Source organism: Maylandia zebra, linkage group LG2, assembly GCF_041146795.1.
Source record: "Maylandia zebra isolate NMK-2024a linkage group LG2, Mzebra_GT3a, whole genome shotgun sequence".
In the NCBI taxonomy this organism is placed as follows: Eukaryota; Metazoa; Chordata; class Actinopteri; order Cichliformes; family Cichlidae; genus Maylandia; species Maylandia zebra.
In genome coordinates, this window is record NC_135168.1 from 29,152,563 (window position 1) to 29,224,651 (window position 72,089).

Sequence of the window (72,089 nt, forward strand, 5' to 3'; positions counted from 1 at the left end):
GTCCTGAGGATGCGGGGGCTCATGCCGAATCTTTTCAGTCTCCTGAGAAAGAAGAGGCGCTGCTGCGCCTTCTTCACTGTTTTGTTTGTGTGTACTGACCACGTAAGATCCTCAGCCAGGTGTACTCCAAGGAACCGGAAGCTGCTCACTCTCTCCACAGCAGCGCCGTTGATGGTGATGGGGGTGTGTACTTCTCTGCACCTCCGGAAGTCCACTATCAACTCCTTTGTCTTTGCGACGTTGAGGGTGAGATGGTTGTCTTGACACCAGTGGGTCAGGGCGCTGACCTCCTCCCTGTAAGCCGTCTCATCACCGTTGGTGATAAGACCCACCACTGTAGTGTCGTCCACAAACTTCACAATGATGTTGGAGCTGTTAGTGGCTGTGCAGTCGTAGGTGTAGAGTGAGTACAGGAGAGGGCTCAGTACACACCCCTGTGGAGCACCAGTGTTCAGTGTGATGGGGGATGAGGTGATGCTGCCCAGTCTGACCACCTGGCGTCTGTCAGACAGGAAGCTAAGGATCCAGCTGCAGAGGGAGCTGCTCAGTCCTAGATCCTGCAGTTTCCTGTCCAGCTTCGAGGGAACGATGGTATTGAATGCTGAGCTGTAATCTACAAACAGCATCCTCACATACGTGTCTCTCTTCTCCAGGTGTGACAGGGCAGTGTGTAGTGTCAGGGCTATGGCATCATCAGTGGACCTGTTGTGGCGGTATGCAAACTGTAGAGGGTCCAGTGAGTCGGGTAGTGCAGAGCAGATGAAGTCCCTGACCAGCTTCTCGAAGCATTTGCTTACGATGGGGGTCAGGGCTACAGGTCGCCAGTCGTTCAATGAGGAGATGGTGGAGGATTTGGGTACAGGGACGATGGTGGCCATTTTGAAGCAGGCTGGGACTACAGACAGAGAGAGGGAAAGGTTGAAGATGTGCGTGAACACTCCAGCCAGCTGAGCCGCGCATGACCTGAGGACGCGGCCGGGAATCCCGTCCGGACCAGTAGCTTTGCGTGCGTTCACCTTCCTGAAGCACTTCCGCGCATCCTCCTCAGACACAGTGTGCGCACTGACGTCATCCGCGGTGCGCACACTGTCCGGTCTCATGGTGTTCGCTGTGTCGAATCTAGCGTAGAATACGTTTAGATCCTCACACAGAGAGGCCGTGGTCTGCGGTGTGCTGGTTTTCCCTCTAAAGTCTGTGATCGTGTTTAGTCCCTGCCACATACTCCGAGGGTTGTCAAACTGTTGTTCCACCCTGTCCCTGTACTCACGTTTGGCTGCTTTGATCGTCTTCCGGAGTTGGTAATGTGCGTGTTTGTAGTCCGATGTGTTCGCGGAGGCAAAGGCGGTGTTCCGTGCCGCGCGAACATCTCCGTTAATCCAGGGTTTTTGATTTGGGAAGGATTTGACTGTTCTGGATGGGACGACATCTTCCACACATTTCCTGATAAATCCACAGACTGAGTCTGTGTATTCATCAATGTCTCTGGCGGCCACGTGAAACATTTCCCAGTCCGCGTGATCAAAACAGTCCCGCAGCGCAGACTCCGATTGGTCCGTCCAACAGTGCACCGCCCTCCGGGTTGGAGCTTCCTGTTTCAGCTTCTGCCTGTAGGCGGGCAGGAGCAGGATGGAGCAGTGATCTGATTGGCCGAATGGGGCGCGGGGGAGGGCTTTGTACGCATCCCGGAAAGAGGTGTAACAGTGGTCGAGTTGCCGGATTCCACGTGTGTTGAAAAGGATGTGTTGATGGAGTTTTGGTGAGACTTTCTTCAGGTTTCCCTTATTAAAGTCTCCGGCTGTGATAAACGCTGCCTCTGGGTGTGCGGTTTCCTCGCTGCTGATCGCGCTGTACAGTTCCCTGAGTGCTCGGTCAGTGTCGGCTTGTGGGGGAATGTAAACAGCCGTAATAATCACTGCTGTAAATTCCCTCGGTAGCCAGAATGGCCGGCACTTAATCATCAGGTACTCCAGGTCCGGTGAGCAGAAGGATTTGACCGGGTGCACGTTCGCATAATCACACCAGCTGTTGTTGATCATGAAACACACACCACCGCCTCTGCTTTTCCCAGTAAGATCCTGTGACCTGTCCGCGCGGTGCACAGAGAACCCCGGCAGTTGTATTGCGGAGTCCGGTACTTTGTCCGATAGCCAGGTTTCTGTGAGGCAGATCACGCAGCAGTCCCGCATCTCTCGCTGGAATGAGATCCGTGCCCGAAGCTCGCACAGCTTGTTCTCCAGAGACTGCATATTAGCCAGTAATAAACTGGGTAACGGTGGTCTGTAAGTGCGCCGTCTCAGTCGAACCAGAACGCCAGATCTTCTCCCTCTGCGTCGGCGTTTGCGGCCTCCAGGGCCAGAGAACAAAGGCGTCTCAGGTGAGATGAATGGGGGGTCTGCAAACGGAGCGTCCGTGTTGCAAAACTTGAACTCCGGAAAGTTATAAGAAAGACCGTCTTTTATGTCCAGTAAGGTTTGTCGGTCGTACACAAGGAGACAAGTGCTGCTCGTGAAAAAATAAAGGAAAAGTAAAATTAAACACAGAAGAAAGCCGTTGCTTGGGGGAGCTCGCGACGAGGCTGCCATACTCGGCGCCATCTTGATACACCTGTTTAGGTTTAGACATTAACAGTCGTTTTGATAAGGCAACAAAAAGGACTTTCTTTAATTTATGTTTTTCAGCTGCTGTAAGCATGCAACATCACACGAGCAATACCATCAAAATAACTACAAAGTTCAACAGTCAAGCCTGAACGTTCATTATAATAATAATCAGGACTCTGTAGAAAGTGAAGCTAAGCCATGACCACAGCTGATTGACTCATTTCAAGGCTGCACCACATCAGCTCATGGCTGGTAATTGGCACATCTCAGAAAGGATGCACTATTTAAGCTGCTTAAGCCTGCCCACAGTTGTTCCAGCGAGCCGCTCTGCAAACTCCATCCACCCTGCTCCTACTTTCAAGCTTTGTTTGACTTTAACGAATGTTAAATCTGTTGTCACTGATCTGTTATGGACTGCTTTTTATAGCACTTCTCTACTCTGAGCCCTCAAAGTACGTTTTGTAGAAGCTGTATTCACCCCTTTATACACACATTCATACAGCACTTTATTCCACGCCTTTAAGCAGTTTCTGTCACACACAGACTCTCACAATGATGGATGCATTGAGAGCAACTTAGAGGGAGCCATGGATCAAATCGCAGACCTTCCAGTTGGTGGACAACCGGCTTAATCTCCTGAGCCACAGGCCCTCACAGCTGCCTGTTCTGTGCTGGAGTTTTGGCCACCAGACCTAAAATACTGAAGACGGAAACAATCTTTTTAAAACGGTGGTCCTAACTGAACCCAATATTGGCCTTTTGCTGGGAGTTGTAGAAGTGAGGAGAGAGGTGATAAACGTGTGAAGCCAGAGAAAATATTCTGGGCGTTAATCGCTCAGACTGTCCTGTAATTATAAATTTAGATTCTAAACTTTGCATTACTTCACAGAAAATGTGCATGTGGTGTATGGATAGAAAAGATGTTAAACGTATATAAAAAACAGTTAAAAGTTCCTTTTTTTTTTTTTTTTTTGGCCTGTCCTCTTTGGCTCTTTTGCCATCAGAATTGTTGTCTAAAGGCAAAGAAAGATGCCCAACGGATTTACTTTACCAAATTGACCATCCCAGCCTTGCCGTAATGGTCCATTTGATTCACCTTTTATTGTTTATTTTATTTTCACTTACTGAGTATGGGACAGACTTGACTGGGGGAAAGAAGGGGAGAAAGAAAGAGGGAAAGAGAAACAGCTGAGAAGAGGGACGGGGGAGAAGGGCAAAAGACAAAAACCAACAGAATGAGCAGAAATTTTTTTTTAAAAAAAATGCATATATCAATCACCTGGATCACCTGCTGAGAAAGAAAAAAGAAAACAAGCAGAAGAGAACAAGAGTAATAGAATAAACAACATCACAATGATATATGGGAATATGACAGTAAATACTAAATATTAAACATTATTGTGCAGCACATAAGATCAACAGAACACAGTGTGCTTTGAGATAGGAGCCAAAAAGGGTGTAGTTTGTGGGTGTGATCACCCGTGTGTACACCTGTGAGCATGGACGCGCTTGTTTTTTTTAAAAGGTTCCTTCATGTAATGATCTGCTAGAGGGTGTGGGGGCATGAAGCAGGTATGGAGGAGATCAAACCTCCAGACATCCAGAAGCCCCCAGAACACAAGAGACCAAGGAAGACCAACAGAGGGGCAGCCGCACCACTGTCCCAGAAAGAGCTGAGGAGAGTCCCAGATGAGGGCTCACTCAGCAGCCGCGGAGCAGAAGCCAGGGGGAGTGACGCGCCCGTGAGCTCCGCCGGCAGCCAGCCGTGCCTGAGTGACCGAGCCCCAGGCTCCAGGCCCCGATAAGCGGCCGCCAAGGAGTGAGCCAGTGTGTACCTGGACGCCCATCCCCGGACACAAAGAACCACCAACGCACCGATGTCTGAGGGAGTCCGCCACTGGCAGGGGAAGTGGTGGTAGGGGGAGATAGGCCTCCAAACCTTGGAGGGCCTGAGATGTTCCCAGAGAGGTGGCGCCTGACACCCAACCTGACATATAGACACAGACATACAGGCACACACATATACAAACATCCATTCCCACCCTCATGCTCTCATATGCACTTACTCCACACTCAACCAACGTGGAGACAGACATAAAGAGATGCTGTACACACGATCACACTCCCCAAGCGTACTCTACAAACCGGGTCTAGGTACCCTTGCCCCTGGAGGGGGGAACTGCACCCAGACTCAGGTGGTGTTACCCTTTTCCCTGCGGTGGGGGGAGGCAGACCGCCCCGACTCCGCAGCAGCAGGGAGGCCCCACACTTCAGACCGCAGTCGGACGGCCAACTCCTCCTCCTAGCCCCCCCGCTCCAGCAGGTCGCAGAGAATGGGGGTGAGAGAAGACTCCAAACCTCCCTCCACCCGCTTATTGTAGTGTTGATGCATGTGTGTTCTAAGGTGCATTTAAAACCCAGGAGGGCTTGGAGCTACCTGCCAGAGAGCAGCAGGTAAGCGCATGGTCCCTCCTGCTAGCCCTCAATGTCTACGTGTATTTAACATTGAGAGGTGGGCAACGACGCCAGGGGTGAGGTGTACACCCTGATGTTACTTTGGATTCCGTGTATCGTGCCCACCCCCAAGATCCTATATGTATGTGTAATGAGAGTGTGAGTAATGTGAATGTCTAAGTTGTGGGATAAAATTGAGGCAGAGGCAGCCAGAAGGGGACGGGGACGGGGACGGGGGGGGGGGGGGGGGGGGGGTAGCCTCCTCTGCACCCTGGTGGGTGACATACCCCTACTCCAAGGTCCTGCATGTGTGGGTGGTTGTGGTGAAGCGGGAAGAGGGAGGCAGCTGGAGATGGGGAGGGAAGGAAGGGAGGGGCAACAGTTAAAAGTTCCAAATCGAAGCGTTCCTCCAAGTTTTCTAAAGATATTGGAGTTAGAGATCTGCCACACAGCCATACTGAGGGGAGGAGACGGAGATCGAATGTGACCCTGGGGACCTAACATATGTGCCACTCTGATGCGATTACAGGAGCTTCAGACCTGCTGGCTGACAGTAATGAATGAGACCATACTGCTGTAACTCACCAACAATGCACAGGTGAAAACTCCATAATAAAGAAAATTCCATTATACATCAGAATCAATTTATCATATGGCAAAGCTCCATAATAGCATTCACAAAATTCACTTATCCCATCAGAGCCAAAAGGTAATTATTGGACTATGGACTTCTAAATGTGTCAATACACACAGCTGCAGTAACATTGTCATATGTATGTCACAGAGCAGTATAGGCTTAAGAGATGACCAGCAAAGAACATGCAGTGCGCAGCTGTGGTATCGGTGTCATCATTAAGCCGTTTAGACTTTCAGTTATGTGTCTCATTGACACCAAAGAACCAAAGAACAGCTGCAGATATTAAAAGGAACTCCAGGGGACCAGGCCAAAATCCCTGGATGTGGACACAGAAGGAAAACAGATACTAGATGAACCAGAAGGATGCTTTAAATAGTGGAAAGATAACAATACTGATATCAACAGTGTCTGGTTACCACCATGAACTGTGTCCTGATTAATGACCCATTACATGTAGCCAGCAGTTTTTCTAACAATGACCTAAAATCTAAATAAATATTGGTTTTTTTTGTTTGTTTTTTAGGAAATTGTGACAAACTATCACCTGAGAATTTATATCTTTGATTATGATTCCACATCCACACATGGGGCAACATGATCCATACTCTCACCTCAATAACTATTTGCTCTGAAAGTGTATTATTAACATGTTCAGATTCAGAACTCTTTATTAATCCCTGAGGAAACCGTGTGGTTACAGTTGCTCCAAAAAACAATAAGACAGTATCAGACTGAACTAAATGAAATAATAGAAAGAAATACATAGTTACAAAATAAAAGAAATGGCTCTAATATATGCAAATAGCTCAATTATAAATATCCAGAATATTACGGAGATTACATATCTATGATTGACATTTTACTCTAACATTTTACTCATTTAACTCTCCTGTAAAACTTTGTTATTTTACTGTAGAGCATGTGCACAGCAGTGTGTACTGTGCATTATGTGGAGGAGCTGTACAGGAAGATGGCCACAGGCAGGAATGATTTCCTGTGTCGTTCAGTGATGCATTATGGGTAATCTCAGTCTCTTGCTGTGAAAATCCCGAGCATTGACAGACAGATGTTGAAAGACCCCTCTCTCCCTCAGAGTCATCAGAAAACTTGATGGCAGATCTCTGTGCAGTGGCTGAAGTCTGTGGTGTAGAGGTGAACAGGAAAGCGGATAAGTCTTTCTTGAAGTGGGAAATCAGTGTCACGGGTCTGTAATCCTGAAGGTCGCTGGGATGTGGAATCTCTGCAGACATTTAGGATCATCATGAACAGTTTATGAAAGACCCCACAAAGCTCAATGGTATCAACACCAACACTGGTATCAGTATTGGATCAATACTAGCAATATATAGAAATTTAATTTTTGTTTTGGCTTATTTTCTATTGATTTACTTGGTGCCATATCGATAGTATCAATTGAGCAAGGGTTGGTATCATCAACCCAACAAATGATGATGGAGAGTTTCGTTTGTGTTATTTTTAGTTAAAAGGACTGCCCACATGTAATGTTATCAACATCATTTATGTTTTATAAAAACAGGAGAGGGGCATGTGCCCTCTGTTCCTCTACATCAGTGAATGCAGTTATTATATTTAAAACATTTACCCACTGATTTAAATTACCCTGGTTACAGGGAGGTCCCACTGGAATAAAAGACGTGACTAAAATAATCCTTATTATTTCAGACAGCAGCATATCTGCTGTCTGAAATAAGCCATTTTAATTCTGCTAAATAAATAGCATTCCTTCTGTCTGGCCAGTAGGTGTGCTCACAGTAAGAGTTGTATGCCTCGGATGACCATGTTAGAATTAGGAATTATTCGTACATACACTGACCTCGATACCTGAAACTCAGGCCATATGTTATATGAGACTCCACCACTATGACTAACATTATTTTGTGTGTGTGTTTGATTTTCTAAAGGTACCAATACATTTGGCCACATCTCTGTCTCTCTGCTGGCAAAATGGAGAACCTGGCAAACTCGCTGTGACAACAAGACACTGGGAATCTGTGCACAGTGACTGTGCCCAGCTGTTACCACCAAAATGTATTTCCAGTGCATATCTCCTGAACCACAAATTGCTGTAGAGGGGTGGGTTGGCATGTTTGCGAACACTAGGCAGCTGTTTTCATCCTGTTGCAGTCACTGTGTTACATTCGAGTAGCCACATTCAAGCAGCAGCATATTGCCACTAAACATAAGACCTGCAGAATAAGAAAAACTATGAAGAACGTGTGCCACAGGTGTCTTGGAACAAAAGGTTGTGTCCCTACTTCAGCACATCTTTCTTTGCCTTCCTGCAGATTTAAGACCTGAACAACCCTCTCGAGAATGAACAGACTACAGCCATCGCAGAGATTCACAAGTGAAGTATCTGCAGATCAGTTTTCTCCTTTTCTTCCGAGCCTCTTTTAAGACCCACGTGCTAAGATTTAAATCTTATCTTTTCACCTTGTAATTGCCACCGACCCCCTCCTGCTCACATAAAGTGCCAAACACATGATTGACTTGCTGTCTTCTGTGTCACCTGGGTGAAATAAGCTTAATCTAAGTTGGCAATGTAAATGTAGCGTGTCACACAGGAGACCGGGGGAGATGGTGAGATGGAAAGAGCTTATTTGAGCTGACAGGCACTCGTGTCATATACTTTTTTCATCAAGTGAACGATCATCTTCCAACCCTGCTCTCCGTCTGTCTGTCTCTCTCTCTCGTACAGGCACACACGGTCAGCTGTGTTATTGCCTAAGTCCTTATGGTTTAAAGCCCCAACCAACATCAATATCCATGTAAGTCTCCATAAGCCTGCGGTAATGAAAGAACAACATAGATATGGAACATCTCTCAAGATTCCTGTGATATGATGTGGCATAGACAACCGAGAGAGAGAAAAAAAACAAAACACAAACGGACAAATTTAGTCATTAATGTTCAAATCAGCAGTTTGCAATATAATGGCAATGCAGTTAAGGTCATAGTGTACCTATAGTTTTATTTACCATCACATACCTGCTGATTATTCCTACTTTAGTGAGAACAAACTACAGTGATCTTATACTGGCTGAGACCTCTGACTCATTTTTAATTGCCAGACATAAGACTGAGAACATCTGTCTTTCTTATTCAATAAAGGCACAAACATGGAAAATTCTGTTGGATTTCTTCTTCTCTTAAAAATATTTTTCCAGGTGATTGTTTTTTTGTTGTATAATTTGTGTATTATTCATTATGTTCTCTTAACTGTTTATCCAGTTTAAGGTGGGAAGAATGGAGCCTATTCCAGGTGATGTAGGCAAAGAAGTGGACTACACCTGGACTACACCCTGGACATGTGTTTTATCATTTTGCATTGTTCATGACTGTTTTTTTCCCTTTCACACAGATGTACAGCACTGTGCTCTCTTTTGGTGACGTTAACATTGTGACCAATACGATACAGTTGTCACGGGAGGCTGGTGTGAGAAGAGCAACATGAAAAATAATAATATGTTTTAAGTGTTTTATTTTATAACAGGCACGGGGAAGTTGGTTAGTACACAAGGGAAGGTTTTCTTGGTGGCTACACAAAGGTGGTTTTTCCTGACTGTGGGCAGAGGAAGAGGGAAAGGTGATTTGCAGAGGTAACTGGATGGATGATGTGAGGACTGAGATGAGGAGATCTTACTTGGTGGATGAGGTGAGACTGCTCCGGGGAGGTAGATGGCCAGGTGAGCTCCTGAGTCAGAAATAAGAGAACTGTTTCCAACCTTATCCTTTCAGTGATCCGCGGGAGAAGGTGGCAGGTGGAGAAGGCGAGAAGCGTTTGCCTGAAGAAGCGTGAAGTGATGGCACTCCCTGTTCGATTACCTGAGAGAGGTCAAAGATTGGCTGTCAGATAATTCCCTAATTTTAAATGAGAAAAACTGAAGTTATGGTGTTCGATAGCCATATACCTCGAGACCAGCTTGTTGTCCTGCTGGGGCCCCTTGCTAACTCTCTCTCTCTGATTCTGTACGTAACCTGGGTGTCTATTTGGACAGCTCATTTATGCTCGATAAGCAAGTGTCATCTGTAGTTAAATATGGCTTCTTTCAAATGCGCCAGATTTCAAAAGCTAAGCATTATATACCACGCAGGGACCTGTAAAAACGTATCCACGCTTTTGTGACCTCCAGGTTAGACTATTGCAATTCTCTCTGCTGTGGTCTCCAAGCCTTCTCTCTTTGAAGGCTGCAACTCGTTCAGAATGCTGCGGCTCGCCTTCTTACTAGGAAAGCTGGGAAATTTGACCCTCTAACTCCGGCTCTTGTTGATCTACACTGGTTACCTATCAAATATCGCATTGAGTTTAAAATCTTGCTGCTCACTTGACCTCCTCAATCTGTACACTCCTTGTCGTGCATTAAGATCATCAGGTCAGTTACTCCTGGCCCAACCTAAGTTTAGACTGAAGACCAGAGGCGACCCTTTGCTTCAGCTGCACACAACCTTTGGAACAGCCTCCATGCTTCTATTCGTGCCTTGGACTCTATCCAATCCTTTAAATCAAGATTGAAATCATACTTATTTGACCTGGCTTTCCTGACCAGTTAATACCCTTTTTAAACTTTTTATTAAATTTATTATGTTATTATTAATTTTACTGCTGTTTTTATCTTCTTAGTAGATATTTTATATTCACGATCTGACCTTCCTTCTGTATTGGGGTTTGATGCCTATTTTATTTAACTCTTCTGGTCTATTAGTGCCTCCATTCTGTCTGTGTTAATGCCCGATCTGTACCCTGTTATTGACTTATGTTGTTTCTCTGTATTACTGTGAACCACTTTGGTGTGCCTACGGGTTTTTAAATGTGCTAAATAAATAAAACTGTATCGTATTGTGATGGCTACGCAGAAACTAGCGTCCAGAATCCTGAGCTGATGAGGTATTATGGGAAACAATGCAACTAGAAGCACAGAGAACAACAGGTAAGTACAGGTCTTTAAACAACAAACATAAGGCTAGGTAGTCGGTTTCCATGTGGTTAGAGGACAAACTGGCGAAAGAGAGATGACGACGCAAATCTTAAATACCATCTGTTGATTAGTTGCGGATCAGAAACAGGTAGGTAGTGCAGGTGATGAGAAGTGGCGGATACCTTGCAATCAGCAAATATAATGCAGTTTGCAAAGATAAAATTAAAAAATGAAATAGTATTTGTATGGCAGCCCCAACCATACTCATGTGAAACTTGACTCACATTTAAACAAAAACCAATCAGAGCAGCCCAGTGTTTCAAAAGCTGTCAAAAAGTGCGCTTGGGTCGAATCACTGCTCTGCTATCAGGCTTTGATTGACTGACACAACTGGCATTTATTCATGGGAAAATGTCAAGGATTATTAACTCAGGTTTAAGCTGTGATTGTGATTTTGTGCATGCTGCACAAGCCCATTTCAATCAACAAACTTTGCTGCATGCATGAATATATGGAGGGAAGGCGCAGAGCTGGGTCACTGACTGTCTGAGTAGAAGGGATTCATTTGTGTGAATAAGTGAGTTAATGAGTCCTTGAAATCCCCAGTAGCATTTATGTTGTGATTTCACAGGTTTTGACTTCCATCAGTATGAATCTGTAAGCTACCTGTGTTGCTATCTCTGTAGATTGGCCTGATAGTGTGGCACTCACCCATTGATTAGGTCTATTTCAGGTCTTATCAACACACATCGCTGCTGTGCCTTCATTGAGCGAATATTGTACTTGACAGTGTGTCTGAAAACATCATCATCAGCTTAGGTCAGCTGGATTAACAGAAATGCTTTGAAGTGACGAATGCTTTTGGCTTTTTATATGCATTTTCTTTTTTTTGTATCCAAGGCAGGTAAGGACTCGGCGAGACAATGCATGCATGTGTTAGTTATGCATGCAATGCAAGTCAATCATGGGTGTATTGTAGGAACAATTGTTGGCTGAGTGAAACACAGACACATCTATAGTCACTTTAACGAGTATTCAAATGCTTTCACGCGTCACACATCATTGCGGTTCTCATTATGGAGTATTTCTCATGGTTGTTTTCACTAAATTTCACCAGGTTTCCAGTGGGTTTTCTGAGAAAGCACAGCAGAACCTGATGAATTAATCTCATACATGCATTTTGGACTTACATTTCTTTTTTCGTAAGCTTTTCCGTTTGGTCTAGTAGTTGAGTTCTCGGTCAGCACCCTGACCAAGGTCCTTCTTGCTCTGTCGGTTTGGAAAGACATCCAATTCTTGAAAGGGTCTTAATGGGTCCAACCTTCTTCCATTTCACGAGTCTTTGTGTCAATGTGCTTCTGGGTAAACTCAAAGCTTTGGTAATAATTTTGCACCTTCACCCAGATCTATGTTTCATTATAATCAGAGGTTGAGAGAGATTCCAGTCACTGACCCCACTAACCTGCTTGTTGTTTCTCAGAGAGTTCCTTAAACTTCATTTCATGGTTTTTGACTTCACATGCTGTGAGAATTACTCATGCTGTTCCCGAGGCATGAAATGCTGCTATTTTGTCAGACGCCAGTGGGATCACAGACATGCAGACAGGGTGGCGTGTTGTATTGTGTCTCAGGACTCTTGGAAACCAAGCGATAACAGCCTGTTTTTAAATATATACAAAGTCTGCATTATGATGTTGGTGGTCTGGTGGTGAAGTAACCCAGCAAGCACAGCGAGGTTTATATCAGACCTGGCACCTTTGGGTATTGTACTCACTGGCTTAGGCATAAGGTTCAGGAAAGGTAATAGTCCCAGAATAAATCCTGCATGTTGAAAAGTGGTGCTGACACAGTCTATTTAAAGGTGACGTTGAGAGTTCCTTAACAAGTGTTCATATATAGTAGTTCGAGATTGCGTCCCTCTGCTGCCGTAATGCAGTGATATACCTTTGTGAGTATCCCATCTGAAATGTCTGACAGGTTTTCACAAAACACCCCGGGAATGAAAACCACCCCTTAAATTCTTCAAATGGGAGATTTTAGTTTTTTCCTTGTGAATAAATTTGGCAAAATGGGCTTTCATTCAGAATATTTTCATAACTAACTATATATCACCCAGATTTGTGCATGCACACAATTTCAGTGATTATAACTTCATCTGAATATGTATGTAGACATTAACACAGACGTTGTCAACATGACCTTTATCAGAATTATGAGATATGGGGAATTCGTTAAGCACTGTTGAAGCTGACTTGTTCTCTGACTTAATCATACAAAAGAAATTGAGATACGGGTTTATCAGCATCAAATTATCAATTTTAATACTTATCAATCTGATATTTCACTGAGTTCACAATTCGTCATTCTCTTTGTCAGATAGAAATCCTGTCAGTTATACCATTTTTTTAAGTTTGTCAAAGGAATAACAGAATGTATTTGGAGAACAGAAATAAAGACTTTAGCCAATAAGCCCACAATAAGCGTGTGGGCTGGTGCACATGGACAGCTAATTTTGGCATGAGTACATAGACACAATATAAACAGACTTGTACCTTTATCTGTTCTTCAGCAGCCAAAGAAAGGTCGTGTTTTAAGCAGTGATAGTGGACAATAAAGACAGCCTGGAATAATTTAGTCTCTAAAAACACAAACTACACAATAAAGCTCAAGGACATTATTATTTATTAGTGTAAGACCACCCAACCTGTCATCTAACTGAGCTTAAACCACTCACTGTTCTTATTTGTCTTCTTCCTAATACATCAGCCAATTGATTGGATGATCATCGGCAACAAGACCAAGCAAAGACATGAAGAGAAGAAGAAACTAAAGTCAGCAGCCAATAGGCAGGAATTCTGAAGGACTGTATTTCTACTTCCCACCTTTGCTCTTGTTTCCTCTCCTTGTTTTGATTAAATTAGACAATTAGTACCCGTCTGCCTGCTGACTCCCTGTCTGTGCTGTGTCTGTATACTGGGTCCTTAAACCAAACTATAGGGACATAAATTCTGGAAAGAGGAGAACAATGGAACTGGGGAGATTTGGGAGAAGTGGATCCAGATGTAGAAGCCAATGGTTTGTTAGACAGTAGGTGGCTGGAATTCAGATGTAAAGAATCCTAAAGGAAGAAAAAGCATCCTGTCTCCCCCCATCTTCCTCTGTTCACCATTCTAATTCACCAATCCCACAACCATCTGTCCATCCTTTACCCATCCTAGAAAGATGTGACTCTTCTCTCATATTTTGTACATTTTCTTCTCTGCCCTCTCTTTTGCTTTCTCCTGCAGAGCTGCATGTGCCTGACATCCAGTCACTGACCCCACTAACCTGCTTGTTGTTTCTCAGATGCTCATCTTTACTCTCCTCTCACCCCAAAAGATCAGGCCAGATAGCTGCCTGGTTCTGCTGGAAGATTTTATGTGTGGATCAAATGAGCTAATAACAAACCTTCATTTATGGTAATTATAACCCCCCAAAAATGGGTAGGGTTATCTGGGACACACTATAGCTCATCTCATCATGCAGGCAACCCCTATGCAGAAGGTTAGGAGCCTGGGTTTGAATAAAATTGAATTGAATTGAAAGGTGTCTCATTGATGGCCGTAGAATCTAACAGGAACACCAAAACTATGTAAAAGTTGCTGGATCATCCAGGTCTGAAACATGAAACAAGCCAGTGAGGAAGTGGCTTCAACCTGCATTCTTTCCAAAGGCAGGCAGTAGGAGAATCCCTTGGCTACAAATAAAGTCTAGTTGATGCATGCTCAGTAATTCAGGTAAAGACCAGAACGTTGGTTCAGTTCATCAGGACGTAGCATTTTCAGTGGGAGAAGTGTTTCATCACTCATCCAAATGATTTCTTCAGTCTCAGCTGACTGAAGCTTTCCCCAGCCTTATAAACAAAGCAGCTGCATAATGATCAAAACTACACAGCAAATCCAGCATGTCCAAATTAACACTGTTGGATTTGATTTCAACACTATTAAAGTGTCTATAGAGGTCCACACCAGAGAGTGTTAATTTAACTCTTTTTGGAGAGTTGGTACGTTAACTCTGATTTAGTGTTAAACACCAAATCTGTCTGGAGTTGATAATTTAACACTTGGTGTTAAGAGTTTATATATTAACTCTCAAAGAGGATTTTAGTTTAACTACGTAAGAGTTATCTTCTAATTCATTCTAAAAAGTGGGAATTTTACTGTTCTGAACTTCTAGAAATTTCTTTTGGAAATAAACATTTACTAAAAAGATGCAATGGTTTTTGAAAAACATTTATTCTGAACTGTGCACCACAATTTCAAAACATTTTCTGAAAGATGTAACAGTATACATGTTCTCACTTTCATTAGAATTTTGTTTATCAAAAGGTCTGACATGGTAAATGCAAATAACAGCATTCTCAACACTTATTTCTTCAATACAATATGCATGTCCTTCATTCATCCCTTTGTGGAACTTCAACGCACTTCTGCTCTCCCCCATATTCCATCTTCACAAGCATATCCTGTGCGGAGATTGAATAAAAATTAGTTGACACTAATTAATGGCACAAATAATCCAGTAAACAATTGCAGCACAGTAAAAAAAAAAAAAAAGGAATCCTTTTTGAGCCATTACTTGTGTAAAGTATTTTCCCAAAAGACAAGGACACGGGCAACAGGTAATACTGAACTAAATGTAAAACCTCAACCTTTTTCATTTTTACCTAAACCGTGTGCACAAAACTCTGGAGGGATCTATGCTAACGTAGAATCCAGTCAGGACGTCTGCTACTGCTGTTTGCTCGTTTTTGTTTTTTTTTTATGGGCGATCGTTTTCAGGCTTCAAGTAGCACCATTATACCAACATTTCACATTCTAGACATTGTTTTAGGTGTATTTGACCAAAGGTTTGACTGAAAATTCACATGCAAGCTTTTTTCCAAGGCTGTGGTATTTGCCCGCAAACAATACCTTTCAGCTAGCTAAAACAGAATATTATGCTATCACCGAGCAACATGGCTAATGCCTTTCACACAGCTTTGTCTCAACTCCAAAGAGCCACAGAAGTAAAAGCTCATAATAATAATTGAAACAATCTTTGAAAAAATGACTTACCAAGCATGGCAAACAACTCAAATATGTAGAGCAAAATGTTCTGAAAAGGCTTCACTTCAGCTTCGATTGGAGCCGTGCTGGGGGCGGAATCTGTGAATTTACTCTATTGGTGTCATAGCCCCTGTCGGAGTTCAGAGTTAAGAGGTCAAGAGTTAATGTTTCCATTGTAACACCTCCAGATTTGACATAGAAACATTCATTTTTAACACTCGATTTTAACTACTATCATTTTACACCTCAGAGTTACATTAAAAGAATGTGACTCTGCTTAGAGTAAAATTAACTCTACTTTTGCAAGAAGACTATTAACACCAAAACATTTAACACTTTTGAATTTGCTGTGTAGCACCGCTGCATAGCAATGAGCCGTGAGGTCAGTTTCATGATCGCAGATATAATTGCCATGACCATTTATTCTCACAGAGAATTAGAGAATGGCTGCAATCACAGCATTGTAAGATGGTGAAAGATGTACTCTTAGGCCCCTCCACCATTCAGCGATGGTCATTTCATTTTTACATAAATGGCTTTGATGTTCCACCACTCAAACCAGTCGGCCCAGGATGGGCTTAACTACACCATATCTATTTATGCAAGGGATCCTGGGGACTGAACAATTTCTGGTTGTTACAGACGTCTGCAGAGATGCGGCTCAGCAATCACCTTCTTGACAAGTCTCGATTCCCAGTATTCAAGTGTCTCTGATCAAGAGAACACTGTGATATCCCATTAATTTCCACAATGATCATAAAACATGGTTTGGTTTAGAGTAAGCCAACTTTGTGACCTTATGACGAACCTTATTATTATATTTGATAGTGAGAAATACCCCTCTAAATCATTTAATTATTAAAAACAAGTACTGGCAATACGAATAAACACTGAATAATGAAAAACTAGATATCATATTATTTTGAATATTAATTGCAGAACTTTGTGGGTGCATGTATACCATGTCAACAAAGGTGGTATCAGTTCTAAAAACTTCGCACATTGTCAGGGCTTCTCCTTGCGACGCACAAACAGTTGTGCTTATCTTTGTCCTTGTGTGTTCGGCTGTGATTAAAAGGGCTCTTCAGTCTAAAACTCATTATATCCTCAAAAATTCGAGCCGCTGGGTTTTAGATTATTAGTGGTGATTTTCTCTCACTCCACATGTTTGCAAGAGTACTTTTGTGCTAATGTTTGTGTGTGTGTGTGTGTGTGTGTGTGTGTGGACAGGGAGGAACAGATCTCAGTAGACGTTATTACACTGATAAACTGAGTGAGTATGTGTGTTCTTCATTATGTTTTCATCTGTGCCTACACTCATAAAGGTCCTTCAGCTGAAGTGAGCGGGTATTTTGCATTTATGAATGTGGCTGTATGCGTGGGTTGTGCTGAATTTATGCTGTCATTTATAACAGGATGCATTAAGTACAATGTGAAAACTCAGCTGCATTTGCATGGCAGACGTGCACGTGTTCCCATGTAAACTAGTGAGCATGTACGGTGCATTTGCATTTCTGTGTGCTTCTCTGCAGTTATTTCCGCATTTCCTGTAAAGTAAATTGTCAGTACCCAAAGAGAACAGACTGCTTGAGCAGATGTGCAGGAAACACCACCATTTCCATAATTACCTACAGAGAAAACATTCTCTGCAAAAATCTATTTAGTCCTCAAACGAATGTGCTCATAAAGTGACTGAGACAAACACAGTGAGCTGCAGGGCGAGGCTGTTCTTGAACCGAGTTAAATGGCAGCATGCTCCACTAAAAACTACTGTTTTAATCAATTTAATCTAAAGTAGTTCTAAAGTAACAATGTATGGGATTTTCATGTAATAAGAGCAGTTTTTCCATTTCATAACAATCTTACAAATGACCTAACATTTGTTCTTCTGAACTCCTTTGAGGCAGGGATTTGCATTTTTAGCCGAGTTTGGCCAGTTTAGACAAAATCCTCAAAATATAAAGTTTACTTTCTTCAACTGTAAAACTACTAAAACACTTACATGCTTTTACAACAACTGAGCATGTAAAAGTTGGTCAGAACTGAAGAGATTGGAATACCAGGAAGCAAGATTGCAGACATAGAGGACAGCTACAAGTACCTGAGAACCCAAAAGGCAAATGGGAACCATGAAGTGACCAGTAGGAAAGCTGAATCCACAAAATACCTGCAGCTAGTGGTGCAAGTCCTGAGGAGTCAGTTGAATTCTAAGAACAAGTTTTGGGAAATTCACACGTATGCCATGCTGGTTGTCAGATTCGCTGCTAGCTGGCCAAACGAGGAGAAGCCACAGACATCAAGACGAGGAAGCTCTTAAGCATGCATGGAGGGTTTCATCTCAAATGAGACTTTACACGAAGCAGAAGGAGGGAGGCCGAAGACTAGTCTGTGTCAGAACCAATAATTAGGATGAGACGATGAACATCCATGAGTACATCAGGAAGATGGCCACAACTGACCATGTGCTTAGTGAATAACTTGGCCAGCAGAAACAAGAAAAAGGAAGAGAAGCAAGAGGAGGAACCATCATTCAAAGACAGGTCCAGGCACGGCATGTACCACCGTCAGGCAGAAGTAGTGGGTGATATAGAGAAATTCTTCAAATGGCTGAACAAAGCTGGAATGACAGCACAGAGGCACTAATCATGGCAGCACAGGAACAAACTCTGAGCACAAGATCCAAAGAGGCTGGGGTCTATCACACCAGGCAAGACCCCAGGCTGTGTAAACATGCCCCTGAGACAATCCAGCACATAACAGCAGGGGGCAAGATGCTAGCAGGGAGGGCATACATGGAACGCCATAACCAAGTGGCTGGCATAGTTTACAGGAACATCTGTGCCGAGTATGGGCTGGAAGTCCTGAGGTCAAAATGGGAGACGCCCCCAAGGGTGGTCAAGAATGACAGAGCTAAGATCCTGTGGGACTTCCAGATACAGACGGACAAAATGGTGGTAGACAAACAGAAGAAGACGGCCATAGTGATAGATGTACATAGGAACATGATAAAATGCCAGGAGGTAAAATGACTAGTGTTAAAGTAGCCATACATAGTACACCATGCATGGCAGCAGGATATACACTCCTTGGTTTACTTGAAATAATTTTCTCAACGAAAATGTGACCTACAGCCCTGCAACAACAAAAAAGCATTCAGAAATTTACGTTTAAGAAGAAATCTCGTTCCAATATGAAAGAAAATATCTGAAGTGTTATGAGAAGCAGTGTCTACTGTAGATACCAATTTAATTAAATGTGATGACCGAAAGGTTTTATATTGTTAACTCAACCATTGTGTGACCAACTATTGAAATATTTCTTTTCATTGGACCTTGACAGAAGGCTTCCTGGTAAACTTGTCAAATGTAACTGCAAAGTGAATGTCTTTTTGTTGCTAAGGGAGAGACATTTGCTGTCCATAAATGAAATCCATTATGAACATGGGTGACTGGCAGTGGTTGCTTGTGCACCTATCAAAAAGACAAGACAAATGTATTTCCCTCAATTGCCAAAGCACTAATAACCTCTTCACTCTGAATCATAAAAAATTGGGGGTTTTTTCACCTTTTATGTTGCGATTCTGTGGTTCAAGAATAATTTGTGCTTTCATTACCTGTTTTAAAGTCAGTGGAATAAACATCTAATATGACTTTAATATCATGGAATTTCATCCACTAAACACCTTCTCCTGGGTCTTTTCACACAGTAAGTTTGTCTTTGATGTATCCAGTTTAGAGATAATGCAATAAAATGAGGTACCAAAGTAATATGTCAGATACCGCTTTGCATTCTAAATGAACCTTTGACACCCTAAAATCAGCACACACCAGATATTCATGAAATTAATTATTATTTTAATTTTGCCATACCTGTATACCTTCACTTTTAGGGTTACGGTTAGGCAAGCTGGGATATACTAGGTGAAAAGTAACGCTGCATTAAAATATGAGATGATTGTATGAACATAAAAACACATTAAATAAATTAAATAACAAGAGTTCCAACAGAAATAACTTGGTCCATAACTGTTTTGAATTTGATTAATATACTAATTGTTACTGCTATGGTTACTACATGCAATTAGCTGATTGACTAAAATTAATGGGTAACTATTTTAAGAACGGATTTCAGAAGAGAACGCAACCAATTCCGCTGGTTTCAGCTTCAGTGTAAATGTGTTATGTTGGCGTTTCAATGGTAAACCAAAAGCCAAATATAGATGGGTGTGCTTGTTTAAAAGGTGTATTGATAAAATGTTATCTTTTGGCTCAGGACTTTTATTGCAGTAAGATTAAAAAATGTTTAATTAATAAATTATATTAAAACACTAAAAATTATGTTCAATGATCCAGTAGTGACAAACCTAATCGGTGCTAGAGCTTTTAATATCTAGTTTTAGTGCCACAGAGTGAAAGAATGCACCAAAAAGAACCATTGTCTTAATGTTATTATAATGTTATATATGCCAACTGGGTATAATAAATACCAGATTATCTCTATAAATCTAACTGGCTAATATCATACTGGTTTTGTGTCTGGGTAGCCTTTGTCGTTTGTTAGACTGGGCAAAAGCAGCCTTTGAGGTTAACAGCAGGCCCGCTGGTTCAGACTTATTCCCGTGAACAAAGCAACACAGAACAGTTCAACCAGTTTTACTTGCTAGCAAGGGGAGCCCGCCCGGCAGCACCTCTGCCCTCGGTGTCAAAACCCGCTCCAAAGAACCAGCACCCCCCTGCAGCCTTTTTTTGTGTGACACACAGTTTACAGAAACACCTATTGTAAAACCCCCCAAGTTTTAAGTTTTATGGTGCGTCATAAAACTCAGGCACTGAGTGTGTGTGTATGCATGTGCGAGCATGTGTGTGTGTGTATGTGCACGTGAGTGTGTGTGGATGCGGGTGCATTTGTGTGACTTCCTACTGAGAAAGGGTCATCTCTCCTCACCCTGTATAGAGATTGAAAATGTGACGTCATTCAGGGGTAAAACCGCAAAGGATTCTGAGAACTCGTGGCAAGAGGTACTAGCGCACGCAGGCTTTCAATTGAAATCAGTTACACAGCGATAAAAAGAAACAAATAAATGGCAAGGAGCTGTTGTATTATTAACTGCAATAGCCGGTTGCATGTCAGCCACGGGAAGCCGACGGGTAAAGAGATCAGTTGTTATCGGATTACATCGTTGAAGAGAAATTGTTCGAGCCATGTTTCCGAAGTAACAAAGAGGCGACGGATGGCCTGGATTGCAGCCATTCAAAGACCAAATATAACGTCCTAGAACACTCCAGCTCACAGGTTAGTCTGCTCCAAGCATTTCCACAAAGGTCAGTCTTCTGTTGTAGTTAATGCGTCATTTTTCATAACATAATTGGTGATATAGGTTACAAGCAAGTCTGGTGCTGAACAGAAATTGTCGCGGTATGCTCCTTTGTTTATTGTGCATAAATAGTGAATTGTCCTGACACAATATTGCGTTTCGCTTCTGTTATTACCATGGTACATTGACAAAAACATGTAGTTTTATTCACAGGATAAAACATTTTTTTTGTATCACTAATTGCCCAGTACGATTACAGCATACAATATTATTGTCACTGCTACATTTCTGTAACGCATACCAGAAATTATTTCCACTGCTAATTAATTACCGTTGAGCTCAAAGGTCCTATTAATAAACAGTTAACGAATGTGTATTTATGAAGACGATTTGTGAGACTGGTAAACTTATGATAGGTACGATGGTCTTTCGTTCTACACGGTGCATTTCAAGGTCCTGTACCCATCTGTCGGTAAACTGTACCTGGGCTTGTTTCAGTGACCTAAAGTTACTAAACTTCATGAGTGTATGCACTCACTCCAAGAACCGTATAATTATAAATATGAGCGTGGTGAAAGTTGGGCAGCACGCTAACGTATTTTGTCCACTCTGTGTGCTCGTAAGGGTCTAACCCTTTCACTCCTTTAATTTTTTCCTCGTATCTTTTCTTTGACTTTTCATCAAGTCTGTCTTTGTACGGACCAGCATTGTTCTCCTTTGTTTTGTACATACCTTTTTTTTTGGGGGGGGGGGCAAAGAAAAAGCAAGAAGGTATTTGTGTCATGGTCCTGGGTCGGTGACCCAGCGCTTTAAGTTTATTATTATCATTTTCCAGTTTATTATGATGATTGTTGTTTGAGTTCTACGTGTTATAGTCGGTCTGCATCTGTATCTCTGTCTGTCTATGGTGTCACCCCGTCTGTTTGTGAATCTGTCTGTTTAGTTCAACGTCTTGTCTGGTTCCCTGTGTCTCAGTTTCCTGTTTTATTGTGAAGGTCTGTGTCATATGTCAATGTGTTCAGTTTTCCCTTTCTCCTGTTTTGTTAGCCTAATTTCTCCCAGCTGTGTCTCCCTTCTGTTGCCCATTTCCTAATTACTCCCCTGTGTATTTAAGCCCTGTGTTTTCCTGTGCTCCCTGTCGCGTCGTACCCTCAATTAGCTGTGTGTTCTGCGTCTATGTTTCTAGTGTTTAGTCTCCTGCCCCAGTTTAGTATTTCTTTTCCAGTGTTTCAGTCCTTGGTTCCGCTGTTCTGACTTTTGGTGAGTTTAGTTTGTACGAGGTTTTTCCCAGCAATAAAGCTGCACTTTAAGTTTCACGTCCGTGTTCGAGTTCTGCATTTTGGGTCCACCACTCCTGCTTGCCTGCCACACAGCGATTCATGACAATTTGAACCGGAGAATGAACGTTTTGCGGTGCTGCAAATGCTTGCGTTTGATGCGGTACTTGGATTGTTTTGCCACGAGTTCCCGGCATGCAATGCACGAAAGTCATGTGGTCTGTCAATCTCTATAACGCTTAGTTTCCTCTAACGGTTTACCATATACAAACACAGGTGAGGAGATAAAGAGCAGGAAGTAAAACATCCTCACTAAATAAGAAAGCAGAACCTTCACATATGATGTGCCTACAGTTACACTATAGCCCCCCTCACCATTCAACAGGCTGGGGAAGACAATAGAAACAAAGAATGTCTTTGATCATGCAGTTTAAGGAAAGGCTTACAAATTTAAGTACAATAATGGCAACATTTAAAAATTTCAACCTAACATTAAGTAGTTCAGTTACCTCCCTGTACATGCAGTCCAGGCTATTTTACTGGAATCCACAGACCAGACCATCCACAGACAATACCACACATTCACCCCTCCATGAACAATTTTTCCTTTTTTGTTATCTACTAGTTAGCTTATAGTTAGGCTAGCTGTCAACGTCATCACTTCAGTCTCGGATTTTAAAACACAATTTCCTACTAAAGGTTTAGGGTTACTATGGATTAAGATAGTTAGGATCTCTGGCAAGCAAAACTCAATACACAGAAGTATTTGTGTCTGTCCCAGTATCCTTTCAGATGAGGAGCTGCCAAGGCAGTACTGCAAATCAGTAAATGTAAAATATTTGTCATGGTTCTGGGTCTTAGAAAACGTATGAGCACGAAAACACTGGATCAGTCATATTATGCATCTCTTGGGCCTGAAAACTACGTGAGGTCATTTAGTTTTTTTAAGGGTTTGCCCTCATCTCTGTCATGATCACAATGTCTTGTCTCCATGTTTACTTATCTCAATTTGTGTCCCTTGCTCTCGCTCCATTGTTTGCTCTCTTCCCAAGTTGCATGTCTTAGTCCTTAGATCCTAACAACTTTAACAACCTCTGTCCAATGTCTAATCTACCCTTCATCTCTAAAATACTCGAAAATGTAGTTGCAGCTCAACTTGATTCACACCTGGTTAATAACAACATCTATGAGGGATTTCAATCTAGTTTTTGCTCATGTCTAATTGGAGCTGACTATGGTCTTCTCAACATTCTCGTCCTTTTGGATCTGAGCTCAGCCTTCAGCACCATCTCTCACTCCGTCCTTCTAAGCAGACTTTCCTCTCTTCATATCTCTGACACACCCAGCTTGGTTTCAATCATATCTCCTTGACCGCTCCCAGTTTATTCAACTGAAATCATTCTGCTCTCATCTATTCCCGGTCACCTCTGGTGCACCCCAAGGTTCAGTCTTAGGCCCTCTTCTCTGCATAATATACATCCTCCCTCTAGGTACCATTTTCTGCAAATTTGATTTTGACTTTCACTGTTTTGCTGATGACACCCAGTTATATCTCTCCTGCCGGCCTGAGTCCTCCCTCCCTCCTTCTTCCCTTACTATCCAAATTAATATCCTGGTTTAGCTCTAATTTTCTCAAGCTCAATGAGAATAAAACTGAAATCCTCCTTATTGGCACGGAATCCAACCACTTCACTGGCTCCCAGTGAAATTCCGGATAATATACAAACTTCTTCTGCTCACCTTCAAGGCCATTCATAACCTTGCTTCTGCTTAGCTGTCTGACCTGTTAAGCACTATCTCTTCTGCCCGCTCACTTCGATCTTCTTCTTCTATCCAGCTTGCTGTGCCTTCTTTCCGCCTCAGCACCATGGGAAGCAGAGCTTTTAGCTGCTCTGCTTCCAGGCTGTGGAGCTCTCTACCCCCAGATATAAGAAACACTGGTTCTCTCCCCCAGTTTGAATCTCAACTCAAAACGTATCTGTTCAAATCTTCATATTCACTGTGAACCCACTGTTTGTTCATTTTATCTTGTGCTTTTGTTTTTATTGTTCTTCATAGTGTCATTGTTCTATTATGTGTTTTATCCTATTAAATGGGAGACGGAGGCTAAAATCAACATATCAGAGGACAGTTGGCTAAATATATGTAGGACACAGATGGAAACTACTAGTTTGGGTTATTGGAGGGAATTCACGTGGAAAATTTTTATTAGGTTTTTTGTAACACCCAAAATAAAATACAAACAAAAAGGTCAACATACAGATGGATACTGCTGGAGAAACTGTGGAGAAAACATGGCAGATCATATATTTTGGAAATGCCCAATAATCCAACCATACTGGAGTGAAGTGGTCGAATCAATTTACTTGGTGCTGCGTGGACAGTAGCAAAAACCTGACGACATGGGACCTGAAAAGAGGTGGAGGGGAGCTCCCCCAGACTGGGCAGATCTGAGGGTTTCCCTGTGCCATTATGTTATTGTCAGTGCGTATTATATTTGTTTGTTTGTTTTTGTTTTTTTGCTGTTTTTGTTTTTTTCATATGGATGACTGTCATAATTACAAAACTTTCAATAATAAAAAAAAATCCTATTGTAAAGTGTCCTTGGGTGTCTTGAAAGGTGCTTTATTAATAAAATTTATAATTATTATTATTTCGTCTGGGTCTCAGTATATTTCCTGCATTTCCTTGACAGTCCATTATCTTACCTGCACTGTGTTCAGTTTTGCTTCCCCTGTCTGGTTATGCCTGATATGTTTCCCATCCTTTCATTTTCTGGTGTCCTCTATCTTCCTCTGCTTGTTGTTGTGTCGTGCCCTCATGCTATGTGTTCCCAAGTTATCTGTGAGTTCTTTAGTCTCTCTGTTTTGGTTTCCACATTGCGTGAGTTTATGTTTTTTTGTGTCTTTGTTTTTTGTTGAGCTTTCAAGCTACAGCTTTGTTTCCAAGTTAGCAGCTCAAGAGACTTTCAGTGCTTTCTTATAGGGGTGGGTTTTTATAATCGATTCATCGATTAAAATCAATTCTGGCTTGGATAACGTAAAATCGATTCATTAAAATCCTGAATCGATTTTTTAATATAAATTTATTTTGCCCGAAATGCCAGAATCTCTGGTGACATCTCACAAAATTTCAACAACCACCAAACAGTTAAGACAGTAAATGAGAGCAGGTACAGGGATTCTGCACATAGACTTAAACACACAGCCCAACCCGCGGATCAGAATCAGTTAGATGTCGCCTTTCTCACGGTTGGGGCTGAAAGCCGACAGCTGCTGATTCTGATCTGTCGGCGGGTCCGCGCTTTGTGTTTACGCCCTTTATGCACTGATTCTAAAGCTGTTAGTTTGATCTCTCTCCAAACAATATTGACCGAACCAGCAGCAAAAGAAGATCCAAACGCTTCACATAAACATCATCATGAATTCACTCTGACTTTTACTGTTTTGCTTCCATCGCGATGCGCAGCTCTCTCTCTCTCTCTCTCTCTCTCCCTCTCTCTCCCCCCCTCTCTCTCCCTCTCTCTCTGTACTTCAAGAACAGTTTCCCTTTCTTCATTATTCGCTTGCTTGTTACGCACAAGTCTACTGTTGCTTACAGCGCTGTCGGCCGCTGTTTTTTTCCCTTTTACATTCTTCCGAAAAGAAAACCTCATTTCTGCTGTTCAATACTGAACAAATTTAAACTTTTTAAAATTATTCAAAATGCAAAATGCTTAGCCGTGTCTCTAATAAAACCGCTGTAACGTCAGAGGTAATGTTCATTAATTAATGGTTTTCTTTCGTTTTTGATGTACTGCAGAATATTTTTATAAAATCCCAGGCCAGGAAAATCACCTTCATGTTTTTCTGTGTTTTATCCTCAGCTACTTTGACACTGCTGTGACGCTCACACCTGTGATAGTCTTGTCAGCTTCCTTTTTATTGATACAAAAATATGTAAATGTACTGATCTGAATTATATTTCTGACTGTCAAAATTTCCCAGATTTAATTCGAATCGAATCGAATTAAATCGAATCGTGGATCGAATCGATTCGGGACCTTGTGAATCGGAATTGAATCGATTCTAGAAATCAGTGACGATACCCAGCCCTACTTTCTTACCTGCTAAATTCAAGGGTTCAACTGTTACCAGTGAGCTCAATACAACACTGTACATTGAGTCCCTGCTCTTTCAAAGAGTTACTAAACTTGCAAATCTGGAAACTGTATATTTAGAGACTCTTCATGATGCTTTGCCACCTGGCCAGTTCCCTCTGAGACAGTTTGTAGCGCTACTTAACTGGTTTCCCCAGAGACAGAAACTCAGACCTAGAGACTGACTTTGTGGCCTCAGCCAACTCTGGACCCTCAGAGGCTCTAAAACCAATGCAGACTAGGGATGGGTATCGTTTAGGTTTTATCCGATACCGGTGCCAAATCGGTACTTTTGAAACGGTGCCGGTGCTCAAACGGTGCTCAAACCGGTGCTTAAAGAATGGAGAACACAAAATTGGTCCAAAAACCTCTCATGTTCAGCTGGTTTTTGTAAAAAGATAACAATGTTAGCCTTTTCTGCAGGTATGGGGCATATATGGTATCACTCTTGGCTGGAAGCAGTGCTTAAAGAATGGAAAAAACACAAACTTTGTCCAAAAACCTCTCATGTTTAACTGTTTCCCACTTTTTCTTTGGTCATTTTAGCCTTTTTGGCCAGGGTGAAGGGAGTATCTGCCATCAAACAAGAAGACAGCCGCATGTAGCCATGATGATGTTTGCTAGTTCACCTTACATGCATTAATTTAATAACGTGGTTAGCCTACTCAACGTAAATTACACACGAACAACATTAAGCTACTCACGCAGAGAAGAACGGCTGCTGCTGCCATCATCATCCGTCATCATTTCTGCTACACTGGCAGGGCTAGGGGCCAGGACTCTCCTCTTCGTGTTTTTGGGGATGTTGCTAACTCTGGGTCTGATAACAGGCACCACACCCGCAGTAGATGCGCTCGGTGTGAGGTCTGGCAGCAAGCTATCAAATACGGCGCATTTCTCGGCTTTTAAAAAAAAGCCCGCTATGCGTCGCCAGGTGTTTCATCGGATTTGAGGTGTTACCTCCTTTGACAGTATCACAGTAACAGCTTAAAGCACTTGTTGCAGGCTGCTGAGTTTGCATATTTTGCTGTGAAGTACAGCCAGACTTTTGACCGCATTAAAAATGCCCAAGGCGGGAAAAAAAAGCACCGAAATGTGCGCTGCTTTTTGGTCTGGTTACTACCGTTTATGTCAGAACCGGTGGACACCGGTACCCATCCTTAATGCAGACTCAGCCGAGCCGTCCAAGCCTCCTGCATCTGCTAGTTTCCTGACGCCACGTGCCACGGACCCACACTGCTGATTGACATGGAGTCTGCAGGGTCCTGGCATGGGGTTCTGAGCCTGTTGTGTGCCCTGTACAGTGCCAGTCTGCTCCTTCTCAGCCAGAGGTCTCTGCACCATCTGGTCCTTTTGCACCTGAGGTCTCTGCGTCATCTGGTCCTGACCTGCCAAAGGTCTCTGTGCCATCTGGTCTCATTCTACCTGAGCCAGTGGTTTGTGCTCTGCCGTCTGATCCGGCTCCACTTGAGCCAGAGGTATGGGCTTCTCCATCCTGCTTTGGTCTTACTTCCCCTGAGGGCACCATCTCTAACGTCGGCCTGTTTTGGACTCCTGTGGTCCTGTTTTTTTTTTTGTTTCTTTATATTCTGAGCCCTCCATCCAAGCCCCCTCCACCATATTATAGTTTCTTTTAACTGACACACACTTGGACAATATTTTCTTGTCCTGGTATTCAGGAAATTTTGCATGACATGATATCATGCAGTGCTTTTAGAAAGTAGTTTTCTTTAAATCCTGAAAAAACTTAAAGATGTTTATACTTCAGTACTAATGTTGGGATGTGGCTTTATAGTGATATAGTGATTTTCATACACTGAGAAATAGACCATAAAACAACATCTTGGATTGGAGGCCCACATACATGCATTGCATGTCAGCTTAGTTTACTGGGCCTTGGTCTTCAAAAGAAATATAGATTTATAATGATATTCTTACAAAGCAGATATGGCACAAGCGCCTTTCAGTCCAGTGTTAGAGATAAGGGAAATATTTCATCATTTAGAAGCCTTATTCAAGTATAATGCTAAATATAATCGGTTGAGTCAAGGTGAGTTAATTTGTCAGTGCTGTAGAGAACAGCTCAACCAAAAGAGAAGTGGTCCAACAGTACCTGTAAAAGTACATTCGGCTCATTTTAAAGAAGTACTGTTATGTAGACAATAGAAATACTGTAGATTTAAAACAAAGATGCTGATTCTATGAGCTCTAATTACTTTATGCCTATCAATTCAATAAACTGAAAAACTTTACACCTCCTTACGAATAACATTAACCAAACCAAAAGAGTCTCCGTAGTACAACCTTAATCCAAGTACATCTGTATGTCAAACTCATAAATGTCCTTCATGGCAGTAATTGTCTTTATTTTTACCTTTTTAATGGCTTTGACAATGAAAACACCTCCCCTCTGAGCTCCTCACCTCAGGTAAATTAGAACACATGCCTCCTGACGTAAAAAGCAATTATCTAAAACCACATGAACTTAATAAAGAAGTGACAAAGTCTGCCTCCCACCCTGTGGCTTTATATCTCTGTCTCTCATATATACTAAACATAAGGTGTGTGTAATCATTCAACAATTACTACTGTACCACAAATTGTATTACCTTTACCTTAATTTTTTAAGGGAGAAAAAACAGTTAAACTGATATACTGCTGATATTAAAGGGTAACAAGGTTGTTACTGCTATCAAGAAGATATTGATGGTTTTGTGAGTGCTTTTGCCGTCCCAGTAACTGACAAAAACAACTTGGTAAATGTTGTAGGTACCTCTATGTATCATTCATCAGTCTGTAAGATAAATGTAAAGAAGGCTATGCCAATCATGTTTGCTATTATGCCAACAAGAGTGTGCATTTTTTTCAGCTGTGTAATCTACTACTTATTCATGACACAGGAATGTTCTTCGTTATGTGACTGAGACCTTAGCATTGTTTTTACTGACATACTGTATCCATAATGTGAATTAGTTTGCATGGTGAGTACATTAGTAATTTAATCACAGATACAAATGATGGATGAGATCACCAATTGGTTCGTGCTTTGTTTTGATGCCTCAGAATTAGCATTTTGAGAAAAAAGTAGAAATGACCAAATCAAGATGAGAGGTGGAATGCTAAGGCCTCAGTTATTCTGGCCTAGAGACCGGTTGGCAAACCCCGGCCAACCTCTGATCACTCTGGAGAAATGTTTATTCCTCAGCCAGTTGATGAGTGCTAACTTCTGACTATCACTGTCTGAAATCGGTCACAAAGAGGGTTGCCACAGGGTTTGTATCTCATTTCTCACAGATTCACAACCGCTGAGTAGTTGAGCAGTGTTTGCAGAAAACTGCATCTTCCATCCAAATCATCAATCGAGAAGGAGGCAAATACTTTTTCACAGCACTAGAAATACGTGGAGACCCTGTGAAGACTGTCTGACTTTTAATTCCTCATCCCCCAGGACCTGACATGAACTCTAAACACAACCTCTTTAGTGAAGAACACACTGCTTCTCAAAGAAACTGAGGGAAGCCAGCCTGTCCTCACAGCTGCTCGTATCTTTCAATAGTAGCTCAGTGACATGTATACTCAGAATTTTAGTGTGGTTTGCCAGCTGCACTGGGACTGACAAGAAGGCTCTTGAGAGAGTCCCCACCAACACTCAGCTACCTTTACAGATGTACAGAGAATGGTGGTTACGTCGGGCCACAAACACCATTAAGGACACTTCTAATGCTGCCTACCACCTTTTCACACTCTGGAAGGTGCTACAGAGCCACAAAGCCTCATACATCCAGAATACATTAAAGCTAAACGGCGTGTCATAATATTGCACACTACTGCCACTCTGTGCAGTGCATATGTGTGTATTTCTTGTAATTGCTGTGCGTGTACAGAAATAAGAACTTACATCAAGGTTTTACTTTATGTGTCTAAATTGTGTGCAGTGCTCAGGGAGCTTCTCTGAATTTCATGGTATACCTGTATGATGACAAATAGAGTTCTTCTATTCGATTCTATTCGATTCTATTAGCTTATTAGTGTTAGGTAACAAATCAAATCAGTAGTGAAACTGGTTTGACTGGAACAAAGCCTGTATAAAACTTTTATAAAACTCTTAGAAAATTGCCTTTGACCCTCACCTCAGTAAAACATTCCCTTCAGAGTTTATGGGCTCAGTTAGTAGTTTGACATATCTGTGTGTCCCCAAATCACTAACTAGACATTTTGTATATTTTTAATGGTATACTCATTGCTGAAATCCATCCCTCACTGGTCACATCCAGCTTTAGAGTACAAAGGTGGTGATGGCAAAAATGCTCATCTCGAGGCTTATAACAGTCCATCTGTTAGCTGACAGTAATCAGCCACAGATCCTTGACATCCCAGCCAACTAAGTTGATCGACCTCTAACTTTAAGCCTTCACAAACTCCAAATGGATAAAACGATGGACGTTTCTGGTTAGATTTCTAATATTAACTCAGTACTTGCTGACTAACATACATACAAAATCTTAGTATGTACCGTATAACTGACAAACCAAGCAGTCTATTAAAATGCATGATTTGCCACACATATACCACAATCACCTTATGTTGCATTATGTCTCAAGACCAGTTGAAACAACAACATCTGCCCAGGTTGAGATGCACTGACTGAGCCGGAGACATAGAAAATTTCATTTGTCATTTTTTATGATCTTCAAAAGATGAATTTAAGGAAACAATGATCACTTCAAGCACAACCAAGTACTTGATGACTGATCCCATAGATTTCTGCAGACTACAAGAACAATTCAACTTCATTAATCCAAATTCCTCATGTGGACAAAAAACCGTCAAAGACTGGGTATTCTTTTTAAAACACAAGCTGCACCAAAGGCTTCAACTGATCTCAAAAACCTTTTGACTCGTCTTTCAGTAAAGTTGGAGCAAAGTCACATTACTGTATTTCTGATCCATGCATGTATACTTAATTAAAAAAGACAGTTTGAGGACAGTTTTGTGTATGTCGCTATATTCAGGATAAAAAAATAAAAAACAAACAGTTGATCTCATAAGTGCACTTCTTTAACCAAATCCTCTTCCCTCATCTTCTTACCCACTGATGTTTTTACTTTCAGAAAGGGAAACCAGGCTAATCTGCTGGGTACTTTAAAGTCACAAAATCAGAATGTTAACCGACATAACAAGCATTTGAATAAAATTAGCTGAATTAAACAAGGCAGCCTAAATTATCCCTCAAATTTCAATCTTTCTGCTCATTAATGCTTCAGATTTGCTCTTGTTTCTCCCTTTTTCTTTTGGTTTAGAGAAAACTAGGCTAATCTCCCGACTCTGTGGACTGAGGCAATTGGCCAGAAAGCCCAATTTTCAGCCAAGGACACTGTCACATGTTTTGTGTGTGTGTCTGTGTGTGTGCGTGTGTTCTTGTACTTGTTTGCAGTGGTCCTACTTGGAATGGTCCTGCCCTACCACACTGCTCATAATTACATCTGTCTGCCTCTTTTTGTCCATGTTGTTCATTAACATGTACAGACAGACCACGCTGCAACCACACATGCACATGTGAGTAGAACTAAAGCCTGTTTGCACATCATTAGTATTGCCATCTCATGCGATTTAGGAATTACCCTCCTGCTGTGTTTTATGTGTCACATTCACACGGGACAAGGAGACCCTGTGTTTTACACAAATTTACCAACATCTGTGGCCACCAGCTACAGGCTCAACATTAATATTAATGTGTTGCCATGCAATAAGCATAAAGTCCGTTGAGAGACAACACGAATGTCATCCATCTCATCGTCCTTCTAGATTTTGCTTTTTGGATGTATTTAAATTAGTTTCTAATTATATGAAAAAAATGCTGCCTAAATTGTCATTTTTCATAATTGCCAACGGGGCCTCGTTAACGTTTTTACATGAACGAGGCAGCAGAAGGATGTGGAGAACACAAAAGACTTTTTGTCTTGTGCACCTGTTCACAAATATGAAAATCTGTTTGGCAGATCTGTTCACGAAGAGCTTCAAATAAGAAGGTTGCTGATTCATGACCGACTCTGTGTTTGTTCTTGAGTTTCATTTTTCTGTATCAAGCCTTTGTTCATAAACCTGCTTTCAGACTAAATACTTCTGGGTATCATTGGAATCTCATTTCAGCTCCTTTATTTTCTCCCTGCATTACTTTCCTATCTTGGTCAATTAGGACGTTCATTGTTAGCTGATATTTTATGGTTAGCGCTGACAAGTCAAATGAGCATTTCCTCCATTGCATATAGAGCTTGGGATCATGACATCATGTCAAGTGCAGTGCATTATGGGACTGTTTCATGCAAGTCCAAGTTGATAATGGAATATACTTCTTTTGGTAATACAGTGGATACAGAGCCAAGTGTTTTTCAAGGTTTATTAACGTGTTTTCCTCTTTATTACTTGTTAGCTTCTGTTTGTTCAGTTTTGTGTGGAAAACAACATGGGAGCAACTACCCAGAATGCATTGCAACTTCTAAGCTCTATAGGTTTACTGTGCATTACAGATTAAATTGGAATGCCCGAGTCCCAAGTCAAAAGTTTCATTTGGAACATTCCCTCAAATCAGATTTCCAAACTGAAAATTGGATCAGCCCCACCAACTCCAAGTTAATAATCAAGGATGGCGTCAGTGCACGCAAACAATAGTAAAACTGTAAAACCTTTCATCTGTACTACCACTGTATTCGCCACTCACTAAATAAACCATGCACAGACTCCATCAGTGGGTGTCCTGCAGCTGTGTTTTTGACCATTGACACATTTTAATGGAATTTTCTAGTGATTCATCAGTGCATAGATGCTCACAGGGTACTCACTCTACGGCATGCTTTTTATTTTATAAGCAAATTTCATATTAGGAAGATACTGATTTGACATTTGGGATGAACAGCAGTTTAATGCTGATGGAAAAACTCAGCTGTGTATCTGTGAATATGTGAATCTATTGGGCTGATGAGTCAATGTTCTTCTGTGTTGTTTCTTATTTACTGCACCAGTTTTTAGCAGTAGTAACATACAGGTAGCAGCATGGAAGAAGCTGACAGCGGTATAGAGGGATTTGACCTGGTGTGGCAGCAACTTTTGTTTGTAATAGTTTGTTACTCTAACCACAAACCACCGTTCAAGTTGACACAGTGATCATGTCCATGCGGGCTTCACTTTGTATCATTTGTTATGAGTGCCCAATTATTGTTTGGCTTCACATGTGTTGGGAAGCCTGTATTGCACTAACGGGAACATAAGTATTGATTACTTTGCTTCACCTGTCTTAGGCACCTGTCAGTGATACTTCATATGTAACGTGAGTGTAAGGAGGTGCACTCACAGTGAGACTTACAGAAGCTTGACGGGCCATGAATGGCACAGTGCGTAGTGTATAAGCCGTGAGACCAGATTTCCCGTGCTTCACTCGCGTACGTCAGTTTGAAGAGGAAAAAGAACTCCACGGGACTCCGATGTGAAAAGATGTAACAAAAAATTTATTCCACAGTTTGCATCTTACAGGAGTGGTCAGGTTTAACTTATCCTCAACAAAATAACCTACTACAGTAGGAAAACCGTGTGGCTCTGTTCTACCCTGCTGCCGCGTATAGCTTATGCCGTGTTAACTCTTTTTCTCTCTCCCCCCTCCCGCACCGCATGCGCTAATTTGCATACATCCGTGATGCCCGGATTTTACTATAAACACGAGTCTTTAAGGCACATGTATTCATGGTACTACGTAACCAAACCAACACAGCAATAAAATAATTTTAGTTCCACCATAAACATGCATTTACTTCCTAAATTATTAATTACACAAACAATCTTAACAACAGCAAAATATAAATACTAAAACATATGAACTATCTTAACTTGGCTCCCACACGTAGCAATGATTAAAAGTAGTGCAAAAAAAAAAACCCGGAATAAATACATATTCACATCTTTCATTTAATTTATCAAGACCCTGATGTGATCAAATTTTTAGCAATAAATACCCACTGATATGAATTTAAGTGAGTCAGATTTTATTTCCAGATGTGCCATTGAGCCTCATGTTGCAGTGCTCATAACTGTGGCATCCAAGTTTTAATCTCCAGTCATGGTAATACAAAAGTACACAAGTTCTTACTTCTAAGATTATACATATTGAGCCATAAAAAATAATGTTGTTCTCATCAGGTCTTAAAACTGGCTAAAAATGACATCAGATAAACTGCATTATTAAATACATATTAAATACATAAATAAATGTTAAAACTAAGTATACCCTTACACTTCTATTTGTGGGGTCACCTGTTGATGAATACGTTGAGCCACTTACCTAGGACACGCTAACCTCTGCATGGTACCTTGTTTTTTAAAATGTTTGCATTGATTGTTCAATTGAGGACTAATTGATTAACTGCTACCAGAAATTACATTCCCACAAATCTCTTTTGCGTTGGCAATAATACCTGTTATCCTGTGCAGTTTGAACTCTGTATGCTGGTTGGTAAACTGTTCCAGTGTTCATTGTAGGTGTTGAGGTAATGTTGACATGATTAAACAATGACTGAATTGAATGATGGTTTGTTTTCACGCCCATTCACAATGTCAGATTATCCCCATGTTCCCTTCATAAGCAGAACAGGTTGTGCTTTTGTTGGATAGAAACACAAAAGAGGAGTCAAGAGTTGCTGCAATCCATCCGTGAATGTAGATGGAGTCTTTAAAAAAAAACAAAAACCTTCAAACACTTGTTTTCTTTCTGCTTGAACTGTGAAGCTAACTGGAAATAAACTAGTTTCAGGTTTACTGATAATTCATCTTTACAATGAACATGCCTGAATAATTTACCATTAACACTGGAGCTTTACAGCGCCAGTGTTCTATTTGTCTACCTGTCAGTTTGCCTTAACTCGAACCAGTAGTCCACCAGCTTATTTTGACAACCAGCCTGCCAGCATCATTCTGTTTTTGTTGTGCTGTGATATGATACAAGTAAGAAATGATGTACCATTAAGCTCCCATTAAACGTGGAGTCTCAAATAGAAGCGTGTCTCTTCTAATCACAAGAGAAATGTCATGTTTTGGCAGCTAAAGCAAGTGCTTGAGCTCAAAAAAAAAAAAAACCCGAGTCAAATGTTATTTTGTCTGCTTGTCATAGATCTACCGTACACATACACAGCGAGCTGTCTCATGAAATAAATGCCTGCCTTTGTTAAGCATCAGATGACCTTCATTGTCAAAAGAAAATAAAGCCTGGCTGATGAAGTTATATGGTTGGTATACAGCCTGTAAGGGAAGCTGCTGGGTATTGGCTTATAAAAGAAAGAGGCTCACATGAAACAGTTAATTTCACATTATTTGTGTTGTCATACGACAAAACACCGTTCAATATGCAGGTTGATTCCTTGAAGGATTCATTTTTTTTATAAATCCCTGAAAATCGCATGAGCTGTCACGTTCATAATTTGCTCCCTCAGAACCTCGCACATCCAAGCTACACATCCACCCTGCCTTCTGTTTGAGGCTCTTCTTACCTGACTGATGTTTGGGATCAAGCAGCACAGTGAAGCAGAACAGGATAAGCAGCTGGAGGTGTCACAGTGACGAGTGTACACCTTTATTATACTTTCAGATCTGCTGGTGAACTGTTTGACTGAAGCATTTTGTTGCTTTAGCACGTCGTATGTGGCCAACATGATCCTGCGGGGGAACAGTCCATGGCTGAGGTCATTTCACGCCATTCCACTTTTTTACTTCCGACAACATAAATGTAATTCTAGACAAGGGTTGCAGTTTTTAATACAAATTTACATTCGGCGGGCCTACATACACACACAGTGGACACTTCACATCACATAGCACCAACCCAATGTCTTTAGGCATGTAGATGTGGTCAAGATGACCTGTTGAAGTTCAAACTGAGCATCAAAATGGGAAAAAGAGATTTAAGTGACTTTTATTACAGTATTATATATAATATATACTATAATATTATAGTACGGTTGTTGGCACCAGATCTTCCAGAACTTATTTGGCAATAAAAATCATTGCAGACTGTATATTTTGTTAGTAATTTCCCAAATCATTCCAATAATTACCAATAATGCACGTTGTTGGCACATTATTGAATCTATGCCATGAAAAATTAAGGCAGTTCTGAAGGAAAAAGCGGTCCAATCCAGTATTAGCATTGTGTATCTAAAAAGGTCTTTGGTGCGTGTTTACCTTCTTTCTTTATTTCTATTAAAGTTCTAACTATATGACTAGTTTTGTCCTAGTTTAGTGCAGAAGCTGTGACCAAGCTAAAAAAAAAAAAAAAAAGCTTTAAAATAAGCTACCAAGGAGACTATTTTTTGGCTCCCTTGAAAATGAAATGACACTTTCCATATTGCTGATGGGACTTTTCAATCAACAAGCTGTGCTGTGTTGCCTGACAATGCCCTATGCCAAGTGTTATGAAATTGCCTCTCAATGGTTATGGCTTTAAATTTCCTTTTACAATTTAGCGCTTTCATTAAAACGCTTGTGTTCTGAGCAAGGCATATAGTAAGTGCATTAGCTCTGTGAACTTTTATATATTTATTAAAAAAGGTTTTCCGGGAATGGAATACAGTGAGCTGAAACAAGGGAAGGATTTCATTAGTGCTTCTTGTGCCGGTGCTGCACTCCATATGTTAAATCGTCTTCATACAGTAAAGTTCAGTTTGAGGACAGTGGTGATGGTGCTGCTGGGCTACACTGCTTTGACCTGTGATTAAATGCTGATGCCAGTTCTTCTGCGTCACATTCACAATTTAAAGTCAAATTTATCGCTAACTGCATTAGAGGAGAATGACTTAAGATCACTATCCTAAAGCCTAAAGCTAGTAATTGTATTTACTATTACCAGGCCCATTGGTTTTCTGGAGCTGTAGAAAAAGACATATGCTTCCGTCAACTGATGACATAGACTCATTATTAAAAGCCTATGGATTTATGGCCACTTTATGACCAAGTCAATATGGCTGTAAAGGAGCTCAAAGCAATGCTCTCACTGAGCTGAATCACTGACTCTGTTGGATGTAATCCCACCCTTCCAGAATTTATTTGGCAATAAAAATCATGTAAGTACACTATATATCTGCAGTGCCCTGGAAAAATGCAAAATAAGCTTCTTTGCAATTGTCAGAATCCAAATGACTGACATAGGATTTTATTCCAGAGTCTGCAGATCTGGAGAGACCAACTATAAAACTTAGAAGCTGACAAACATCTGATTTCTTTTGTGGTGAGGATATTACATGCCTGTCTATGTCTGCATGTCTCTTAAATACCACTGAACTGTCTTGGGCTGTTTGCTTTGTGTGCATACTTCAGTGATGGGGAGATGTTACCATGTGGATGCTGCTAGTTTAAAATAACAAAATACTGGGCCCACGTCCTCATTTTAGGGTTGACAGCATTTTAATGGGTAAACGTGAACGGCTTGGACATGAACTGAGCTTCAGTTTGGGGAAGGCCTCGAAGGGGACTGGCAGTGGCTCCCGGGCCTGGCAGATCCCCACGCACTGAATCGAAGTGAAGAAGTTAAAGAATTGAACAAGGTGGGGCACCTAAACGAGAATAAACAGCTTGTAGAACCGGGGGAACACATATAGATAAGAGCCGGAAGGAGTGCATTCGGAGGCGTGGTCCTGCTCCTGAAATTCCGATACTTGACCTCCAAAATATTTAAAAGGTGACACATCTTGCTGAAAATCATTTTTGCACACTGACACACATACAAGGTTTTGGAATACTGTATAGATGAAAGGTGTGTTTCTTGTTGGTCATCAACACTACTCGAGTTGTCAGTAGGCAAAATCCCTCCTCACACCATCACACGCTGTTCTGATCTACTATCAAGAGTCTCAGCAAAAACTGAGATTTATCAAACTGGAGATATATGAGTGAACTTGTCCTCGTGTGCATGCCTGACACACAGTCTATAAACAGGCGACCAATCATCAAAGCACTGCCCCACAAGTCTTGGTGAAAGAAATCTCTGAGGGTTACCTTTAATGGTAGTTTGACCTGCTAAGCTTTCCTTTGCTTCACACTACAAATAAACTCTAATGAAATGAAAACTTTTGAAAATCATTAAACACTGTTAAACAGGACTCATTCTCACTGTTCGACTAATAGATTTTGTGTTAAGCAACCTCACTGCACTGGCAGAAAGAGGTACAATGACCCATGGCCCATTCATGAAACCTCATTTTTAATTTTTAGTATTGAGTATGTGGGAATATTCTCATCATATGTGATTTAGAAATCTTAACACTTCAGAAAATAAATTTAACAGAGACAGAAAAAGTGATTTCAAAAGCCGAGGCATTTCACTGTGTTGAGTAATATTAGAGCCATAGTAAGCCCCTCCCGCTGAAAATACCTGTGATGCTTTTCATTTTCCAATCAGCACCAATGTCTGGCTACATTTTAATGCAGGCAAAAACATGAGTATCAGGGTAGCAACAGTAGTATGCATCTGCTTCAGGCTTTCATCTGTGGCGCATAAGCAATTTACATGGTGAAGGAGTAAGTAACACTTTAAGAACATCAGACAGGAGAAATAATGGAAAATGCAAATGGGGAGCAAATCATATCGACTATAGAAAGCGTGCATGGACACATCCAAGTATAACCATTAGGATGACACATTAATGGAATTCCACATGTAGAGGAATCATTTACTCAGTGGGTTAGATTATGGCATAGAACAGCATGCCGTACAAGTTGTTATACTGTACATTCAGCACTTTCAACAACTGCTTTTTGCAAATGAGACAGAATAAGTATGGACACCAGCAGAGAAATTGCATAAAACTTTCATTAAGCAGCAGAGAATCATTGCAGAAGTACACAGAAAAGGCCATTTTAACGTTTTGAAAGTCTAACACTGCCCATGTGCAGGTGTGGAGTCTTGAAACTGACTGAAGATACTCGCAGGTTTCTGGACAAGTCAATACTGTAACAGCCTCACAGATTTCCCTTTCTTAGGCACACACACAATCATCTGTCTATTGCTGCCAAAGTTTTACTGTTTTTCTGATATTTTTATTATAACAATTATCGTTACTCTTCACTCTGTCAGAGAGAGGTCAGAAAAGATTAACTGGAAACACCAACGCATCAAGCAGTCACATTTTCAGCTAGCCAGTCAGTCAAGTATAAGCTAAAAACAGCTGATAGGATACCATATGTAGCATTTTTCCATCTACAAAGTCAGCTAGTTAACAAAATTCAACTTTTAACAAAATAACATAACGATAATCAGCAGTTTGTTATCAGTGTCACTCTTTCCTCTTCCTGTTTCTGAACCTGGACCAACATTAATTATGATAATCCAGGAGCACAAACACGGGGATATTAGACACACTGTCTTCGCACATGTTCCACTTATACCAGCAGACAACAGTTTTGCCCAATAGCACAAGGGCGCTGTTGTTAACCTGGACTCTGATCCAGTATAGAAATCTCACTCTTGTGTTTGGGGCCCTTCTGTGGATGTGTTAGTATGTCTCACTGCACATACATGAAACAGAATTGGTTCAAAAACACATTTCACAGAATTAAGGTACAAAATCAGTAAATGCTGCTGCACTGCAGTAATGTCATCTAACACCGCATTGTCAACTATAAATCCATACATTCATTCTCTTCTGCTTATCCTCATGCAAACTCCACACAGAAAGGCCCCGGGCATAAATCTAAGATTTTTAAATACCATCTCCCAGTCTGCTATAACAACGGGACTTTACAACCTTACAGCTGTCAGCTGTATGAATCTGTCTTATTCAAGTGTCAGAAGACTTACAGGGTTTGATCAATATTTTATTTAGATTTGTAATTTCATTCTTAACCATAGTGATGGAAAAGATGAAAGTCGACATGTTTTCTTCTTGCTATTTTACTTTTGGCCTTTTATGGGCTTTATTAGACAACAGAGTCAAGAGAGACAAGAAAGCAGATTTAAGATGTCTTTTCTGGCCAGTTGTGGCACAATTTTTTTTAACATTCATGCTTGAAAAATGCTCCAATCTGGCTAAATTTTTTATACTTTTAGGTTTTGATGCCTAAACCTAACCAAAGAGCAATGAAAAGAAAACTACACAGCACATGAAAATTGAAGCTAACAGTGAGTGAAAAAGCCACAAGGTAGCAGCGTCGGTATGAGCAAATAATCAAAGCAGTTAAGAGGAAGATTTGTCATGGTCCTGGGTCGTTGACCCAGCGTTTTGTGTTTTGATTATTTTCCTCTGTTCTAGTTATTATGTGTCCTCCCCTCTTGTGTCCGGTTCGGGTCCTAGATTTCCTGTTTTGTTCTGAAAGTCTGTGTCTGTTGTCATTGTGGTCAGCTTGTCTCCTCCGGGCCTCATGTGTATTAGGTTCAGCTGTTCTTCCCTCCTGTGTGTGATTACCTGATTACCTTGTGTGTGTATATTTAGTGGGTGTCGGTCTGTGTTCGTTGTCGGCTCGTCTGCATTCATCTGTGTATCGCTGCGGTCAATGGTGTTCCTGTTCCTTAGTCTGCGTCTCTCTGCGCTCCGTTTCGTTAAGATTTCAGGTTTGCTCTTTAGTTTCTCCCAGTTTAGGTTTCCGTTTGTAATTACTCACGCTTCGTTGCCTGTTTTTGCCACTGCCACTTTTGTAAATAAACATCACTCATATCATCAGTCGGCTGCCTGCATTTTGGGTCCTACTTTTCCTCCACACCACACGGCTCACTCCGCCAGCCGTGACAAGATTATGGAGGCAAGAGAAAGAAAAAAGGGTCGTTGGCTGTTATGTCAGTTTTTGGCAGGTCAGAAAAAATCAGAAATTGGATTCAGCCAAGAAAAGCTGAAGTATCTTTAATAAACATCAACTTTAACTTCATAATCATCCTTTAAATAACATGTATTGACTCACTATATACGCTACCAATTAAGTATAATCAAACCTGCCTCCACATAGCCACACCAGTTATTTTAGCAGGGGTATATTCTTATATGTGGAATGTCTGTAATTCTAAAGAAAGGGCACATTTTATTACGCTAAAGTAGCTTCTCTCTGGACTCGTCACATGCATTTCAGATCAGCTTTTCACTAACTATCATTGACAGTCATAACCACAATGTGTTTAAGGTTAATTGATGTCTCCATGTGGAGGCTCACTGAAGTGTGTTAAGTGATAATTGGCAAACTGCATACAGTGCAGTGACGGTTTTGTTACTAATTGATATCTTGGTAGGATTCACTCAAGTGTGTACATGTATGGTTGCTCTGATATGTGTGAATGCATGTGTGTGTATGCGTGTTATATTAATTGATGACTTGCAATGGGAGCTTTAACAAAGCTTCAGTAGCACTCAAAGAGTAATTAATGAGATTTGTGGAAAAACACATCACATGTAGCTTAGTTGCATCTAATTGGCTGTCATTTTATTCTAAAATTCTAAATAAAAGATTATTAAAATAAAAAGATACATAATATGTATCTTGGGCAAGATACATACCGAAAGAACATCTGTGCTATCAGGATTAATCAATTGATATGGTTACCGTGTAAATCTGTTTGAAATATGGAACTATTTGAAACTGAAAATATCCTAATTGAAAACAGCTGACAGTCACTTCTTCCATCATTAATCTTCACTGCAATGCTGTTTCATTGCAAACGAGTCATTCACATGAAGAGTAGGGGCCACAAACATGTGGTTCACATTTCAATGTTACATTTATCTATTAATACGACCAAGATTTAAGACACAGTTAATGGAATCTGCTCCCAAATGCTGCATACTGTGAGTCACAATACCTACAAAAACAGGAGACCGATTATTGAAAAAAGAAACAAGTAAAATAGAGAAGATGACAGAGAAGAGTTTATCCAAGCCGGAGGATTTCTGCAAGTTAGCAGAGAGTCGATTATGTCTGAGGTACTGTTATGGGGAGCCATGCCATGAGCGATGTGAGACAACCTGGTCTTTGGCATGCAATAAGTTGCGAAAGAGCAATTCACTGTATGCAAATAATGTAGAAATGATTTTTCTCTGCGGTTGGATTGGAAAATGAAGCGGCACGCTACATTCACTGATATTTTACTTTAAAATCTTAGCTTCACTGAAAAAGTTGTGGGATGTGTTTATCGTTTCATGTCTGTGTGTTGCAAAGAGCAGCAAAGTGAGACTCAAGTACAAATGTTACAACTGTCCCCTACTGTCACCACCATATGGATTTACAGCTTTAAAGGGTATTGCTACATCACTGAGTGATTTCTTTTCCTTTTTCAAGGTGCGTCTGTGGCCCTGCTCTGCAAATTGGCATGCATGAATGTTGTTCCACGTGTCAAAGCTCAGGTTGACACCAGCACTATAACACACACAGCTTGTAGACATCTGCATCCAAACGCTCCTTGATGTGACCTTATTATCATGCTGGGTGATTGTCATCTTCACCAGCAGCTAAACATCTGGCAGACTCGATGGTAGGAGTCGCACTTCCACACACACACACACACACACAGAAAAAGGCCCAGATATCAGACGCTCATGCGGGAAACAGTGTTTGTTTTCTCTGCAGGATAATTTAAACAGGAAGTCGTGTTTCTGAAGCTTCTGGCAGGGGGAGGCTGGTGGATGGTTGGAAACAAAGCCCCAAGACACCAGACACACTTTCTATGACCATAGAAAAAGAGCCACACGGATCCATTTTATGGTGATTCAGTTGGTGTCATATCCAATCATTCAAAGACTTAGTTGAAATTCATGAAGTCTTGTTCAGTTTTTGTATGTTGAACTTGAAAAAGTCTTCTGGGAGAAAGAATGCCTGCCTTTAAAAAGTTCTGCTTTAACACTCACAAATTTCACTCATAGATTTTATGAGTATGTGAAGAGTTAACCGTCTAAATTCTAATACTTTGTCTTCACATCATCTTGAAATAGCCTATATCTGACATCCTATAGGTCAATAATTTGCTCTGACTTTTACATAAAGGCCCACATTAATGATGATGAACCCTTCCCTCTATCGCCATCCCCTAAATAAAAGACTGTAACTGTTTTGTTTTAACTTTAATTGATTTTCTCTGTTTCCACATATTGGCAGATGGTAACTGATCTTATGGTAGTCAAAACAGAACCAGTGGCTGGTTGTCTTGTATGCTGGCCTCCATCAGTTTCCCATAAAAGCTTTGCTGCTGGAAACTCAGCCTGACAAGCTCAAGATATTTTCAATATGACTTGGACATGCCTTGAAATCGAGATGTGCTACAGGTTCAAATGTAATCAGAGACAAGTGGTGTTAAGCCTGTTTCCACAGACAATAGCCAACTGTGGCCACAGGATGGCAGTAATTAAAAGATGGTGTGAACAGGCAGGAACTATTATGTGTTTGAAGAGTGATCACTTTCAAGTTCTAACTAATGCCTATTTTTAGAGTTCAAGGAGTCCTTGTGACAACTGCTATCAAGTCTTCTTTTGTTGGTATTTTTGAGTGGTGGGTTGTCTGCACTTGGGTTAGTTAATTTAGTGTGTAACATGTCACATCGGTCACATAAGGATGGCAGCCAGCGACACTGGATGAATGAAGAGTGTCCATCCATCCATCTTCTGCCACTTATCCAATCCAGGGTCAAATGTGCTGCAGCTTGAACCAATCCAGATGACACGGAGCGGGAGGCGAGGTATGCCCTGGACAGGTCACCAGTCTGTTGCAGGGTCAACACAGCGACACAAACAACCAATCACGCGCATGGCCAGTTTAGAATCACCAATTAACCTAACCCAACTAATTGCATGTTTTTGGATTGTGGAGAGAGCTGGGGTAGCTGGTGAGAACCCACGCAGACACGAGAAGAACATGAAAACGCCACACAGGAAGGCCCTGGCTAGATGGTGGATATGAACCACTATTAAGTTACAAATTTTACAAATACTTAAAAAGTATTTGGTAAATCTTTGTGTCTAATCGACTTTTGTAAATGTATTAAAATGATTGTTTTCCAGAGACAACCATATGGTAACATCTCTGTGACAGCTTTGACAGTTTGCTCTGTACCTTGAAATATAAATCACACTATTGTAGTTTGTGCACCTGGAAGTCACTATTTCAATCCTCTGGTTTAACACTAACACTAAACAACAGGGAACACTGAGGAAAAAGAATTCAGTTACACCTTTTGCACCCAAATTCATTCCATTTTCCTTTCTAACTTTTTCCTTTACTGCTGACTATAGAGTAAGAGATAAGTGACATTTTGGAGTAATGGATCAATAGAGGCACTTTGGTCTTGTCATGAGGAACAGACTATTTCTGCAATATGGGTTTCTCTCTGTTGCTCTCTCTGATTTTCTCTTTTAATCTTTTTCTCTCTGCATCACAATCTGCCCTTCCTCTTAGATCAGGTGTGAATACCAGCAAATGGACTTTAAGAAGAGGCACACAAATAGCAGGCCTATTGTGAAACTGGTGAAACTTTGTCCGTCATCCTACTAAAGCAGCAACAGGCTAGAAAGGCTAATGTTTTAAGCTGCACTGCATATTACTCTGCACTTAATAGGATGGATTCATGAAAGTCAGAGGACAGTTAGGGTACTCATACAGTGGATTAATAATACAAACACCATGGATTATTTTTTTCACATGTCATTTCGTTCCATTTTGATAAAATTGCTGGTGTATCTGTTACACGCAAGTCCTCCTTTGCTACTGCTGTGTGATACATTAGGTTACAACACTACTCCAGTGTGTCTGTCACTCCCAACTCATCTCCATTAATAGTTTTATTTTCTATATCCAACCAAGTAGGCTTGGTTACTTAATATAGAGTAAAAATTAAAAGAAAAAAGTGTGTGTGTGTGTGTGTGTGTGTGTGTGTGTGTGTGTGTGTGTGTGTGTGTGTGTGTGTGTGTGTGTGTGTATCACCTCTCTAAACTGTCACAGGGTTAGCAGGTTTCTATAATGTAGGTGGTATCTCTAGGTAGCCAACACTGCCAAGGCCGATGTGCCAAGACATCAATACCAAAAAACATCTTCATCATCATCACATGCAGCATGGTCATGATGCGAACACTTTGTCATTTCGGGTTAGATGGTTAGGGTCAATATGAATAATGAGAAAAGGGAAAAACAAACTAGAAAAATAAGAAAATAGAAAGCCTTCACTTTTTTATTGAGTTTTCTTTTCTAAAAATGTAATTTAATTGAGCATTTTCATATGTAAAAGAAAAATGTAAATTAAGACCTGGAGGAAATCCGACTAGTGTTTCAGTGAGAAGAGAGTTGAAAGAAAAACACTAAAAATGTTTTGTTGAGATAGAGAATTTCATTAATGTATAAGGTGTCCCATCATGGCAGGACAGAAACCAGTGGTTATGGGATTTAGGACAGGACCGATGTCTAAATGCTGGTGAGGACGAAGACTGAGGCTTCGTTTGAGCTCTCAGTGAGTCTGAGTGAGGCAGACATGAGGAGGAGGTGGAGCGCACAGACAGGAGTCTGAAAGGGAGAATAAATCTCCATCAAACCACACAGAGTGGAGGCTGATTGTCTCAGAGAAGGTGACAAAGAAGATGACTGGACTAGAGTAATAATGTCACTATTGAGACTGACAGTGTGGGAAAGTGGTAGCGATGTAAAGAAGAGACAAGCAGCCGAAAGCAGGCAGATGAGTGATTACAGACCTTCCTTATTAAACTTATGCATAAGCTTTATTACTCCTCCTTCTTCTCCTATTAATAATAATATAAATCACAATAATGATTGTTAGTTTGTACATCTGGAAAATATTTGTGTTTTGTGTGTGAAAAAACTGCATTGCTGTAACAAACCACAATAATGGCCCATTATGTGACTGACGATACACTGAGTGGTAAAACTGCAGGGAGAAAGTTAGAGTCAAAAGTTTGTCCTCTTACCAACTATTACATTTCAGCTTTGCTTAATCTGATCCTAAATGCACAAAACAGTAGCTGTGCTTGGTGCTGTTTAATAAGTCAAAATGTCAACTTGACAATCCACTGAAAGAACACAACAAAGAACTTGTGTAATTACTGTATTTACCAAAAGAAGAGCTCACAGGCCTTTTCTAAAGCGGCCCAGTGTACACCAATAATTTAATTTTACTTTACATGTTTTTGCTTCAGTTGTCTTTTACTAATTTGTGTCTTATTATGTGGTAGTTATATTTTTTCTTTTCTAACAACTGGAAAAGATAGATTTGAGTAAGTGTTAGTGATTTAGTTAGTGAAAAAAATTGATTGAGGATCCACAACTGCTATTTAACACACACACAGACACACAAACACACGTGCAGTGTTAAACCTTGAAATGTCGAGCTATAGAACGCATGGTCATTGCAGTACTCCTTCTGCTCTTCTCCTTGTCATAACAACCAGCCGAAGATGCCCTTGTGAAAAAGGTTAAAATCAATATAGCTACCAAGGACTCTCAAGCTAATGCATCTCTTCTATACTCCCACTAATTCTGCAATAATGCATACCTCTCTCACTCTCCCTCTCTCTCTCCCTTTCTGTGATTGGATCGGAGAAAGCCCACCATCCATCTCTGTCACCCACTGACTGCCATGTTAATAGCCTAAACACACCCTGGCAAGCGTGCACAAACACAAGTACAGGAGCAAATACACAACAAAATGCTATCGAGTTTTTCCATTTCATATACTATCTCTGTTATTCACACAGATATAGGGAACACACACACTGATTTAAGGGTCAGACTGGGGAGTTTTGTGTCCTGCTGTCTTGCCATCCTGAGAGACAGATCAGTATCTTAACAACTTTAAATTACTCCTGGCTCTCAAAGGGCACAAAAGTCTGTGTGTGTGTGTGTGTGTGTGTGTGTGTGTGTGTGTGTGTGTGTGTGTGTGTGTGTGTGTGTGTGTGTGTGTGTGTGTGTGTATACTACTGATAAAAGAGAAAGGATGAAAGGTGGAGGCAAGGAGCTACTTGGCATGTATTTACACTTTTAAAACTGTATAGTATTAGTTTATAGATGTTTTTTTCCAACAAATGTTTATTCAGAGACTTACAGCTTTAACTTAGACCAGGTGTGCTTGTAACACATTTTGCTCCAGTGCCATAAAATATGCCATTTAAAAATATACTCAATGTTGTTGTTTCAGGAAGAGAGACAAAGTGTTAAAAGGACAACTAAGGCAGTATAGTAATACCATCCGATGGTCCAGCAGGTGCATAAAGCGTCGATTTTATAAACTGTAGATGTAACCACCATGATATTATTTATTTCTAAAACATGAGCATTTTTGTAAACACCATAAATACATTTTACAAGTGATCTGATTGAGAAACAGACAGTAATGTAAGTAGCCATAACCTAAAGCATACCCTTTATTTTCTACAAGGTCCCACAAGTTATAAGATAAATATTTAGGTGCTAAATAAAGTGAGCCATGTTTCTCCAAGGCTTGTATGAAATCACATTTCTTTTTGCTTCCAGAGAACTCACCCATTGCTGGACATTAAATCTGTCTATACATTTTTTTTGATAAATAGTTCGAGTTTTAGAATAGATGTTATTAACTGCAGACCAAGAAAAGTCAGACAGAAAGATAAATTCCATAAAAAGGTGCAGTTAGCTCATACCATGGTCCAACTTTTTGCTCTGTAGCAGCAATGATGTAATCTCCCATCTACTCACCTGACAGGACCTATTCTTCTCCAGTAGGTGTACTGACAGCAGCTGGCAGCCCTCGTGCTGACGAGCTTATTTGGTTAGGCGGTTAGTGAAGGGTTTATTTTTAAGTATTGATTTTTTTATGCACAGTTGCAATGAAATGAAAAGTAAAAATGTTTCTGTTTGTTTAGTGGTAGAAACTTGTTTACACACCACCTTCAACACTCAGCATTTATACTTCGAGTTTATACTCAGAGGTCAGAGGGCACTGTGCTGTCAAACTGCTGTCAGAGGGTACGACAATGAAGGATGTGGGTCTCTCTGTGTCGCTGCTGTTTTAAGGAAGGTTACATATGTGCTACTTGGCATCAGATGGAAACGTATCAGTTCACATCCTCCAAAGATGTATTCCATAGAAAAAAAATACAAAAAAATCAAATAAAGAAGAAAAAACATTTTCTCTTTCGAAAGGTTTAACTTTAGTTTGGTGCAATGAAGGTCCTGAGTTTGACTCTAATATGTGGACTTTGTATGGAGTTTGTCTACATGTTTGCCTGGTTTCTCCCCGGGTACTCTGGCTTACTCCCACAGTCCAAAGAAATGTAGTTAGTGGAGTTACCCATAGGTGTGAATGTGAGTGTGAATGGTTGTCTGTCTCCTAGTGTTAGTCCTGCAGCAGGCGATCTGTCCAGGGTGTGCCCTGCCTCTTATCCTATAGTAGCTCCACCCCCACCCACCCCAAATTTTGTGAAGGAGTTGATGGGTCGGTGCAGGTCATTTATCACCGATGTCAGTGAGACTGAGGTGAGTTATAGATGATATATTAAAGTTTTCTTTCTGTAAGCTCAGCTGAAGTTAGCTACTGTTAGCCTGTGTTAGTTGCTTTTATCCTCCATTAGTGAAACTGTCTTTATGTTTCATATCTTGAATCTGAAGGTCCATGGAAAGTGGATGGATAAGACTTCTCTTCTACTGTGACTCTATCCACATAAATAAAACACTATTAGTCAGAAGTGAGTGTCCTTCCCAGCCACAGTTTGTTGGAAGATGTAATTACACACTAATCTATGTATCCCTATGAGCAGAGTATGCTTTTTTGTTATTAAATAACCTACAGAGTACAGGGTGCCCTTGGCTTTACATTGAGCCATACATTGTGGTATACAGAGTATTTCAGTCGTCATGCACACCACTGAGCAAACGTATAAAGAACACTCAAACTGGAACATAACAAGTTAACATTTGGTTCATTGAACTGAACAGTTGGTGTTGGATGTAGGAAGATGAGAAGGTGTAAAGACTCCAACTCCAGCTCTGCCAAAAGCTAGAATCCTATAGCCAAACGACTTGGTCAAGGACTCTCACAAATGCTGAGGCTTGTTTGGCATCCCCACTCAGCTGTGGTGGGTAATTAACTATTAAACAGAGATACGGGAAGGACAAACTATGAACTGGCAATAGGATGTCTGTAAGGCTTTGAGCTGTTTTCTTGTCATGCAAAACAACCAACAGCATATCAATCAGGTAATTATCATTATGCTTCAACCCATCAGTTCATTCTCAGCTTTGACCAAAGTCTACAAGACTGTTGTCAATTTTATACTGAACCAGTTTAAAGGCATTAAATTGTTTTGGCAGCAAATCTATTAAACGTGGAACTTTCCAAAGTCTATTCAAGCAGTGTACTAGTAGCTCGTGGGAATCTATTAAACATAGTGACTCTTGGATTAAAACTGTCAAAACTGAGAGGTATATGTCTAATATTTAAAGTCTTCACAAGCAATGTCATGCTATGCAGAACTGTGATCATGAAGAGTCTAAACCCTGAGATACTGAAAGTGTTTCAGTGGTCTGCGAGGTCCTTCCCCAGAGTGATGGCATCTCAGTAACTGGTGTAACTGGCTTGTTTAGCTGTTAAACTAGAAGAAAGGTGTCAGTTGAAATACAGGCCTTGAACCTGTTTTTGTCTTCTTGTACTCCTTGGTGATGTGCTTTTAAATATGTATCCACTCCAATCAGCCTGCTTTTAATGGGCTGTATACATGCGGAAATAATAATTGAGTTCTTTACTCCCTGATGCGCCCAATAAAGAAGAAACAGCTACATTCAGCTGTCATAGAGGCATCTGTCTCAGAACCTGGTGAGAGAGAACGAACACACAACATAATGTATTTATAATAACCAGCAAATATTACAGTATTAACTTCCCATTTTTTAATGTTATCACAAACACTTTTAATTCTTGAATTTATATTTAGAAATACATTATTTTTCACATTTAACCAGTAATAGATAAAATAATCTTGGAAATATCCATTATATCTATTAAAGAAATATTAGACAAATATTTAGCTTCATTCTACAGAGCTTCACTGGTTTATATGATCTTGGAGTACAACCTTTACACTTTTCACTCCCACATAGCATGTTGCAGGAGAAAGCAACGTGGAATTTTGCAGGCAGAACACTTTTACAAGCTGCAATCAAAACAGTGTATCATTATTTTCTTCTACCAGATTAAGTTGAATTTGCAGAATGATGCTAGGTGTTTTTTTACTCTTCTAAATCATTTACTGTAAACTTTTAATAGACCGAAGCAGTTGACATTTACAGTGTGCCCTTTAAAAGTAATTGAATTGATGGCACAATACGTTACACCCAGTGCGTGAGAAATACAGTTTAACCTTAGTGACCAACAGAAGCGATTATCAGAATACACTGATATTACTGTTAGAGTTTGTTGTTGTTGGCATTTTTTATATCATCAGGATTGTTTGTGTCCCATATGTCTTGAATATTTCAGCTTTGTAGCAGAAAATGCAAATGGTTTTGCACTGTTGGTAATTAAAATGAAACCTTCACACCTCATGTGTGACAGGAGTGACACATGCAAATTGTGTAACACATTCACACATGCCATATGAACAAGGCTCGATTGTATATGGAGCAGAATTTATTGCCGCCTCACAAAAGTACCAACAAAAAGTCACCCACGTACTGACACGCATAGGTACACCAATTCACACACAAGCATGCAAGAACCTATTTGTCATTATGGCAGCTTATATTTCATGCAGCCAAACACAGGGACGTCAAACTAAATTTAGTACAGATACTACAGAAATTTCTTTCAGGCTCAAACAAACAAACACAGACACAAACAAACACACACTCAGCAGCTCAGGTATTAGGGAGTATTTACTGCAGTGCAACATGCCGGTGTAATTCAAGTGGAATGTCCATTAGAGCAGAGAACGGATCTTTTCACAGTATAAGTCATAGTAATGAACTCCAGCACAACTCCCTGCTGTGTCATACATCAACACGCTGAACAGCATGTAGACTCTCAGAGACAAAGTAGAATTGTAAAACCAGCGCGTCTTGGTAAAGGAATGTTTTAGCAAATTTTAGTGCTTCTAAAATCTAATTAAATGTGCTGAGAACACCTTTAGGGTGTTATATTTCACAGCAACAAGTTCTGCCTGCAAGATCTCAGGACTCAGTAACACTGCAATTTGCATTTTGCAATGAGAATTATACAACATAAGGTTTTTACTTTCAGTGTCATATGGTTTACATCATTAAATTGTGCAACAATGTAACTATACAGCACATTTTATCTTTTTTTTTACAGTGTAATTTATAATCAAGTACTTTTAGCAAGTCCATTTGTTATTTTACCGTTAACAAGTGTTTCAACTAATTTAGAAAGCAAGACTGTGACAGTCGGACCATATACTGCCCTGATCATACTCCTTACACTGTACCTGTAGATATATTTAAATATTTAGTTTCTGGATATAACCTGCCTCACCTCGTAAACTTAGTTTATCTTCATTCATCTCATTCGCTTATCCGAAGACTGTTGAATTTAAAGACCTACAAACTGCAAACGGAGTGATGCCAAACTGTGTTTCATTGTTCTGGTAACAGTGACAATAAAGATCTGTGTATTTACACTGTACAGTCGTTATACTCACGTTCAGCTGCTGACATTGGCCTGTCCCAGTTGTTTTTTGTAGATTAGGCAGCAGGCCAGCGTAAACATGTATGTACAATGTTTAACCAAGTTATTAGCCCACCACTCAATGTAAGACTTATGCGATTTAGCTGCCCTGTACTAACAGTGTTGGTTGTTAGAGCCAGTGGTTCTAGGTTTTTGACCCACTGATTCATTTATAGACTTTCAAGTTAAAAAAAACAAGTCTCTCTGAATCTGAATCCCAGGCTGTGTGCGGGACGAGCCCAGAGACTGTTTTCTCTAAACCAGGGGTCCCCAACTCCAGGCCTCGAGGGCCGATGTCCTGCAGGTTTTAGATGCATCCTTGATCCAACACAGCTGATTCAAATGGCTAAATGACCTCGTCAACATGTCTTGAAGTTCTCCAGAGGCCTGGTAATGAACTAATCATTTGATTCAGGTGTGTAGACCCAGGGAGAGATCTAAAACCTGCAGGACACCGGCCCTCGAGGCCTGGAGTTGGGGACTGTTGCTCTAAACCCTTGATGGTTTCTCTGCTGGCTCCAAAAGGCTGTTGCTTCACCTGAGGCTTCCCTCGAGACTTTGCTTTCTACTTCTGCTAATCCTGAGTTCTCCACGTATACTGAGGCAGCGAACAATGAGCGACCTCAGCGGTAGGAATCTACTAGAGGTAACATCTGCTATTTGATTCGCTTGATGAGATGATGGTAAATGCTACATGGCCTGTATTTGTATAGCGCTGTTAGAAGGAAGAAACGTTCAGAGTAGAATCAGAAGAACCGGATCTGAGCACTGTACGCAATTCTGAGGCTGAAACCTGTAAAGGAAAACCTGTGGGTAGCTACAAAATAGCTGTCTGAAAAATGCAGAATCAAAAGGAGGGAAAAAAGAATTGAACATAACATCAACTAACCTTTTTTCTGAGGGAAATGTTGGCTTTGAGAGAACAGAGGAGCAAAGAGGGAGATTTTGTAGTGAAAATTGTCTCTTTTGCTAATCCCATTTCATGCCAGCTCAGTCCTACTCTCTGGAATATTCTGAAATTGACACAAAGCGCCTGAGGAGGGAGAGAAAGATGGGACAGAAGGGTACAGAGGTAAAAAGAGGAAAAAAATGAGTGTGAGAAACAGAAGTGAGTGGAAATACTTTGAGAATGACAGAGCCGGAGGGACAGGAATGGAAAATGGCCACAATTGAAATTCTGCTGCTGCAGTCCATCAAAGCGTGGACTGGACATGGTCTACTTGCTCTTAACCCCTGTAGCTCCAAAGGGAGCAAGACAATAGGTTTAAGCCTCTGCTATATTTAACATCACTTCCTGCCTTGGACTTCTATACAAGTCTTCCACTCTTAATGGAGCTATGCACTGGACCACTACTAACAAGCACTACCCTATCGTGTGTTTATCCTTTATGAGATGTTAGGGTAGGGGAACGAGAACGGGAGCTCAAACTGTCTCATGACCCTGATAATGTGTGCTCAAGCACCGGTAATGTAAAGTTTGTTTGCTTTAGTTCAGCTGACCTGAGCTAATCTATGATGTGTCAAGTGTAACAACAGCGCTGCACTTTAGCTCTGGGAGATTGTGACAAAGTGGCTAGGACTGAATTCATTTACCATTTGTTACTTCCATATATTGTTATTTTTTCTTGTGTTATCTTATAATCAATCATAATGCTTTAATGTAGACGCTGCAGATGTAACCTTGGCTCTACATACTATCCCGGGTCTGTTTGAGTTAGCATTGGTTACGTTCATTACATTTATGCAAGTGTTCTTAAAGCCAAATGTCACTTAACCCTTTAAGACCTACCATAGAACCAAGTCCGCCAGAGCTTATATAATATTTTTAAATGTTGTAGAGCCATTTTTGGGAGCATTTCAAGTTGCTATACATCAATACAACCACTACAGCCTAAATTTTAATAATATGCATGCATTAAGTGCATAGTAATTACATAAATTGCAAAAAAAGAGAAATAAACTATAAAAGAATTGAAAATCGTTTTTGTTTTTTAACATATATTTCTAGTTAGAGAAATTTAAGAGGCTTATCCCTCAAAACTGTAAATACAAAAAAGTTGCACAAAATAGTTTCCCACCACAGGAAATTAATTTTGAGTGTGTTCATAGTTTTATTTTTGAAATACACCAATTTCTATACACTGCAGGAAAAACGAAAATAAATATTATAATGCAAATTTGCAAAAAGCAGCATATGCATCAAAATAAATTATTTCCAGCAGTGCAATATGAGTCCTAAGCATCCCAGAAATGACACAGAAAGTCATAAAGTCAAACATAACTTTTAAAAACACCAGCATAAGCTTATGAGGCCTTGATGGTAAAAAAAAAAAAAAAACTACATTTCCGCGAAAATGACGTCACTTCCGGTTTCGGGCAGGTCATGGCGGACATGCGATAATTCGTGCTGAAGGACGTAGGAAGTGTTATGAACAGCTGATCAGATCGGCAAAGCGTGTTTCTGGAATATTATGTTTTTGTTGCTGCAAGTGCTTTTTATGCAGTTTTTGCAAAGCTATATGTGGAAGGAAACTGTGACCTAGGACAATCTGATGGCATAAGATGTAAGTACAACTCCTCCAGTTTCATATGCAAAAAAAATTATTGCGCTAGCTTACGTGGTTGCAGTGCTACCGGGATTTAAAAATAGTGCCCGCTCTGACTGGTTTTAAAGGGTTAATCATTAGATTTGAATCTTTCATTTGTTAATGTAGTTTAGTTATACTTACAATTGTGTGTTCTTTGTGCAGGTCCTATCTGTGAAGCAGGTATGTGGGAGGGGCCGCCCTGGCACTTCCTGTTTATACAGGGTATGATGTCGCTGATCGAGTCAATTGGGTGAAACCAAAGGAAGGGGTGTTTCTTTTGTGTACAATTGTTTATTTCCTTTAAAATAACCTCATGAGTCGGACTGTGTGAAGAGCATGACTTTTCAAACCTGCCATTGGGTGAATGAGTTTGTTAAGTAGAAGAATGATTTTTATTCCTGTTTCTTTGTCTGACCTGTGTTATTTGGTCTAACCTGTTTTCTCAGTGGTAGAGGTTAATGAGGTTCAGCTGTGGGTGGAATTCTGTATAAAGCAGGTGAGATTTTGGCTATGTCCACACGTACCTGGGTATTTTTGAAAACGCAGATTTTGCTATGCGTTTGCACCTTTCGTCCACACGTAAACTGCGTTTTCGGTCACTGAAAACGGAGATTTTTAAAAACTCCGGCCAGGGTGGATATTTTTGAAAACTCAGTTTTTGCTAGTGATGGCCAAATGAAGCTTTCCGAAGCACTGAAGCTTGTATTGAAAAACGGTTCATTACTCGAAGCTTTTCAACACAGTCCTCTCCGGTGACATCTGGTGGTGAAAATTTTGAAGAGCAGCTTGAATCTGCAAAATAAAACGGACTGCTCAATTATCACTGCTCACTCAAGAGTGGAGTTCTCTCTGATATTGGGCCACCGTTCCGTTGCTTTGAACATGTAATTGGTTTTGTTTTCTCGATTGGGGGGCTGAAAAAAATGTAATGCGTATTTGCGTAATACATTTTGATCAATAAACTTTCCCTATTTAAACATGCACTATGGTGGCCTATCTTTGCTCATAACTCCTTGATGTTGGTAAATACAATAAGTGAGCAATATATATAATATACATATGATAATGCACAGCACATTATGGAGTATGCCCCTGCTGTGAAGTCCTGCCTCCATCTACTTGTCGTTTAATCGCTGGACAGCTGGACAGGTTCATACAAAATATTAGATTAGGCCAATTGTCCTATACATATTTTTGACCTAGGGGTGGGATTGATTGTGAACTGGAAAGGGAAAATGCTTAGGAAGCTGAGTAGGGCTGCATCGTCACTGATTTGTAGAATCATTTTGATTCGATACAGGATCCGATTCAATTTGATTGGAATCTGGAAAGTTTTGCCTCAGTCAGAAATATTACAAGTCTGATCATTTAACAGTATATATCCATAATTTCGTATCTATTAAAAGAAAGCTGACACATGTGAGACTTAATTAGAGATGTAAACAGAGAGTTATGAAACCTGCAGCTGCCGAAGCCAGCGGGAAAAAGAGGCAAACACAGCGCGGACCCGCCGACGCATCAAAATCTGACTCTGACGCGTCGGGTCCACGCTCTGTGTTCACGTTTGTATGCAGAATCCGTAAACCTGCTCCCAGTTACTGTTTTAGCTGCATGGTGTTTGACGACATGTTGTGAGGTTTAACCTGAGATGCTGGCGTTTCAGGCATAATAACGTTAATTTACAAATCGACACGGGATTTTAATGAATCAATATCACTTTATTCAATTTAGCATGGATTGTAATCAGAAAGGCGATAATCAAAACCCACCCCTAATCAAGAACTTGTAAAGTAAAAACATGATCAATGTAAGGTAGCCCTTTTGTTATTTACATTTAAAAAGAGAATTAGTGTTACTGTGCGCTGGCTGAGTCTGTTTCTTTTCTTAGAAATAGTTTCTCCTGCCCTGAAGAAAATCCACTTGCATGGAACAGAAGAGGCTGTGGAGTGCAGGAACTACACTGCAAGTTGGTAGATATGCAGGTATTCCTGGGTCCTGCAGACTATCACCTAAAAACAATAAACAAAATGATTTTCTAAACTGTGTAGCAATGTCATGTACGTATAGTGTCAAATACATTTTTGTAGTCTTCATCAGCTTTAATTCACATGGAAGTGTTCCTAAAGTCATATGCTGTAATGATATTTACATTATGAAAACATGATTTTGGACATTTCAAGTTTTTCACTTCGGCAGATAAAATGAATTGAGCAAAATCAACTCAAAATATTCCCACACGCCAGAACGTCCTCTCTTCCTCGCTGGCTCCATATCTGTCAGTGGAATGATCACCTCGTCGCTATCTGTCACCATCAACACACTCCACGAATCCCGTGGATGATTCACTTCCTTATATCTGTTTGAATCAGGTACCGAAGCAGTTACGTGCGTAATGAAGCTTCGGACGTCACTGGTCACGTGACTTTTGCCAAACGAAGCAAGCCTCGACACAGTGCTTCTGAACCAGTGTGTTGTTTTTTTCGACACACGCTCCGGAGCGTCAGCTTCAAGCGGGCCATCACTAGTTTTTGCATTTACATGTGGACGAGAAAAACTGAGAAAACGGAGAAAACGCAGCGTCAAAGGTGTGCGCATTTTTTGACGGCACACTGTGCACCAGGTTATTGTTTCGGTGAAATGAATTTCTACAATACTGTTACTGTTAATTCTACTCTCTGCAGTGTTTAAATGCTTACATATACACACACAGTTACTGTCCCTCCACACATACGACTCGGTTCTGCTTCTATGCCCCAGCTTTGTTTACTTTTTCCCACCGAGGCTTCTAGACTTCTGATTGGCCAACATTTCTGCACGGTTAGGAATATATCGCCACCTGTTGCTTTGGCATGTTCCTAGCAGCGTTTTCCTTCATTTCTGCCTTTACGTGTGGACGGGATTATTTTTTAAAACGAAAACGGAAAATCTCCGTTTTCAAAAATACCCGTGTATGTGTGGACGTAACCTTTGACTACTGGGTTTTGTTGTTTTTTTTTGTTTGTTTGTTTGTGTGAAAGAATTGTTGAATGGCGACACCAGAAAATAATGGATGCGTAAAAGAAACTTGTCCTTGTCCTCGATGTAAATATGTAAAAGTTGTGTATGTTTCTGTTCTGTGTCTTGTGTACTGTTTGTCTGTATATGTGTCTTTCTTGCTGTTGTTACATCCAAATTTCCCCTTGTGGAACAATTAAAGGATTATTCTATTCTAAACTTGAACAGTCTGTCTTCCTATCACTTTCCTTGCTGCTTACGTTATGGTACCTCACAGAGATCTAAGTTGTCAACACTGATGACCCTGACCCTGTGCTATCAGAATATGACATTTTTCTAATTTATTAATAAGAACAATTGACATATTTTACATGACATGTATCAAACGCTGTTTACACTTCAATATTTGTCAAAGTTAAAGGAAATAAAAGTTTGACTCTTGGTTTGAAAAAGGAAACTGACAATGTTTTGACTGATTCATCCTCCCCAGACAAACTTGTAGTTTTGTATTGGATGGCCTCTGGTTTCCTTAAATTCAACAAGGAAAAAAAGCAAAGTGATTATTTTTGGACCAAGTTGGAATTCTGGCACCTCAGATCTTGATCTGCGCAGTTTAGTACCTTTTGTCAAATCACATGCTAAAAATTTGGGGGTTATATTTGATAATAAGTTTTCCTTTGAGAAACAGATTAGCTCAGAGATCAGTTGTACAGTGCTCTTTCTTTAAACTGAGGCTTTTATCGAAGGTGAGATCATTTTTATCTTTTAAAAACCTAGAACGGGCAATTCACGCTTTCATTCTTTGGACTACTGTAATTCTTTATATGCAGGCTTTAGCCAGACTGGTTTAGCACAGCTCCAGCTGGTCCAGAATACTGCAGCTCATCTCTTGACTCGGACAAAGACACATGAACATATCTCCCCGGTGCTCGCCTCACTCCACTGGCTCCCAGTCTGCTTTTGAATTACGTATAAAATTTTATTGGAGCCTCATAGGCCTACTACAGCTCTTAGATCAGGTGATCTTTTGCTCTTGGCTACACCAAAGTCGAGGTTGGTTCATAGAGGTGATCGGGCGTTTCCAGTCGTGGCGCCTAAATTGTGAAATGATTTACCTCTCCACATTAGAAAGGCCCCGACCGTCAGTTTGTTTTAAATCCAATCTGAAAACACATTTTCACTCATTGGCTTTCAAGACAGCATAAGAGTTATTTACATATTTACTTATTTATCTGTTATTTTGTATTCGCTATTTGATATTGATGCTATTTGATTTTGTTACTTCATGTTATTGTGTAATTCCTATCTTTCCTACAGCGGCCAACACTATTGTTGTAATTAAAAGTGCTATATAAATAAATAAATGATAAACGATAATTCCGGGTGACTTCTTGTTCTTCTTCTTTGGGTGGAAAGATATCAGATCCTTAATTTAATAGTACACTTGTGTAATTTAAATAATAATATTTTTAGGTACAGAAAATTAATATTCAGTGAATGCATTTGTGCTGTAAAAGAGAAAAAATCACAGCTGAAGTTATTTCAGTTCTGTGTTTTGTGTCTTTCTGTTCACTCCAGCAGTGGCTGCTGAATATCATCTCCCCCTTTGAACTTCTTCTGAACTTCAGACGGCTCCTTCTTTCATGTTTTCATTTTACATCAACATAATGACATTTTCTTTGTTGTTGCTGTGACTGAAAAAAGGAAATTATTTTCTCTTTTTTTGATATTTTGTTTTCTGTTAAGAATCTTTGCTGACCTTGTGCCAGTGTCTGAGCCTCCGTGTCCATTATCACATCTGTACATTCATGGAAAGTCAAAAGGAAAAAGTAAGTAATACAATAAAAACATAACAAAGGTAGAAAAATAAAACATTACAAAAGCTGCGTTACAAGCAAAAGCGGGTTTAAGAATTGACTCATTTGCAGAAAGTAGGGAAATGGCAAGTCACATGTTGCTTTATTTGCACACATTACATATGACAAGAACATGGTACCTATCAAAATGCTTCTGGAGTAATTATATATTGTAGTGTTCCACATAAACATATCATTATGTGCCCACCTGTCGTGCATGTACACCTTAAATAAACCTGCACGAATCTTCAGGTGTTTCACACAGTGCAGGGCTCTAGACTAACTTTTTGCCACAGTTGCACTGGTGCACCTATTTTTTTTGGGGGGGGGGGGATTGCTGTCCACACAGACAATATTGATTGACTAACAATCTTATGCTTAAAGTGCGTTGGCACTCTTTGTCAATATTGTAGACAATGTTAAACTTATTCATCATCACGTCCTCCTCTGACGACCTGTTTGCTGCTGCCTGGCGCTGAAAGGCAGTGGTAGAGGGGACACTTGGGCAGTGCATTTATTGCTGCATATAATGTGTTTTCTGGATACACTGCTGCTTTTTCAGCATTCAGAGGTTAATGGCTCCATGTCAGAGCACTGGCTATGAATTTCAGAAGGATCAGGCCTTAACTTAACAAAGAAGTTATCAATTGTTCTTTTCATTTTTTCGCATTACCCACAGCTACATCCACCTCTGTCGGGCCTAGGCTGCTCATTAAGGTTAGGTATCATCATTGATTTCTAGAATCCATTCGATTCTGATCCACGAGGTCCCAATTCGATTCAATTTTGCCTCAGACAGTCAGAAATATTATAATTCTGATCATTTATCAGTACTGATACATGTGAGACTTCATCAGAATTGTGAGCATCACAGCAGATGCCTTTGTGTCAAAGTAACTGAGGATAAAACTCAGAAAAACATGAAGGAGATTTTCCTGGCCTGGCTTTTTATAGCAGATAACCTTAAAAATATTCTGCAATTTTGCATAGTTTTAAAAAGTTTAAATATCTTCAGTATTAAACAGCAGAAATTAGGCTATCTTGTCCGAGGTCATTAAGTTAAAAAAAAAAAAAAGACAGCGGCCGACAGCGCTGTAAACAACGGTAGACTGATGGGTAGCTCGGGGTGGCTGTAGCTCAGGTGGCAGAGCAGGTCAGCCACTAATCAGAAGGTTGGTGGTTCGATCCCAGGCTGCCTCCTGGCTACATGCCAAATATCCTTGGGCAAGATACTAACCCCATGTTTGCCTACTGGTGGTGGTCAGAGAGCCCGGTGGCGCCAGTGTTCGGCAGCCTCGCCTCTGTCAGTGCGCCCCAGGGCAGCTGTGGCTACAACGTAGCTTGCCATTGCCAGTGTGTGAATGACTGAATGTAGTATAAAGTGCTTTGAGGTCCTTAGGGACTGAGTAAAGCGCTATACAAATGCAGGCCATTTAATAAACAAAGCAGATTTGAGATGGAAAACGGTTCTTGAAGTACAGAGAGAGAGAGAGCTGTGCATGAAGTGTGATTTTTATCGTGGTGGAGGCAAAACAGCAAAAGTCAGAGGGAATTCATGACAATATTTATCAAATGTGAAGCATCGTTTGGATCTTCTTTTGCTGCTGGTTCAGTGAATTTTGGCTGGACAGAGACAAAACCTGCAGCTCAGAATCGAGCGCAAAAAAAGACATAAACACAGAGCGGACCCGACACATCAGAATCGGCGAGCTGTCGGCTTTCAGCCCCGATGTCGTGTCCGTCTACGGGCCGTCGGGTGAGAAAGCCGAGAAAGACAAAGCTGATTCTGATGCTCTGCGTTTACGTTTTTGTGTGGAGTCCGTTACCTGCTCTCATTTACTGTTTGGTGGTTGTTGAAATAGTTTTGTGAGCTTTAACCTGAGATTCTGGCGTTTCTGGCAAAACACATTTAAAAGTCAATTTAATTCATCGATATCGCTTTATTCAAGCTACTCACTTCTCTCTGTCCACCCGCCCTGCACTTTCAAATGTACACACGGACTACATGAATATCTGGACCACGACCAATCAGAGAGGTCCCGCCCCTGACTATCTCTGATTGGTTTAGACCACGATAGGGGCATAAAGTGTGTCTGCTGTTGACCACACGGAGACTTTCAGAGTTGCGGAGTATTTTTTTTTTTATGTTACTCGAACAGGTGGTTGCACTGGTGCGACCTAAGATTTTTTTTTAGTCGCACCATTGAAAAATTTGGTCACACTCTAGAGCCCTGCAGTGACTGGTTTAAAACCAGTCTACAGCACTGGGTGCACAAATAGATTCAATCAAACACGTTTACACACTTCCAGTAAGGCACAGCTGTGAACCATCGCAGTGTGCCAGCCCACAAATATGATGAATTATAAACTTATAATTATAACGCATTAACTTTGATGGTTTCCATTTTGAGGGGCAGCATAGACACAGTGTATAATTTAATCAATTGTTTCCAGGTCAACTTATCTGTTTCCATGTCAGTGTAATTACTGGACTCTGCACCGCCACGTCCTAATAATAAGTGGCATGAAAATAGAAGGAGACAAATTGCCCACATTTGTTAGGGGCCGGGGTGGTTGGAGTTCTGTTATTGTTTGGTGTCAGATTATTGTCTCAGCATCAAGTGTTCACGAGTCGACTCGTACTTGGCGTTTCACTGCCCTGCCTCAGCCACCTCCTTCCCATCCTCGCCCCAGTCTGTTTGTGACAAGTACGCTCCCTATACCTACCCATGCCTTCTGTGGCCATAGACTGTTCAGTAACTGTCCATCTACTATAGTTTACTCGAGTGTCCACGTCAGCTCACCGTAGGATAGGACCAATAGCAATTGGTATTATAAAATCATGTGACCCTGTAAAGATAAAACCCAGAAATCTGCAGAATGTGTGATAAAGAAAAAGAAAAAATACAGCCAGTTATACCTACATGGGCAAAAGATGTAATTTAGAACCCACAGATATCAATTTAAAACAACAGCTGTGTCACACATCTGGTTGATGATGGATGTCTAGGGAACTAATGTGAGCTGCTGGAATGGAGACAGATGTGTTTGATAAACTTCTACTGTTCCCAATAATTCATTATTTTATTAAAATACAATAACTTGTAAAAGTATGATTACCATCTCATTTTGTCCACAGTTCAGCGTATGGACACAAAGTGGAAGCTGCTGAAATCCTTTGTCTCTTTCCAGAACACGTTTCCAGGTCATGGAGCTTTCAAAGAAAACATAACTACAGTCGGTCAACATGATTCATTGTAACAGACAAAAAGTTCATATAATAGTAATATTTAGTAGGATTAATGATGAGAATAAGATAATGATTCAGCTGTTTAAACTCCATTATCAGTATCAGTTTCAGTGGGTTCTCATTGAATCCACTTTTAGTCCACCATCACATGAGCAGCATGTCAAAGATTTTGCTAAGTAATTCCTGTGCATTCAAATATTTGTGCATGTTGGAGTTATTCTTTGTTGTGATCAATGTTGGGTCATTACTCAAAAAAACGTAAGCAATTGCACATATCACACTTTTCATAAAAGTAATGCAGTATGTTGCTTATTTACTCCCAGGAGAAAGTAATTTGTGACATTACTCTTTACATTATTTCTGCTTGTCTCCTGAAACGCCTTGTTTCATCATTATTAACTTCCACACACACCAACACAAATCCTAATGAGGACCAAGGTTATTATCGTTAACGAAAACTAACGAAATAACGAAAACTAGAAGTGAAAAAACATTTTCGTTAACGGAAATAAAAATAAAAACAAAAAAAAGGAAAACTAAGTAAAACTGTAATGAGTGTTCACAAAACTAACTAAAATTAACTGAATTTATAGCAAAAATGTGTTTAGTTTTCATTGATGTGTGCGTGTCATACAATAGTCAAGGGTGAAAAAGAAGTTTCGTTTCCAGATTTTTTTTCTTGCTGTGTCTCATTATGCCAGCAGGTGGCAGTACGTTAGTCGAGTCGTCTGTGTCGCTGCTCCGTCCACGCGCAGAATCATTTCAGTAAAAGTCGGGAGAAAGCGCCAGAGTCCAATTTGGGATTACTTTGAATATGACCGTGTTTTGGATAAAGCAAGTGTCTTGTAGTGGAAAGAGACAAATTATGAGGGACATTTCTAAAGGGAAAAAAAATCCCACAAACCTTAAAGTGCGCTTGAAAAGCTCACACAAGAAGGCTAACCTAGCTTACCTTGAGAAGGTAAGGGAGCACACTCAACCCTCATCCCCAGAAACAGAAGCTAACACCAGGCAAGGCAGCGTGATGCATCCCGAGACAACAGGACTGGGATATCTACATAACTGTGTGAGTCAATTGCCTTAACACCCGGTGCTGCAAGAGTTAATAGTCTCATTGGGGCCAAGATATACATTTTATAGTTGCCTGGTATCAATGGTTGTTCATCTGCCTTTATTTATTTATTTAAAGAACCCATAGGTGGGAATGTGAGTTGTCTGTCTCTGCGTGTTAGCCCTGCGACAGACAGGCGACCTGTGCAGGGTATGGTAGCTGGAATAGCAACATACCCAAGGATAAGCAGAAGAGCATGACTGATATGATGAAACTGGGATTTTGTTACACTTAATTATTGCAAACACAACTAAAACTATAACTGAAACTAATCAAAACTAAACTGAAACTAAGGATTTTCAAAAAAAAATAAAAACTAAACTAGCAAACAATTGGTAAAAACTAATTAAAACTAATATAAAATTGAAAATCTGAAGTCAAAACGAAATAAAAATAAAAACTAATGAAAATTGCAAAACTATTAAAACCCTGATGAGGACACACATATGAGCTTTCTCTCATTATTCAGGTAGGAGCGCAGAGCAAAAATGCAACCAGTGCAAAGAGACTTTAACGTGGTCTCCATGGTGATTCTACTGTAGAAACATGGACAGGTAGTCAAGTTGCTGACTGATCGCCAGCTTGTGACCTGTTGAAATGGCCTGTATTTATACAGCGCTTTACTAGTCCCTAAGGACCCCAAAGCGCTTTACATATCCAGTCATCCACCCATTCACGCACACATTCACACACTGGTGATGGCAGCTACATTGTAGCCACAGCCACCCTGGGGCGCACTGACAGAGGCGAGGCTGCCGGACACTGGCGCCACCGGGCCCTCTGACCACCACCAGTAGGCAACGGGTGAAGTGTCTTGCCCAAGGACACAACGACCGAGACTGTCCAAGCCGGGGCTCGAACCGGCAACCTTCCGATTACAAGGCGACCTCCCAACTCTTGAGCCACAGCCAGGCCCTGTTGAAGTTTATAGTTGCACATACTCTGCACATACTAATCTTTGAGAGCGTGTGTGGGAAACCGTCCAGAAGTGGTGGCTCGTCATTTGCGACCTCTCGAAAACTCATAAGTTGATGTTTTTGAACCGTAGCGGTGAGTGAGAGGAAGGACGCTAGCATCAACTAGCTAGCCGGTCGTCACGGCAAAGCTACAAGAGCGTCTCTCAGCATGGGCCCGAAAAAAGTTCTGTCAGCCGAGGAAGGAGACGATATTAAGAAGTCGCTGGAGTTTATGACAGAGAAGATTTCTACTGTCAAACTGCAGCAGAAAGCCATCCTGGACCTGGTCGAGGAAGTTAAGGCTCTCCGCATCCAGAACGCCGAGAAGGATCGGCGGCTGGCGTACCTGGAGAACAGAGTGGCGGATTTGGAGCAGTACACCCGGATGAACGATGTTATCATCACGGGGCTTCGCATCAAACCCCGGTCATACGCCCGGGCGGTCGCCACTGACAATGTAGGAGGGCCAGGAGAGGAAGATGTCAACTCCACGGAGCATCAAGTGGTTACCTTTCTACGGTCCAAAGGTGTGGAAGTGGATTATAACAACATTGAGGCTTGCCACCCTCTACCCCGAAAAAATGACAGTGACAAACCAGCCATCATTGTGAGATTTGCAAACAGAAAACAGAAAACAGCACTGTTAAAACAAGGAAAGAAACTGAAAGGATCCGATGTCTTCATGAACGAACATCTGATAAAAAGAAATGCGGACATTGCCAGGAAAGCACGTTACTTGAAGAAACAGAGAAAAATTCAAAATACATGGACCACCAACTGTAAAATATTCATTAAACTCAATGGAACACCGGAACAAGCCAAAGTGTTGGTCATCAGAAATATGGAAGAGCTGGACAAATACTGAGGTCAACTTACTCTGGAGGTATGAATACACATGTGACGTGACACACAACACAACACATGGCACAGTCCAAAAGAACTTCATCTGCATCCGGCAACAATATCAACATAACTCATTGGAATTCTCTGTATGATAATCTGGAACTGAGAACATTTCGATACACAGACCATAATGTTCTAGACTTAGAAAAGGATATAGACCCGGAAAATAATTTCTTCTACAACATCAGCTGTAACTGCTGCTACTTCACTGATGAACAGTTTAAGCACACCAACAACACGGAAAATAAATTATCAATAATCCATTTTAATAGCAGAAGTCTGTATGCCAACTTCAACAATATAAAGGAATATCTAAATGAGTTGACAAATCCATTTGGAATTATTGCCATTTCTGAAACATGGATCAATGCGGAGAAAGGAATGGACTTTGGACTGGAGGGATATGAAGTGAATTTTGTAAATAGAAGGAACAAGAGTGGAGGGGGAGTAGCTGTGTATGTGGATAAAAACCTAAACTACAAGGTGGTAGAAAGTATGACAACTGTAATTGATAATTTACTAGAATGTATAACAATTGAAATTTATAAGGAAAAAGAAAAAAATGTAATAATTAGCTGTGTATATATAGAACACCTGGCTCTAGTATTCAAGTATTTAATGACTTCATAGAGGAAATATTCTCTAAAACAAATCAAAAAGTTATGTTTATCTGTGGTGATTTTAATATTGACCTGTTGAATCCAAAAAAGCATAAAATGACCGACGAATTCCTAAACACTATGTACAGTTTGAGTTTACATCCTAAAATAACCAGGCCTAGCAGAATTACACCACATTGTGCCACCTTACTTGACAATATTTTCACTAACAATATGGAAAACAACATTGTGAGCGGAATATTAATTAATGACATCAGTGATCACCTACCAGTTTTTGCAGTTTATGACACTAATTATAAGAAAAATCAGCATGAAGAACAACTGAGATACAGACGTGTAAGGACAGAAGAAACTATGACTGCATTTAAGAACGATCTATTAAATCAGGACTGGGACAATGTGTACAAAGAAGCTGATATTGATATTGCATATGGCATATTTTTAAGAATATTCATGGAGTTGTACGATAAAAACTGTCCAACAATAAAATACAACAGAAAGCACAAATATTCAGATAGACCATGGCTCACTAAGGGTTTACAAAATGCATGTAAAAAGAAAAATACACTCTATAGGGAATACCTAAAACAAAGAACAAAAGATGCTGAAAATAAATATAAAAAATACAAAAATAAGTTGACCAATATTATACGTGTATGTAGAAAGGAGTATTATAGTAAAATATTGAACAACAATAAACATAATATGAAAGGAATATGGGATGTTTTAAACGGTATCATTAAAAATAATTCTGGACAACAAAGTTATCCACAATACTTTATCGATAATGGCAATATTATGGAAAACACTGCTGATAAGGTCAACAGCTTTAATCATTATTTTGTAAATATTGGACCAAAACTGGCAGAACAAATTCCTGAGTCACTGCCATCAGTAGAATGTAGTGAAAACCTGATTGATAGGAACCCTAACTCAATGTTCCTCACATCAGTGGAGGAAAAAGAAATAATTGACATTGTACACATGTGTAAATATAAAACATCTACTGATTGTAATGATATTGACATGAAAATCGTCAAGAAGGTCATTGAAGGAATTGTAGGACCTCTAACATATATTTGCAACTTATCATTTCAGACGGGAAAAGTGCCAAACAAAATGAAAATAGCTAAAGTTGTGCCGCCGTATAAAACCGGGGATAGACGCCACTTCACAAATTACAGGCCTGTTTCTTTACTACCACAATTCTCCAAAATCCTAGAAAACCTGTTTAATAAACGATTAGACAAATTCTTAGATAAATATAAATTACTCTCTGACAGTCAATATGGATTCAGATCAAAAAGATCAACATCTCTGGCATTAATCGAATCAATTGAGGAGATTACGAATGCTATAGATCAGAAACAGTATGCAGCTGGAGTATTTCTGGATCTCAAGAAAGCATTCGACACAATCAATCATGACATATTAATTAATAAACTGGAACGGTATGGGATTAGGGGGGTTGTACTGCAATGGGTGAAAAATTATTTAAGTGACCGGAAACAATTTGTGAAGCTGGGTGTCCATTCCTCATCATGCTTGGACATTGCTTGTGGTGTTCCACAAGGCTCTGTACTGGGTCCAAAATTATTTATTATTTATATAAATGATATTTGTAAGGCATCTGATATATTAAAATTAGTATTATTTGCAGATGACACAAATATTTTTTGTTCTGGGGGGAATCTAAAGGAGCTGCTGGATACAATTACTTCAGAAATGTGCAAAATTAAAAAATGGTTTAACAGGAACAAACTATCGCTAAATCTAAGTAAAACTAAAATTATCTTATTTGGGAATTCCCTTAGAAATGCACAAGTGCAGATTCATGTAGATGGTGTGGAAATTGAAAGAGTACTTGAACATAAGTTTCTTGGTGTGATTATAGATGATAAATTAAACTGGAAGTCTCATATAAATCATATACATAACAAAATTTCAAGAAGTGTCTCAATCTTGAGTAAAGTAAAACACATTCTGGACCACAAATCACTCCACATTCTCTATTGTTCCCTGATTGCACCGTATTTGAATTACTGTGCAGAGGTTTGGGGCAATACTTACAAATGTTCGCTATCATCAATCTTTATATTACAAAAAAGGGCCATAAGGATAATCCATAAAACTGGTTACAGAGATCATACAAATCCACTATTCTTAAAATCAAAAATTCTAAAATTCACAGATCTGGTTCATTTTCTCACAGCACAAATTATATATAAAGCAATAAATAACCTGCTTCCTGACAATATTCTAAAAATGTTTTCTAAAAGGGAACGGGGATACAATTTGAGGGGGGAATTAAATTTAAAACATCCTCGTATCCGTACAACATTAAAAAGTTTTTGCATCTCTGTGTGTGGAGTGAAGCTGTAGAACAGACTAAGTAAAGATATGAAGCAATGTCCAAGCATGGCGCAGTTTAAAAAGCGGTTTAAGGATATGGTTTTTACAGGGTACAGGGAAAAGGTAGAGATTTGATAGGGTGTTCTTGTCTAATATTTTCATGTGTGTGCGCATGCACGGGTTTGTTGGTATGGGTATATATATATATATATATATATATATATATATATATATATATATATATATATATATATAACACGTACGCCCTGCCCGTGATCAGGTACCCTGCTGGGGTAATAGGCTGGCCAAAGGAGGAGATAGAAGCCACTGACATAAAGACAAGAAAAAGCTCCTTACCATGCATGGAGGGTTTCACCCCAAGTCCAGCACCCTGAGGCTGTACGCTAAGCGGAAGGAAGGGGGCCGGGGACTGGTGAGTGTCAGCACCACAGTCCAGGATGAGACAACGAACATCCAAGAATACATTGGGAAGATGGCCCCAACTGACCGAGTGCTCAGTGAATACCTCAGGCAGCAGAAACCCAAGAAAGAGGAGGGAGACGAGGAACCAGCATGGAAGGACAGGCCCCTGCACGGTATGTACCACCGGCAGATAGAGGAGGTGGCTGATATCCAGAAATCCTACCAGTGGCTGGACAAAGCTGGACTGAAAGACAGCACAGAGGCACTAATCATGGCAGCACAAGAACAAGCTCTGAGCACAAGATCCATAGAGGCTGGGGTCTATCACACCAGGCAAGACCCCAGGTGCAGGCTGTGTAAAGATGCCCCAGAGACAATCCAGCACATAACAGCAGGGTGCAAGATGCTAGCAGGCAAGGCATACATGGAACGCCATAACCAAGTGGCCGGCATAGTGTACAGGAACATCTGTGCCGAGTATAACCTGGAAGTCCCGAGGTCAAAATGGGAGATGCCCCCAAGGGTGGTGGAGAATGACCGAGCTAAGATCCTGTGGGACTTCCAGATACAGACGGACAAAATGGTGGTGGCTAACCAACCGGACATAGTGGTGGTAGACAAACAGAAGAAGACGGCCGTAGTGATCGATGTAGCGGTTCCCAATGACAGCAATATCAGGAAGAAGGAACACGAGAAGCTGGAGAAATACCAAGGGCTCAGAGAAGAGCTCGAGAGGATGTGGAGGGTGAAGGTAACGGTGGTCCCCGTGGTAATCGGAGCACTAGGTGCGGTGACTCCCAAGATAGGCGAGTGGCTCCAGCAGATCCCGGGAACAACATCGGAGATCTCTGTCCAGAAGAGCGCAGTCCTGGGAACAGCTAAGATACTGCGCAGGACCCTCAAGCTCCCAGGCCTCTGGTAGAGGACCCGAGCTTGAAGGATAAACCGCCTGCAGGGGCGTGCTGGGTGTTATATATAATTGTAGGTTGTGTATCCTTGAGGTGTTAATGGGGTTATTGAAAATGTGTATATGTGCGTATGTGTGTATATACGTATGTATGGATAGATAGAAACATATATGTGTATATATTAAAAAAAAAATTACACATAACATATAATGTAATTGCAGGGAGGTATTTCTGTAGTCTATTGATACTAGATAGTGGAAAAGGGGTGGGATTAAATGAGCTTATGCTTCTTCCTGCTCCTTTTTGAACATGGACGTTATTTGGAGTTGTGGTTGCTCGTTTTCCTTTTGTTTGCTTTGTTCATTTGTCTCTTTTAATTCTATTTTTTTTATACTTTTTCAACATGTTCAAAATAAAGATTCAATCAATCAATCAAGTTCAGGGCCTGGCTGTGGAGCCGAGAGCTGAGGTTAAGATAGCAGGATAATGCAGCTGTTTGTCTGTATCCACACTGTGGACTGTGCCTGCCACAGCTGACTGTGCATCAACTGACATTAGCTGATTATTGTATAAGTGGAACTGATGAGCAGGATCAGGCAAGCAGATTAACAAGCCCAAAGAACTGAACTACTCAGAACTGGTTCTTGATTCGATCCTCATATAGGGATATGTATGAAGTGGATTTTGAAACAACCTCCCAGTTACCGTGTTTTTTTGTACACACCCAACTCCAAAATAGGAACACTGTGTGAGAAAAAAAACAAAATGCGATGATCTGTAAATATTATAAACACTTATTTTATTCACAATAGAACATCGAAAAAATCAAGTTTTTAAACCTCTTGGCTGAATGGCATAAATCACCGTCAAAGGAGCTTGCAAAGAAAAGCGTCTGGACTTCTTTAAGTTGCTTGAAGACGTTTCACCTCTCATCCGAGAAGCTTCTTCAGTTCTAAGGTCAAATGGTGGGGAGTCCCAGATATAAACCTAGTGGGAGTATCCCTCCACAGAGGGACAAAAGGACCCCCTGATGATCCTCTAATCGCCTGAGCCACGGTGTGAAACTGGGTGTGGGTCCCAATCAGCCAGGGTTTTGGGTGAGCTCATAAATCACCCTTTTTGTTTATTTTTTATTTCATCTTTAAAAGCGTTTACCTCGCCTTTGGTGTCATCCTTGTCAGCACAACTTCACATGTGTGGGTCTAAAGAGCTTGGCAAGAAAAGCATCTGGACTTCTTTAAGTTTCTTGAACACATTTCACCTCTCATCCAAGAAGCTTCTTCAGTTCTAAGAGCAACTGTCCCTAAGAGGTCCATGGGCCTCATAAGGGATGACAACATTGTTCCTTTTGTCCTTCTGGCCCTCCCTAGTTGGTGTCTTATCTTCTTTTCTGTGCATCTTTGCTGACTTGATGAAAGCTCAATTAGGATGACCGCATGTTTTAAGAGCCTCCATTACATGTGTGTGTTTCCTCATTTTCCCTTTTCAATTTAGGTGTGATCACCAGATTTAGTGATACTTCAATAAAAAACAAAGACGTGATCTAAATTTAGCTAATGGTCCCTTCAGGATCATCTCCTTGTGCACAACTGGACCTGCTATGATTTGACCACCTACTCTGCAGAAGTCCTGTTCTGGCTAATTAGCTACATGTATCCTTAACATGACTGAGCAGATAAACAAACCTAAATGCTCTTCATGTTTGTAACTTTAATTCTGTTTACTGTTATTTCCCATGTGAACCCATGTGAAGAAAAGTTCTTAGGTTCACTCTTCTCTTCATCATAATTGCTCCTTTGTAACTCTATTATCTACCACACACACACACACACACACACACACACACACACACAGATACACACCAACAGGATTGCATCCATAAACCCACGTGTCCCTCTTGTAATTCCAGTATCGCTTTTTGCCTCGTTGCAGTATCTCAGCCACTCTTATCTCTGCATCCACATGTTCTCTGGCTCTCTCTCTCTTTCTCTCTAGGATCATTGGCTGTCTGTCAAATGATACCAGAC

General features: G+C 40.6%; 2 long non-coding RNA genes across 2 annotated transcripts; one reads left to right on the forward strand and one right to left on the reverse strand.

Moving 5' to 3' along the window:
* Positions 1-14,883: 14,883 nt before the first annotated feature.
* Positions 14,884-15,808, reverse strand: LOC143413731 (uncharacterized). Its single transcript, XR_013094344.1, has 2 exons — positions 15,725-15,808; positions 14,884-15,132 (listed from the first exon to the last, which is right to left on the reverse strand). It is a non-coding gene; the product is annotated as an uncharacterized LOC143413731 (long non-coding RNA).
* A 25,134-nt stretch (positions 15,809-40,942) lies between these two features.
* On the forward strand, positions 40,943-43,467 carry LOC143413732 (uncharacterized). The gene is made up of 3 exons (XR_013094345.1): positions 40,943-41,025; positions 42,735-42,927; positions 43,023-43,467. It is a non-coding gene; the product is annotated as an uncharacterized LOC143413732 (long non-coding RNA).
* The last annotated feature ends 28,622 nt before the right edge of the window (positions 43,468-72,089 follow it).